This window comes from Megascapheus bottae, chromosome 1 (genome assembly GCF_031878675.1).
Source record: "Megascapheus bottae isolate mThoBot1 chromosome 1, mThoBot2.hap1, whole genome shotgun sequence".
Lineage (NCBI taxonomy): Eukaryota > Metazoa > Chordata > Mammalia > Rodentia > Geomyidae > Megascapheus > Megascapheus bottae.
Window position 1 is genome coordinate 41,640,389 of NC_143509.1, and position 72,089 is coordinate 41,712,477.

Sequence of the window (72,089 nt, forward strand, 5' to 3'; positions counted from 1 at the left end):
GGGCTGCTTAAATTTAGCCTCTGGCTTTTCAAAGCAGATAAACTAGAAAGCATTCAATGTTATAGTTAATATTTTACAGCTCCCCCCTGGAGTTTTAATGCACAGTAATGATGAGCAATATGGAGACAAGGGTTAGGCCAATTCCACACAATTTTCTGGAACACTTAAAATACATGAGGACTTTGCCAAGTTTTAGGAGAACCAGTTTGAAGCTGATATATTTCTTGACTTCCAGAGCTTACTCTGTGGGAAGACGAGAAGTAAATAGCAATTGCAGTTCGATGAACTAAGTTGTGCTCACACTGACATGAGAACACAGAAAGAGGTGAGTGGTGAGGCAGTTCTAAGGGGAGGTGGCCAACATACGCAGTGCCTGGGCTATGACTTGAATTAACCAGCGTCTTGGAGGAGGGAAAGGTGAACAACAAAGGCAAAGAGAACTACAAAGCAATCAATCTGGGGTTTGTCTGTTAAAAAAAATCACTTCCTTTGGGGTAAGATAGTAAGAGAATGAAAGGAGAACTGTTGGGCAGAGAAGGGAACTCAACACATGACCAATAATATGAGTCCCATCCGGGAGGCTCTTGTTGCCCCAGTGCCTCAGACTTCTGCTCAAATGCTTCTTCTTCCCATAATGCCCTGGGGTGCTCATCCAACCAAGGAAAAGAGCAAGGGTGACACATACACAAGCCATGAAACAACTGGTGAAAAGCCCAGGAGAAGCTATGAGAGGAGCTCCTACTTGAATAATTTCCCTCTAAGAGGAGTCCACTGGACTTAGCTTTGATGCCATTGTCTAGATCATCTCACTACTTTCTTTTATGGCTTTCTTCCCACTTTCAAATAAATGTACTGTCTTTACCTGAAATGCTTCCCTGCCTTTTCCTTTTGTTTAATGGACAGAGAAAATGACTCTGTCCCCCTAGACTCCATCATTAGAAAGTAGGGTCAGTGGGTGTCAGGGCCCAAGGAATCTGGGTGCCTATTTACAGAAGACATATTCTTTGCTCCAAATAAGAACTGTCTGCCAGGCTCTGGTCTTCCAGAAGGTATAAACATTAGGCCAGTGCGCAGCTCAACTACTGATTGTCCTTTGAGAATGCCTTTGTCCTAATACTCCAACACTTAGAAGCCTATTCCATCCCATACAAAAAATCTTCAGACTGGGCCTGACACTGTGGGTCTTTCTTGCTATGGTTCTGTTAAAGAAAGATTATCAAACACCTGCCACATCTCTGCTTCTACAGAGACACATGATAAATGATCAGACGCTGGCCTCAAGAAACCCACAAGCATGTATTCATTTTCAGCCCCATCTCCTCAGGGCTCTGAGTGACTCCATGGTGGCACGTAGCCAGGATGAGAAACAAAGCTACGCTGTGTCAAGGGGAGAAGACATCTTCTCAGTCCTCTTTCCCTCCAAGAATATGCATTCATTGTGTCTGAGGGCTGTCCGTCTTCAGTATAATTCAAGACACAGAATTTCTAATTGTTTTTTTTTATTAGCTTTTTTCTTTAGGAGCTTTCAGAGAATTTTAACTTTCAAAAATATTTGCATTTGGAGCTGGGAGTTTGGCCTAGTAGTAGAGTGCTTGCCTAATATCCACGAAGATCTGAGTTTGATTCCTCAGTGACTGGCAAATATATATATATATATGTATATATATATAAAATACATATATATATATATACTTGTTTGTTTCATACACACATATAGAAATATGTAAGCTTTTGGCAGAAGGAACAATATTGCAGTGTAGGCATTCTTTCCCAGCTGGGAAGGAGAGAGAGCCATTGGCATGAAGCAGTGGAGGCTAGAGCTGGTCCACAAGAATTGACATGATTAACGAATAATTATCGAGCACCTTAGGGAAGAAGAGTTTTGCATCTAGGATGGGGGACAGGGTAGGCCATAGGATCCATGTCCCCCAGAGAAGGGGCGCCACTCGTCCTGTTGGCTAATGACCTTCCAGGCGTCCATGGCCAGCCACTATTCTCCTTCAGGGTGGGGAAATTCTGCCTTTTCTGGCAAGAGTTAGATGCTCCCCAGGTAACTTGGGCTACCAGAGAATTGCTTCATAGTTTGCACTGCTGAGGAGAGCCCAGGAGTTCAGCTGCCAGATTGGATTCTACAGTTCCTACTTGAGACATTGGGGCCCTCATGTCTCCACTAGGGTTTTGAAGATTCATATTAGCTAAGCCTAAGTGACCATATGATTTATTACCCAATCTGGGACACTTGAACAATTTCCTTAAGAGAGGCAGAGAGCCTATTTTTAATAACAGGAAAGGACAAGCGATTTAAATGGGGGTTTTCCTCACTTGGGATGTGAAGTCAGCCTAGCTGATAACTGCACAGCACCTCCAATGCACGGACGGCTGTGTTCAGTGCCTGCTGCTGGCTCTGTGTTTTTCTATCAAGTACACCTTAACAATAAGAAGACTGAAGGAGCTCTGTGGGAGGGATTAGTAACCCTGAGATCAGGAAGCTAAGTTCCAAAACAAGAGAGAATTCAGAGGTTATTGCTAAAACAATCCAAACTACTATTCACATGAACCATCCTCAAGTAAGAAAGTTCTAGGTACAATTCATTCCCTAGTATTATACCCGTGTCCCCAGGTGAGAAGCAGGTCAATCCTAAGCCACATAGAGACATTTACCTTGGGCTTCTATAAGTAGCCAACTCTGCTTGATTTGGGAGAAGGGCTCCTCTGTCCTTTGTCTCTGTCAGTTGACACACATGGAGTTCTCTGGGCACTTCAGCTTTTGTTAATCTAGAGTATCTGTCTAGGTTCTTTGTGACTTCTCAAAGGAAAGTTCTGAATAAGCCATTACCCTATGAATCAAGTCAATCTCAAACACATTTTTTTTTTTTTTTTTTTGGCCAGTCCTGGGGCTTGAACACAGGGCTTGGGCACAATCCTTGGACACTTTTTGCTCAAGGCTAGCACTCTGCCACTTGAGCCACAGTGCCACTTCTGGCCTTTTCTGTGTATGTGGTTCTGGGGAATTGAACCCAGGGCTTCATACATGCTAGGCAGCATGCTACCATTAGGTCTTGCTCCCAGCCCTCAAACACGTTCTTCAAATACGGTAAAAACCTTTCCTATCATCTTCATCTGATCTGTTAATGAATCTCTTCCTCATCACTAATCTGTGAAGACTTTTTTTTTCTGTTTTACTTTGGGGACAAAGTTTACATATTTAAAGAAATTCAAATCTTGCCAGGAATTGGTGGCTCACGTCTGTAATCCTAGCTATTCGAAAGGTTGAGATCAGGAAAATACTGGTCAGACCAGGCAGAAAAGTCAGTGAGACTCTAGCAAAATGACACGATTTGAGGTATGGCTCAAGTGGTAGGTTGCCAGGGAAACAAGCAAAGTCAATCATGAGTGAGGCTCTACAATTCAACGTCCCTGAAACTACTGCTAAATAAATAAATAAATATTTAAATCTTACACAGTTGCTGGGCATATAGGCCCCTTCATTTAAGAGGTGACCTTGTGTGGTAAAAAAAAAAACAAAAAAAAAACAAAAAAAACAAAAAAACAAAAACAAGATTGAAGAGTTGGATTTGAGTTTGAACGAAGTAACCTTGAAAACCTCTCTCAGTCTCTATTTCCTCATCTATAAATGGACTACTAATTCTCACCTTTCAGAGATGTAAAACTCAGCATAAAGCACACAAAAAGCTTGGCACATCATAAGCACTCACGATATGCTAGTCACAGTATTTATCAGGGATCAAAAAATTCTGGAGGAAAAAGGGTGACATTATTGATTGATTTTATGAATTACCCCCAATTAAAAAAAAAGATTCTTACAGAGAATTTCCCTGCAGGCCACATGATTTAAATGCATGGTATGGCTTCCATTGCAAAGGTTCATTCTGATGAGCCAGTCAGAGGATGAAGAAACCTCCACCCCCTGGGATGTGGGTTATTGTGATCTTCTTGGTATGAAGGTAGATACTTGGTGTCATCCAACTGAAAAAAAAAAAAGGAATATTCTTAAAGCCACTGTGCCATGTCACTTCCTGTGGGGTGGAACTATCCACCAACAAGGCAGATACAATGAGGACTCTTAGAGACAGATGGATGAAAGGCATACATTGTTTTCCTGATTCCACAGCACAGGGCAATAATGGCATTTTCTTATGGGGAAGCATAAGCTTTGCTTTCAGAAAACTTCTCTGTATTTTCCTTGGATCCAGGACATGTTTCTGAGGACACAGTTAAACCCAAGGATAAGACTCAATCGGCAATAACTCAACACTCATAGGAAGGGTGGTTTTCAAAGACAATTAGGAAGTTGTTTGTAATTTGAACTTCTAAAACCACTTAAGGAAGCTTACCAAGTCTGAAAAAAATACCCAGAGAGCATCTGCCTTTGTGCACAGGTTGCGTAATGCTCTGGAAGGCCTCGGTGGTGAACAGTCCATTTGTGTGGCCCTTCTCTTTGTTCCTTAGATTTAGGATCCAGCACAGGTTCAGTGAACATGATCCAGGTGAATATTTTGGTGTTTATAGCTTTATTACCTCCCCAGAGTAGATGTTCAGTGTGGAAGAATGAGTTGAGGAATACAACACTTGCCTGGTGTATTCAATGGCCTAGGTTTCAACTCAAGCACCAGAGAAAGAGGGAAGGAAAGAAGGAAGGGAGGAAGGGAGAGCGGGAGCAAGAAAGAAATGAGAAAATGTTCAAATATGTTACAGGTTTCAAAACAAACTTTTAGGTTTCAAAAAAAACACCCTCTAGCCAGAAACTAAGGTTTATGCCTGTAATCCTAGCTAGACAAGAGGCTGAGATCTGAGAAGGATTGAAGTTCAAAGCCAAGTTGAACAGAAAAGTACAAGAGGATCTTATATCCAATTAATTGCTAAAAAGCCAGAATAAGAGTGTGATTCAAGTGGTAGAGTACCAGCCTTGCAAGAGAGTAAGGCTTTGAGCTCAAGCCCTAGTACAAACACACACACACACACACACACACACACACACACACACACACACACACACACACACAAACTATCCTCCAAACCTCTAAAGTCATGACTAAAACAGTCAATCAAGGCCTTGCTTTTGATCCTCAATGATAAAATATAATGTAATGTAATTTATTTCTTTTTTTCTTTTTTGCCAGTCCTGGGCTTGAGCTCAGGGCCTGAGCACTGTCCTTGGACTTTCTCAAGGCTAGAGCTCTACCACTTGAGCCTCAGCACCACTTCCAGCTTTTTTCTATGTATGTGGTACCGAGGAATCGAACTCGGGTCTTCGTGCATGCTAGGCAAGCACTCTACCACTAGGCCAAACTCTTGGCCCCTGTAATTTATTTGTTAATGGGTTTGTGTGCCAGTACTAGCTAGGTTTTGAACATTTTTGTTGTTGTTTTGGCATTCATGGGGCTGGAAGTCAGGGCCTGGGCACTGTCCCTGAGCTTCTTTTGCCCAAGGATAGCATTCTAATACTTGAGCCACAGCACCACTGCTGGCTTTTTCTGTTTATGCTGTACCGAGGAATTGAATCCAAGGCTTCATGCATGCTAGGCAAGCACTCTACCAATAAGCCATATTCTCAGCCTAAAAGTTTTTCTAACTGAGGCTTAATACTGAATAATTTTGTGGTAGAATTGGAGTTGGAGGAGAAATACAGAAAACAATTGAAGTTAAAATTAAGTTGGGCACTGGTGGCTCACATCTGTAAATCTTAGCTACTCAGGAGGCTGAGATCTGGGGATCCTTATTCAAAGCCAGCCCAGGCAGTAAAGTCCATGAGATTCTTCTCTTCAGTTATCCACCAAAAAGCTGGGAGTAGAGTTGTGGCTCAAATGGTAGAGCATTAGTCATAAACAGAAAAGCTCAAGGACAGAGCCCCAAGACCTGTGTTTAAACAATAGGGCAGCACACATGCGCGTGTGTGCGCGCACGCTTGCACACGCACACACACACACACACACACACACACACAGAAGTTAAAAATAAATATTCCCCTTCATGAACACTTTCCCAGACTCAGAGAGATATTCTATAATATGCTCACTGCAGCAGTGATAGGCAAATAAAACTCTGAAAAAAACAAAAGTCAGTTGTAAATAGATTTACAACTATGAGCTGGTGGTTCATACCTAGAATCCTAACTACTAAGGAGACCGAGATCTGAACAACTCAGTTCAAAGCCAGTCCAGGCAGAAAACTCTGTCAAATTCTTATTCAAATTAACCAACGAAAAGCTAGAATTGAAGGAGTGGCCATATGAGTGTTGGATAAAAATGCTAAGGTTATAGTACCCAGGCTCAGTACCTACAACTGCAACAAAAAGAAAGAAAGAGAGAGAGAAAGAAAGAAAATATTTATAGCATGATGGTAGAGAAAAGTTTAAAAAAACAAAGACTGAATGCAGATATGGAGAGTAATTTGCATAATACATATATAGCATGGGCTCATTCGTGATTACAGAGACCTTGCTAACTTGCTAGTTAGAGATACACTTAAACCCAGAGTTTGGGGACAGATGTTACTTAGAATAGGCCCATAAGTTTGGAATTAGAATTCTTACAATATGCATTTTAGAAACTTCGGTTATGATCAAGGCATTATCTTAAAAAACAAAAGGCTTCAAGCACCAATGGCTCATGCTTATAATCCTAGCTACTCAAGAGGCTGAGATCTGAGGATCAAGAGTCAAAGCTAGCTGGGGAAGAAAGGTCTGTGACACTCTTATCTCCAATTAGCCACCAGAGAACTGGAAATGGTACTCTGGCTAAAAGTGGTAAAGTGTTAGCCTTAAGTGAAAAATCCCAAGCCACATTTACCCAAACAATCACAAATGAGGCCAGAGTAAAGCCACCAGTACAATCATGGTCATTTCAGCATTATTGACCACAGCTAAGACATGGGACCAACCCAGATGCCTCTAAGTAGATGAATGGATAAAAAAAAAAACGTGGTATATATACACAATGGAGTTTTATGCTTCCATCAGAAAGAATGACATCACCCCATCGGTAAGGAAATGTAAAGACGGAAAAAATCATCTTAAGTGCAGAAAGCCAGACCCAAAGAAATACAAGCTCCAGGGTTTCCCCTCATTTGTAATAATTATGCCTAGGATAAATATGTCCTAGCAGAGGATCACAATAGCTCAATAGCTATATACATATGGCCATATAAAACTATGTTAACCAAAATGAACTTCAAGATATGGAAACAAGAGGTTTTTTTTTATTGTTTCTTTGTACTGTGTGAAGTTATTTATTTTTTGTTTCATTTTTTTCCTTTTGGTTTATCCCCTGTTGTCACTAGTTTTGATTTGGTACCCTGTGTCTTGTATATATGTTTATCTGATTTGGGGAAGGGAAGGGGAATAATTAAATGGTGATACAAAGGTAAAGGGTGAACCAATGCAGCAGCAATATTCACAAGACACTATGTTGGAAATAAATTTTACAACTGGGGAGGAAGGAGAGTCAGGGGGAGGGAATGTGGGAGAAAGCAAGGGAAGGGAGTACCAATGTTCGAAAAGAAATATACTCATTATCTTATGCAATTGTAACCCATCTGACATCACTCTTATAATACAATTAAATGAAATTTTAAAAAGAAGAAAGAAGAAGACCAGGCTCTGAGTTCAAGTCCCATTCCGACAAAAAACTAAAGCTTTATATGCACAGATGCTGATAAGTCATATTTATATGGCAGTACATGCATCATTAACAGCCACACATACAATTGTTTCATTGGGGCGGGAAAAAGGAAAATCACAGATCTGAAGTCCAAAGTAGACAAGAAAGATTAATGAATGCTAGCTTTAGAAGATTTCCAAAGGAGGAGGATGGAGAGGAGGAGGAGGAGGAGGAGGAGGAGGAGGAGGAGGAGGAGGAGGAGGAGGAGGAGGAGGAGGAGGGGGGAAAGAAAGAGGAAGGAAGGAAGGAAGGAAGGAAGGAAGGAAGGAAGGAAGGAAGGAAGGAAGGAAAGGAAGGAAGGAAAGAAGGAAGGAAAAAAAGAAAGAAAGAAAGAAAGAAAGAAAGAAAGAAAGAAAGAAAGAAAGAAAGAAAGAAAAAAGAAAATCTGTTGTTCCACTCAGGACTCTATAATGAAAGCAATATATTTTTTTTCCTTTCAAGGCTACATGATAAAATGGAAAACTAATTTAATGTTGCCTTTGTATTACCTTCAAAATAAAATTAAAGTTACCCTTTTATAGAAATGTATTGCTTTTTTTCAAGGTTAAGAAATAATCTAGCAAAATCCTATGAAATGATTCATCTGTGATTTCTTCCTCTTTTGTTCTTCTACAGTTAGAAAGCTTATTGACTTGTAAGTGACTCTTCATGCTAATATGCACAATATTTATACATCTATAAGTAATACCCACTTGCCCAGTGGCATTCCACACACAAAAAATAGAATTTTATGTATCATTAAGCAGTTTCCAAGGTGTCAGCAATTTCAAGCAAAGCCTGGCCTTAATGACTAGTAACTCTACTTGCTGAGTAGCACAGGGTGGAGGGATTTTGAAATCACTGCATTGGATACATCTGGACTCCCCAGTTGACCTAAACCCTCCTTCCCATCCACAAGGGCTCAGCACACAAATGGGTCTATCCCTAACAAAGGCTCTGTATAGAGCAGAGTACCCAGAGCAGGAAGTGTGCTCAGAGGCTCACCAGTCAGTCGTAGTGACTCCCAGCATAGAGATCCAGTGATCGGAAGTGAGCTGCCATTTGTAGTATCCGGTACAAAATGAAAATGTGGACCTCTTAAAATCAAATAAACAAAAACATATGCCATTCAAGGAATTAAAACAGAAAATACTCTTCTTGTTCCTTGGTCTCTTTCTTGTCATGACAGTTGTTTGTTTTGGTGGTGTTTTTAACTCTTTCTAAATACAGAACAAATAAAAAATTATTACTGCTCATGGTGTGTGTATGTGTGTGTGCCGATACTTAAACTCAAGAGTCTATAAGAGCAGTCCCTTAGCTTTTTTACTCAACGCTGGAGCTCTGCTTTTTTCCCCATATATTTTTTATTATAATTAATAAAAGGGTTACATTATATTCACCAGATAGAAGGTGCATTACTTCACAAGCATTGATACGCTTTCTCATGTTTTGGTCCCCATTTCCCTCCCCCCACCCCGGCCCCTAATCTTGTTTTCCCCCTTCCTATGTCCTTAATGTACTTAATGTCCTTAATGTTATTTCTCATCTCTTTTGCTGTCCCTTGGTTATCTCATATTGTTACAGTATTTTTACCTTGTTATCTGATATATTGTATATATGTTTATTTGGTTATTTGAAATAGGATAGGAAGGAGCTCTACTTTTTAAGCCACAGCTCCACTTCCAGCCTTTTCTAGTTAATTGGAGATAAGAGTCTCAAAATCTTTCCTGCCTAGGCTGGCTTCCAGCTGTGATCCTCAGATCTCAGCCTCCTGAGAAACTAGGATTACAGGTGTGAGCCACCAGCTCCAGGCTTACCATTCATTTATATACCCTGTGATGACTGTGTTATCAAATACCATAGTGATGACTGTGTTATCAGATACCATAGTATGTCAGGTGATATTATTGAAATGATACTATTTGTTTCCCATAGCTCATGCATGAATATTTTTACCCACACACACTTACATGCTGTGGGAAACATATTGTGTGTATATATTTTTTCCCCAGAAGAGTAGAAATGATGCATCAAACTATTGGATTCTTCATATATGCATGTTCTTCTAGCTCCTTTGGCCATCTGATGAATAATTACAGATGGAAAGGCAGAAACTATAGACTACTCTACGCTTTCCTTCCTCATCACCACTTTCAGTCTAAATGGGAAGTTACAGGATTTGGTGTCTCTCTGGGCCTTCAGAGTTCTTAGACTGCCCATTACCTTGTTGCTATATTGGAAGCAAATTCTGGATTTGCTTTAAGACTAAGTGCCTCCCACTGTCCCCTGTAGTTCCATTTTCTCATTAGACTTAACCTTCCAAATATGAGTCCATAGATGAACTTATTAAGAATGTGAAAACAGAGCAAAGCCCTTCTGAATGGGGACACTGCAAAGCAGTGTCCAGGGATGATAGCCTCTGACAGGTACAGAAGGATGAGCCCCCTGCCCCTCCACCAGGAAAACTTTGACAAGGATGTACCAAAAAATAGCACCCTAGGCCAAATATTGTGGACTCATGACTATATTCCTAGCTACTCAGGAGCCTGAGATCTAGGGCTTACCATTCGAAGCCCAGCAGAAAATCTGTGTGGTTTTTATCTCCAAAAAAGCTGTAAGTAGAACTGTGGTTCAAGTGATAGAGTGCTAGCCTTGAACAAAAGAAGCTCAAGGATGGCATCCAGGCCCTGAGTTCAAACCCAGGAATAACACACACACACACACACACACACACACACACACACACGTCATACTAGTTTACTCTTCTCCTGGTGATTGACACCTGACACTTTGGTAACACAGTCAATCAAGATGCTTTAGAGTTCCTCAAAACGCTTTCAATGCTATTTCCAAGACTGCTATTTTCTGGTTTAACTTTGGCGGTGGTGGTGGTATGTGTGTGTGTGTATGTTTGTAAAATTAGGGACTGGGCACTGTTTCTTAGCTTTTCAATTAAAACTGATGTTCTACCACTTGAGCTACTGCTCCAATTCTAGCTTTTACTAGTTCGTTATAGATAAGAATCTCATAGACTTTCTGGCTAGGTCAGGCTTTGAACTTCAACCCTCAGATTTCAGCCTCCTGGGTAGCTAGAATTACTGAGGAAGCCATATACATTGAAATGTTTGTTTTGTACCATAAAAAGTTTAAGTGTGTTATAGCATGAACTGTTGTCATCTATCCCTTGGATGATAACTGTAGTAAAATACCAAATGTGTATGTGTGTGTGGAAATGCTTGAACCTGATCCTAGACGCCCCATGAAGTTTTATCTATGCATACCTTCTCTCCATAAATTTTTATTGACCTTTCGGTTCTTCATTCATCAGGTATTGTTGCATAATGTTTATTTTTTGTCTTTTTTTTTTTTTTGCCAGTCCTGGGGCTTGAATTCAGGGCTTGGGCACTGTCCTTGGGCTTTCTCTAGGCTAGCACTCTACCACTTGAGCTACCGCACCACTTCCAGCTTTTTCTATGTATGTGGTACTGAGGACTTGAACCCTGGTCTTCATGTATGCTAGGCAGGCACTCTACCACTAGGCCAAATTCCCAGCCTTTTCTTATTTTTAAAATATAGTTTCATTGTTGTTATTTAGGTATTATATTGCTATTTCATAAGTCAGGTAATGAGTGCATTTCTTTTTTTGGGGGGGGGGTATAATACCATCTCTTTTGCTTTCCTCTGGTTTCTCTCTCCCTTCCCTGCCCACAAGTTGTATAATTCATTTTCCACATAGTGTAGACTGAATAGCATGATTGCATTTGTTCCCCCTTCCTCTCGTCCTTTCTGTGTCCCTGTTCTCCCTGAAGGTTTGACTTTTATTACTTTTTGAGGGCTACTACATTAAGTAATGAGTAAAGGAAAGCAACAACAACAAGTGATCCACTTGCACAATCCAGACCCAATCAAAGTTTGTGGCTACAAAATGTTACATTCCTTGGACTAACTAAACAAAAAAAGAAAGAAAGAAAGAAGAAAGAAAAAGAAAGGCAAGTATTAGGTCCTCAAAATCTAAGGCCTTCATCTTTCTATGCCATGCCCATCAGATCTAAAATACTCATCAGCCCTTCCTAAGAAGCCAGGAAAAGTGAAAATTGGGACTTTAGAACATTTCTACAGAAATCTGCCATTTTTTTCCCCATACCTGAGGTTTAGTTTGCTTTTGTTCCAGTGTTGGGATTTGAACTCTGCCCTTAGGTTTTCTCTTCAAATCTAGAGCTCTGCCACTTGAGGCATAACTGCATTTTCAGGGTTTTGGGGTTTTTTCCTGGTTAATTGGAGATAAGTGTATCATAGACTTTCCTGCCCATTCTGGCTTCTAGCCACACTCCCTGTATCTCAGCCTCTTGTATAGCTAGTATTATAGGCAGGAGGCATCAGTGCCTTCTACTTTTTAGACCTGAGATTTTTGACAGTGGGAATCCTGTGATGCTTTTTACTTCTTTTTTTTTTTTAGTATTATTATTCCAGATAAAATGTATAATTTACAAAAAGTGGATCAACATTTTCAATTCCTTTTTATTTTTTCATTTTAATATTGCTCACTAAATTATGAACATGGTAAATATCAGAGAATCTTTACTTATTCATTTATTCACGAACTGAACAATATTTTCTTGGCACACTGACAGGTGCAAAGGATGAGACACTGAATAAGAATTTATACCTATATCACCTATTCAAGAAGCTTAGGGGCTGACAGAAAAGACAGCTTTAACAGTGTACAGCTGTGTGCACGTATGCACGCACGCACATGTATGCATGTATGTGCATCCACCTGCTGGCATTAGTGTGTGAATCAAGTAGGTGAAGCATGGGAACTATAAATTAGGAAGTGAAAATGATATGGGGGGAGGATTCCAGGGAAGTCCTGCAGAAAAGGAGAAGCACAAAGAGAAGGTAGGGAATGAAGAGTTGGATATGTGTGCGAATGTCTAAGGCTGGGGGGAATGGGGAAGAGATGAGGCAGGGCATATTGGAAGTAGCATGAGAAGTGTGCTTCTCTGGCAAACAGAAAGCCTCAGACACTACCCTAAGAATCCGTGGCCTCCCTGCAGACTCAGAAAGGTACCTGACAGGAGGTGGTGACTTTGACCTAACTGGTCTTGTGATATGATGTAATAACAGCATCTCATAATTTCAAAATGAGTTGTACCAGTCAGGAATGAATTTATACTAGGAAGTTTTCCAGGCTCCTCCTTTGACAAACTGGTTCCTCTCTATCCAACATAGAGTAAGTATTAAGAGCTTGTTCTTCCTGAAAAGGGCACTTGGGCCTCCTACATGCAAATCTCATTGCCTGAGAAATACGACATGACTTAAACTGCAAGAAAACAGCATTAGCTCTGTTAATGTGCTCACGCCTGTTATCCTAGCTATTCAGGAGGCTGAGATCTGAGGATTGTGGTTCAAAGTCAGCTCAGGCAGACAAATCTATGAGATTCTTAATCCAATTAACTGGCAAAAAGCCAGAAGTAGAAGTGTGGCTCAAGCGGTAGAAAGCCAGACTTAAGCAGAAACAGTCAAGGAAGAGCCTTCTGGACCAAGTTCAAGTCCTAGTGCAGACCGCTAGACAGACATAGAGAGATAGAGTTAATAATGGAATTAAGGTACAGTCTCTGGCAAGGAAGATCGTCTTATAAAATAAATATATGATCACCATGCCTCTTTTTGTAGGGATTCTTGAGTTCTTTCCATGTTCTGCTGTCGTTAGCATAGCTTTCACGCATTGGTTCTCAGGTCCTTTTGAACACTCCCGGAAAGAAGATGAGCAGAGGATGGGTTAGGCTTGCTTACATCTGGATAATAAGCTGGTATCAGTTCCCTCCTATCGAGTGACTAATTGTTCACTATGCATTCTGTTTGCATTACTTTGCCAGACCATTTTTATAACTGCTGGAAGCCTGGAAACTCCATTATGCCCAGAATGATAGTTATGGATTCTTTCCAAAAGCTCTATCCCAGGTCTCTCCAGCTACTTCTTAATAATATAGTCTGTTCATGGCCACTTTTGGGCACATGAACAATTATAAAAGGTACGCAAAGCTGGATCAGCCTCACTGTGTCAAAATTCAGGTGAAATTGTAAAAAAAAAAGTTGAGTGCCCTAGTGTCTACTAAATCTGAAGAATTCATTTCCAGCAACTAACTTTGGTGCAAATTTCTTCCTTCCAGAAAGAAAATACGCAGTGGCATAGTCTTTATCAAAAAACAAAACAAAAATACAAAAAATCCCCAACAATAACTTAAATCCTTTTTTTGTAGCCCCAACAAACTGACCGACAATAGATTTGGTTATAAAACTGGAAGTGAGTGAATTCTGTTGTTCACTCTGGAAAACATTTAGTCAGCATATTGTTGGGCTTCAATAAATACCAGCTTCCTGATAAACAGTTTGAAAAAAAGACAGTTAAATCATTTGTGAAATGTTCTTTCTTGTTATAGGCTTTGAGGTGTGTGTGTGTGTGTGTGTGTGTGTGTGTGTGTGTGTGAATGTATAATGGTCAGAAGACCAGCCTACCTAATTTAGTATCTACCATGATTTCTTCTATAATACTTCAAAAAATAGTGTGCTTTCATAACTACAGTTTCAAGACAAGCTCTCTAGGCGAGGAAAAAGAAAGCGTTCTATGGGCAGAAAATTTGAGGGTTTACAAATTATGACACTTCTAGGCTATTTGCAATGGGCATTAGCATAGTAAAATATGAAATCTAACAGTGTGGAACAGTCAGACCAGGAAAGCCTTGTTTCCAAATAGCACCTATAGGCCTATGTAGTTCTAGTCCAAGAATGTCCTCTGGAAAGGAGGCTTTAGAACCTCAAAATAGCCCACTGACCTAGATCCTTTCCAACTAATACAAATCATGGGTTTTTGTTGTTGTTGTTTTGTTTTGTTTTTTGCCAGTCCCAGGGCTTGAACTCAGGGCCTGGGCACTGTCCTTGGACTTTCTCAAGGCTAGAGCTCTACCACTTGAGCCTCAGCACCATTTCTGGCTTTTTTCTATGTATGTGGTACTGAAGAATCGAACCTGGGTTTTCGTGCATGCTAGGCAAGCACTCTACCACTAGGCCAAACTCCCGGCCCCGAAATCATGTTTAAAGTATACTTTTTGTTGTTGTTGTTGCCAGTACTGGAGCTTGAACTTAGGGCCTGAGCACTGTCTGTGAGCACTTTTGCTGAGGCTGGCATTCTACCACTTGAGTCACAGCTCTACTTCTTACTTTTTGGAGATTAGAGTCTCACAGACCTGCCTGCCTGAGTTGCCTGCCAGTAGTGATCTTCAAATCTCATCTTCGTCAGTAGCTGGGATTACAGGCAGGAGTTACAGGCACCTGACTAAATTTCTATATTTGTTTTTACAACTGTTTTGTCAGAGTAAGATTCTATCCCCTGTTGTATGGTGGTGCTATCTGCTCTCTTCTATCATGCCTCCAGCACTATTGGGAAGAAAAGCCTGTCTCCTTCCAGAGAAGTTCCATGAAGATGTAAGTTAGTGGGACAAAAAATAAGGCCTAGGAAGGAGGAAAGGGGAGGCTCATTGAATGAACATTATCCACTTTGAGAGACAATGGCAAAACACATACACACTCTTTGTTCCCTTCTGCCTGTCTTTCTTCTTCTTCTTCTTCCTTTCCCAGAGATACTCTGAATGCAAAATGTGTTATTTGTTCTGGGCCCACAGCTTTGACAGGTTGAGATCTACATGGTTGCTCCAAAAGTCATTCAATATTCGAGTTTATTGTCCAGAAGGCATAGACCTTAGAGCCAGGGTTAGAAGAAAACTCTCACTCTCTCCCTAAGCTACCACATCCCAGGCTGGGGTGCCCCCCAGTGAGCTTCTTGCCTCTGCCCAGCACGCCGTGCCCCCCCCCCCCAGCAGTTCCCCAGCAGCAGCCAGACTGATTCTTTTCAGATGTTAATTTGACCCGGTCTCTTTCCAGTGGCTTCCCATCACAATTAAAATAAAACCCAAATTCTTTGCCACAGGCTACAAAACCCGGTAGTGACAGAGGAGGACTGAGCCACCTCTCCCACCTTCCTCTTACCTCCTGTCCTCCCTCCCTGGGGCAAGGGCTAGCTTCACCTTTCTCTTCTGTCTTTCCTCTTACTGCCTTTAATTCCAGATCAATTGCTGTTTCTTCAGACCCTTCTCCCTATCCCACAAATAGCCATCTACTTTCCTACCTAGCTCCTGCTTTCTCCATTCCCTCAGTTTTCTCCCTCCTCCTCCTTCACTTCTTTAAATACATACATATATATATATACACACACACATATACACACATATATATGTACATATATATACATATATATATATTTACTTGTTTGTCTCAATGAGGGATAAAGGCTGGAAGCACATTTGCCCAGTTCAGTAGTCTGTAGTGCTTAACGTCTTAAGTTCTGGAAATGTTTTGCTGAATACTCACATTTGCAATAAAATAAACATGCTCAGCAATAGAAGATGTATGCGGAAGATGATCTGAATGACAGAATATCTGAATGAAGTGCAACAGGTGACAAAGTGAATGACTGTCTCTGTACCTCAGTTCTCCCAACTGCAGCATGGGCACAATAGCAGATACACGTTATCGTGAGGATTATATTGAAATAACATATAGAGGATAACTGTTATGGCAGTTCTCCCAAAGCAAAGTAATTTCAATTAGCTTACAGCGAAGGACTTTTTGCTTGCTAATACACAAGAAAGACAGTCAGCTATCCAGGAAACAGTATGGTAAAAAAACAAGCAGAGAAATATTTTAGATTATTGTTTTGAACTACCTAGGCAATACACAAAAAATAAACCAAGCAGCCGCAACAACAGATACAGATAAACAATTTATTCCTTTTTCAAGAATGCTTTTGTTTTGGAAATATCTTAGCTCTCTAACGAGTTAAGGAAATGAGTTTGCTGTCATTTTTTGGATGTCTGTATTGGTGTGCCAATACACACAGGACCTCGCATGTGTAATTGGCTTTTTCCACTCAAGGCTGACACTCTACCACTTGAGCCACACTTCCACGTCTGGCTTTTTGCTGGTTAATTGGAGATAAGATTCTCCCCCTGACTGGCTTTGAATGGGATCCTCAGATCTCAGCTTTCTGAGTGGCTAGGATTACAGTTATGAGCCGCTGCATTCAGCTGAATTTGACATACATGAAGACCCTAACTTCAAAACTCACAGAGTCTCTGTCCATACAACCATCCCTCGCTTCTACGAGCGCTGCCCACACAGCCACTACTGGTCCCTTCTTATTAGCTCAGATACCAATTAATTTGGATCAGTTTTAATATTGGAATTAGAAGCTAATTGGGATCATAGCTTGGCGCCGTTAACCAAGGAAAAAAGACATAGATATTGGCATATGAAACTTACACAATTCCTTATTGTTTTTTTAAATTTATTTATGAAACTACTCTTCCCAGCTTCCCTAGAAATCTGGTCCTTCCATTCTGGGAAAACAAAACACAGAGCCCTTCACAGTTTCAAAAAAAAAAAAAAAAAGTAGACAAGAGGATCCCTGATTCACTGATTTTAATCTCTACTGGTCAAAGCCCTTCTTTCCTTGAAAACTGATTTCCTCCTTTCCTGTCAGTTCTAGATCTTGGTGAGCATTGGTGTTAAGGGTGAAATAAAGCTGAGAGGGCAGGGGAAGAATTCCAGAAGCATTTCAGCCTGCTGCATGAGGATTAGGGCAAAGAGGTCTGGGAGAAAAGGTCAAAGTGCAAGAAGGTGCCCCATGCTTGGGGAGGGCTTGCACATCCTGGCTGGGAGGGGGTCCCCTCATTTGTTCCCAGCCTCTGCAGGTGCAGGAGCCACCTGCAGCCTGTCTGGTCACATACAAGGGGACATTTGCCAGCTGTCCATCACCCGAACCACAGGATCCTTCTCCCACTTCCAGCCTCCAGGCACCACTTCCTTCTGCTTGGATCTGATGAATTGGCTTCCCCTGAAAATCTATTTATTTGATCCAATAAAAAGAGGTAGAAATTTTTCAAGTCAAAACAATTAAAATTGCACACCAGAAGCAAATCATTGGTTACCAGGTGAGATACTGATGTCTCTTTTTGTTTGGTTGTCTTAAAATGTTTTCTGTTTTTCTTCTTTTGAATAGCCCCTACCCCAGAGTAGTCCTCTCAGAATAAAAAACAAAAAAAAATTTTTAAGGCCTTAAATGACTAGCCCTGAAGTTGGCCCATTGTTGTATCCAGACAGAATATGGCTTTTCATTTAGGGGACTAGTTTAATTGTGTGTTTGTGTGTGTACTGGTGCTTGAACTCAGGATCTAAGTACTTTCCTTTAGCTTTTTCACTCAAAGCTAGTACTCTTACTTCCACAGCTCTTTTTCCAGCTTTTAGGTGATTAATTGGAAATGGGAATTTTCACAGTTTTTTGCCCTGGCTGGCTTTAAACTGGGATCCTCACATATCAGCCTCCAGAGTAGCTACCTGGATTAATTTTTGGCTGTTAAGAAGATATCTGCAATCCTTCCAGAGAACAAAATAGAGTGGGTATGGGAAGAATATACTAAGATTCTTCCCTTCTTACATAATGTGTGGTTGCTACTTAATGAAAGAACACGAAACTTAGAACCAGAGGACGTGGAGGCCGTTTTATCTCCACAACTTACTGAGTGTTGAAACTTTGGCAAATCTTACCTTCCAGTTACTTTAATAGAGTAAATAATAGATCTAATTGGTAATATCAAATGAGGTCATAAATGTAATGTGAAATACAAATAAAGTTTTACATATTTGTTATCAGTGTTATGTTTATTTACAAGGAAAAAACAATATGACCAGAAACTCCAAGCAAAACCCATTAGAACATTTTAACATGGAATTCTGAAAGCTTCCTTAATGAAATGACATAATAGCCAAGCTTTTCTTTTCCTTTCCTTTCTTTTCTTTCTTTATGGAGTTCTTTGTAAAGAAATCTTCATAAAGCATCTGTTCATCAAATTCCCGAGATCTATAGTATGTTTTTTTTTTTCCCCTACCCCAACTTACCCCAGCTATTCTGCACCAGAGCTATGCCCCAAGTCTTGCCAAAGTGCAACAACCTAGAAAAACAAGTTTAAAGCCAGGCAGTACGAGTTTCCCCGAGTCTTCATAGTTAATGAGAAAAATAACCACAACTTGGTGAACTAAATTCATTAAATTTACGTGATTGTCACTTGTCCTGAGATTAGGTCCTTCCTACATTACTTAGTGTAAAAATCGCTTTCTTTCTCTGCAGCGATGGGGTAACAGGTGGCTAACTGTCTTGTTTGAGGTCAGTGTTCTTCCCCTGCAAAATAAGAAGTGGGCCACTCGTACGGTCAGGCCCCTATTATTATTATTATTATTATTATTACTACTACTACAACTACAAATAATAATAATAAAATTGGATGGGCCCAGGGCTTTGCCAGTCTCTGGGAACCGCGGCCCGGGAGGTTAATTGGAGATGGCAGGGATGGCGGTGGGGAAGCTGGTTCAGCTGCTCTCCACCCGGGGCCCCACATCCGGCTGTCGCCAGTCCCTGGCTGTGGCCCTGCGTCCCCCGCCCCGCTGGCTCTCCAGGCCGCAGTAGCTGGCGTCATCCTGCCAGACACAGCTTTCTAAGTTTGCCATGTGCGGTGACCCTGTGCTGACCCCGAGCCATGATACAAACTATGGGATTGTAATGAATCTCTAATTGCCCCTGGTACCTCCAGGAATTGTCAGTCCCCAGCTCCTCTATGTTCTTGGCTAGTCACCTCTCATTCACACTGCAGACCTGTCACGCACCTAGATGCTGGGACACCCTCGTGTGTTCCTGAGCAGGATAGGGTGATTCCCTCCCTCTGTCTCTCCTTAAGGGGTCGCAGGTGCAGTTACACATGCGTCACTCTGTCTTCCAGTCTGATTGGGTCAGGTTGAGCCAGAACCCAAGGGTGGGGAGGCAAAGGGTCTTTCACTTGTATGTGAGAATTCTCAAATCCCACATGGGATCCTCAAGCTGAAAGAGGCTGAGAGGAGGAGACGTGATAATGTATCCCGATCTTATTAAGTGGGAGGCTTTGATTTTTGGTTGAGGGAAAACCACTCCCTAAAAATGACCCTAAGAACAGCCTCTCACATGCTGGAGATTGTGCTAGAAGCGGTATGTATGTCATTTCTACTCTGAATTACAAGAAAACTGAAGACTGGCTACTTGCTCACACCTGTAATTCTAACAGCTCAGGAAGCTGAGATCTGAGGACTCACAGTTTAAAACCAGCCAGGGCAGAAAAGTTCCGGGAGACTCTTATTTTCACCTAAAAAAAAGCCAGAAATGGAGGTGTGGCTCAAGTGGTAAAGAGCCAGCTTTGTGCAAAAAGTCAAAGCAAGCATGTGAAGACCTCAGTTCAAGCCCCTGTACTGGCATGCAGGAAGGTGTGCAAGCATGCACAGATACACACACACATTCCCAAATGAATACACATATACCTAATGCAGCCACAATAAAACAGGCATTTTTCAGACAAGGCAACTGAACCTCGAATGAATTAAGGGACCTGTGCAGCTCGTATAGCAGAAAGGTGATGCAGTTTACACAACTCCAGACCCCTACCACTTCCTGGACTTTGCTATTGGATGGAGATGTGTGTGTGTGTGTGTGTGTGTGTGTGTGTGTGTGTGTGTGTGTTTGTGACTGGCTTCAAAGCATAGATGGGCTTTGGGTTGACTGTCAGAGCCCTAGTGACTCCTAGTTTTCAAAGTAAACTCAGCTCATTTCAATTTTCTTAAAGATTACATGAAAACAATGAACAGGTAAAGACTGACTTGAGAAAAAGTTGCTTGAGCATTAGAAATTGCTCAACTGTCTCAAGAAAAAGTACTACACAGAAATCTTGTAAAAACTTAAATGCACTACTATGGAAAAGGCTCCCTTTTGTGTGGCAGGTACTGAGGACTAAAGATGAATTGAGACAGCGCCCCCTTCAGGACACTTACGGAGTTGTGTTGCTCTTGCACTCATTTGCCATGTAGGTCGCTAATTCTAAATTGAACTTTAAAGAGCAGATTACTTAATTTCGCTGGCTCTTCAAATCCAAGGTATGTCACAGCATGAACAATGACACACTGCTCACCTGGTGTGGGTGGAAAATGCTTATTGCCATTACAAATGACAATGTGAAAATATAAAACAAAAACTTGTCAAGGAATGAATGAGTATCTTAGAATGGTGTTCCCAAACAGAATGAGCCATAGGCAAGGGCCATGTAGTTGTGATTCTGAAGCCAGTTGTGTTTTTTTTTTCCTAGTTTCGGCAAATGTTTTCAGACCAGAAGCTTCTTATAGTCCTATCCATTTCTTGCATTTGTATGTAATTTGTCCTTACTGTTGTTCAATAAAGCCTTGTGCCTACAACAGTAGTAACTCTACTCTTGAGACTTACAGCTTCCTCTTGCCACCTGCTACAGATAATAGAAAGTGACTTGCTTTGTAGAAAGCAGTTTGATAATTCGAATCTGTAATTGCTAAACTCAGAGTCTGTAAATCAAGCATCCCTCACCTCAGCTGTACACTAATAGGTGGTTTTAACTAGAGAAGAACTCAGAGATGAACCAATGCCTTCATGTTTACAGAGGAAGAAACTAATATAGAGAGGAGTAAAGAGATATCAAATACCCATTTGAAAAATCTGGCAAGCAGGAGGAGAATGGAGTATAAACACATTCTCTTTGGGTTGAGAAGTTTGCATTGTCTTACATTTGGAAGTATCTCCTGCTGCAGTATCTCTTAAATGTCTTGTTCCTACAAAGCAGGTGACTCTCTTGCTATCTAAAATGACAGTCACTTCCTAAGAAGCTGTTTTAACATTTCAGTCATTTGGGTTCAAACAAAAACTGATTCTGAGCACATCTGCATGGATTAAAGGTAACATAAGGTTCCTAAACCCTTTTATACATTGTAGTTAGCAATTCTAGCCACTACCACCTGAATGTCTTTCAAAAGATCTATTTATTTATAGTGTACCATTCATTCTCACCAGGCAGAAGGTATTATAAAACCCACTCTACAAATAATGATAATAATAATACAAGGAATGTGTACAAATCCCATGGACTGTAAATAAAATCAAATTCTATCTACGGTTATGTGTCATTTGACAATGCCATGTTCTGTGAACTGCATCATTACATCCTTTGTTGTATAAATGTATTCAAGTGTGCTTACACAAACAAGCCTGTATAGGCCACGGTGCCTTGGGTTATTGTACAGCCTATTATGCCTAGGCTACAAACTGGTGCTGTGGGTTACTCTGCTGAGTCCCGCAGACAAATGATATTTGTGTAGCAAGATATAGGAAAGGTACAGTGTAGCTCCCAATTTCTAGGAATATTTCAGCTCCCTGATAATCTGTGAGACCCTCGCTGTGTGTGCTACCCCATAATACACTAGGATTGGTGATGCTTATCTGCCCTCCCTCTGGCAAGATGAGAACAGAAGCCGGGTGCTGGTGGCTCATATCTATACTATAATTCTAGCTACTCAGGGGGTTGAGATTGGAGGATCAAGATTCAAAGCTAGCCAAGACAGAAAACTAGCCAGCAAAAAAAAACAGAAGTAGAGGTATGGCTCAAGTTGTAGAGTACCAGCCTTTCACACACACACACACAAAAAGTCAAGCAAGATTGAGAATCCCAGTGTTGGCCCTAGCACTAACACAAAACCCTAAAACACGAGAAGACCAGCCTCACTCCAAGTATAATAACTGGTTGGATTATGAAGGCTGATCTTAATTAATTAATCAACATCCTTAATCAAGTCTCTCCACCTGGCAGTTTCTCCATCAGAAAAAGTACTGCTCTCCAATGCACCAGAGAGCCGTCCAGTGTCCGATTCTAGATCAGACTCACAGGAGCAAGAGTAGAGAGCAGGTAGCAGATCTTCCTTCCCAATGAGGATACCATTCTACTTGGACTTAGGCTGACCTTCAGGAAGGACCTGTACACATGTCACACAAGAGTTAAAAGACATCGCCTGTTCTGTTCCATTCCATCCAGCACTGACTGACAAGGCAATGGAGGAAAGAACTATGCCCATTCCTACAACTCTGCTGCAAGACAAGAACACAGCTGCCTGAGCCAAGAATCAGAGATTGCCTAGATTAAGGCAGCAGCCAGCAACCCGCTAATAGATTCCATGAGGGCGAGTTGCTTTACCAGTCCCATGGTTGAGGGTAAATTCTGTAAGGCTTTGGTGGCTTTCCCATGCATTTCCCTGGACCTTGCAGTTACCTTTCAATCATATTTAAATGAAAAGTTGCTACTCAGTATGTAAAGGAGGTCTGTTTGTAGTAATGAGAATTCTGTATAAGATTTGCATGCCTTTAGCATCCCGAGCTCCTGGTAGCCGGTTTAAACTTCTGGCTTCAGAGGCAGACAAGCCTAGGTGGAATCCCAGCTCCATCACTTCCAGTCACCCAGCATATATTTCTTACCTCTTGCTGCATCTTAGCTTTTATGGCACTGGGTTAATGTTTCTCTCTCACAGAATTTCTCGGAGGACTAAGCGAGTCGATCCGTGTAAAACACTTTGAAATGCATAGTAAATGCAGTATGTGGTCATACTGATGGTTTCTGTGCTTTGTTTTGGTTTTCTAAACACTTCTATGTAGTTAGTATTGTGCGGAGCAAGGATTTTGTAGAAGGAGAAAAAAGAGCTTGTAATCCTAGCTACTCAGGAGGCTGAAACCTGAGGATCAAAGTGCCATTGTTAGCCCTGGCAGGAAAGTTTGTGACACTCTTACCTCCAATTAATCAGCAAAAAGCCAGAAGTGGAGCTGTGCATCAAGTGCTACAGCATTAGCCTTGAGCAAAACCAAAGCCAAATGAACGCTTGAAGCCCTTTAAAGTGCTGGAACACATACACACGCGCACGCGCGCACGCACACACACACACACACACACACGCAGAGGAACAAGATAGTTCTCATTGAGTATGTACCATTTATACACATCCTGCTGCCTTGTATCCTCTGGTTTGCATTTTGAGTGGGAAGATGGAATCCTGGGTACCAGGATTTCCAGACATCATTGCTCTGAGACTCCTCTGTCTAACTCCCTTGTTTTGGAGTTGGGAAATCAGAGCCACCACTCACCTCAGTGAGGTCTCAGTGGAAGGCTATGTTGCAAAATTAGAAGAAACTGGGCCGGGAGTTTGGCCTAGTGGTAGAGTGTTTGCCTTGCATGCACGAAGACCCAGGTTCAATTCCTCAGTACCACATACATAGAAAAAAGCTGGAAGTGGTGCTGAGGCTCAAGTGGTAGAGCTCTAGCCTTGAGAAAGTCCAAGGACAGTGCTCAGGCCCTGAGCTCAAGCCCAGGACTGGCAAAAAAAAAAAAATTAGAAGAAACTACTCCTGGAATTTCCCCTGCCATTTGATATTTGCAGAGTATTTTGTAATCTCCTGGTTATTCTTTGTCCTCCTGTTGGGACTGAAAGGAAATTCCACTAAACAAAGTGTAAGGCAGAGTCAGGGATAAGAATGGAGCTCTGAGGGTTATCTCTCCACCCCCACCCATGTTTTCCCCTCAAATCCATCCCTTTGATTGAAAAAAGTAATAGTTCATATGCAAAACAGTGATCATAATGATCATTATTTTCTGGAATGTTGACAGGGCAGTAAACACTGAGTGTTTTAGGAAACCTCACCATAACCATATGGAAATACTCTCATTCCTTCCGCTTTATGGAGGAAGATACCAAGGCACAGAAATATTAACTTCCCTCTGCTTTATGGGTGAAGTTACCAAGACATAGAAATATTAATTATCTTGCTCAAGTTGCATGGGAGCTGAGCAATAGTGGACCCAGACTCAATCACTCTGGGTCTATGTTCTTTAAAACATGATGGTGTTTAAAGTGAATCTGCCTGAGTCAAAACTGAAGACTTTCCTACACCCTCTTTGTATGAGAAAGGAATGGAAGCATATACAATACGTAACAATAGCGAGGGATCATGAGAATGAGGGCCCTTCTGACTTGTTCTCCACTGTATATTTCTATATCACCTTTGTAATTTATTACTATGTGGATTCTCCCTTAAAAAATCAGGAATTTGGATTTTCTAGCACATTGAAAAGAATAACATTTCTCAGGAGCTAGAGAAAGCTTAAAAAGACTGCCTAGGGTTGGGAGTGTGGCCTAGTGGTAGAGTGCTTGCCTAGCATGCACTCAAACCCGAGTTTGATTTCTCAGTACACATACCTAGTAAAAGCTTTAAAACTGATGTTGCGCCTCAAGTGGTGGAAACCTACTCTTGAGAAAGCCCACGGACAATGTTCAGGCCTTGAGTTCAAGCCCCAGGATTGGCAAAATAAAAAATAAGACTGACCAGGAAATAAGTTGCCAAAATATTAATGTACTTAGCAAATAAAAACCGAGTGTTGTGTTACTAGTATTTCTAAAAGTTTCAAACAAAATTCTTGCCCTCCCAACTTGTAAATCCAAATGAGGGCTACATATCACCATTAAACATGTAGAGAGATATAGGTGAAAATTACGTATCATGCAAAGTCACTTATTAACAAGCTCTGGAGGGAAAATAAATCAGGAAAGGAAATAAAGTGTGCAGACGGAGTGTATGGAAAGAGCTGTCTGGGGGGCTTGCATTCAAACAGAGACTTGAATAAAAGGAAGCAACCAAGCAAATGTGAGACTAATGTTCAGGCGGAAGAAAAGCAGGAGCAAAGACCCTGGGGTAGGCACAGGCCTGATATGAACAACAGGTAGGAGACTAATCTAATTGGAGGCTAGGTCACATATAATGTCACATAAGTCCTAAGGATATTTTAAGGCCATGATAAAGAATTCATGATTTTATTCTAAAGTGAGGTTAAATTCTTGAAGGGTTTGGGGCAGGGTAGTTAGAGTTAAAGTGATCCCTCAAGTTGTAAAGTGAAATATCCATGGGGAAAAAATGAATCTTGATCTTCTTATGCCATCCAAAATTAACAATGATAACACCAATGACTTATTATCTCGATGCAAAAATCAAAGTGATCAATCTAATGGAAAGATCATGATAGTCTTGGGGCAGGCAAAAGTTTCTTAGAACAGAAAAAAGTACTAACTCAAGGGGCCGGGAGTTTGGCCTAGTGGTTAAAGTGCTTGCCTAGCATGCATGAAGACCCGGGTTCGATTCCTCGGTACCACATACATAGAAAAATGCCGGAAGTGGTGCTGAGGCTCAAGTGGTAGAGCTCTAGCCTTGAGAAAGTCCAAGGACAGTGCTCAGGCCCTGAGCTCAAGCCCAGGACTGGCAAAAAAAAAAAAAAGAAAAAAGTACTAACTCAAGAAACTTGCGGCATCCACTCTAGCACATACACTTAGTGTGTATCAAAAAGACGTATTTAAAAGCTTAGTACCAAGTGGCTCATGCCTTGTAATCATAGCTACTCAGGAGACAGAGATCTGAGGATTCAAATTTGAGGCCAGCCTAGGGAGAAAATTGGATCATGAAACTCTTCTTTCCAATGAACCACCAAAAAGCCAGACGTGGAGTGGCCATTTGAGTGGTTGAGTGCAATCTTTGGGAAAAAAAAAAAAAAAAAAAGCTCAGACATGGTGCCCATTCCTGAAAATTTTCCTAGTATTATCACAATAAAGAATTAATTAATTAAAAATGAAATGGAATGAAATACTGAAGTAGTGCCAAATGCCGAGCTAAGGATACATGCCACTATAGCAAAAAACTGAACATTAATTGCAGAAATAGTCTATTCTCTGCCCCTGCCATTCCATATGTGAAGTAAATATGAGAAAGAAAAGAATTTCTGGTGTAACAACTCGAGGTGTGTTGTGTGTGTGTGTGTGTGTGCATGTCACTGTCTAGGAAGTTGTGTCAGCTGTGGGATGAATAAGGGACCTGAAGAAAGACATTGGTAAAATCTCCCCATGCTCTAGCACTGAACAAATGTCCAACATATAGTCTGAAAGAGAATCTGCTCCCAGCTCAGAGGTCAATACTGTCACTGAAGGAATTAGTAAGATCAACACTTGCATTTGACACAGTCTCAAGTTGGTTCTGCCTGATTTAAATATCCAGTTCATATAAAATTCCTCTTTCTGACTGTTTATCAAGAAATTCTATTTTTCACGTTATCTCGATTTTAGGTTTGTTTTCCTTCTTAACAGCAGCAACAGTTTGCCAGATATGGTAGCTCACATCTATAATCTTGCTATTTTGGAGGTGCAGTTCAAGAGAGGATCATGGTTTGAGGCTAGCCTGAAGAAAACTTTCGTGGGGCTCCATCTCCACATGTAACTTGAATATCATGGCAAAGGCTGTGATCCCAGCCATACAGATGGTGTCTGTGGGAGCATCACCAGTGGAGGATGGACCTAAGCTTGAGGCAGGTGCTATAATCCTGGTTATGCAGGTTCAAAGCCAGCCTGGGCTGGAAAGTTTGTGAGACTCCTATCTCCAATTAACCACCAGAAAACCAGAAGTGGCACTGTGGCTCCAGGTGGTAGAGTGCTAGCCTTGAGCACATGAGCTCAGGGACAGCACCCAGGCTGCAAGTTCAAACCCCAAGTCAAAACAAAAAAAAAAACCTGACACATGTCAATTGTATGTGTTTATGGAGTTTGATTTGGTGTTTCAGTACATTCATAAGACATGGAATGTAATGATCTGAATGATTGAGTGGAACATGGCCTCAAACCTTGACCGTTTCTTAGTGTTAAGAGCACTCGACATTCTCCTCAGCTATTTTGAAACAATTAATCAATTAGTATCAGTTACAGGGCCCTACTGTGCTATAAAACATTAGTAATGTCTACCTTCCAGCTCTACCCACACCCACTAACCATCTTCCCTCCCCATCGCTCAGCCATCTCAGCAGTATCTGGCTTTCAGTTCCTGGTTTCCATTTCCAAGCATAATGGCTATAAGGCTCATGGGAGTTACCACAAATGATAGCATCATATTCTTATTTTATGGCTAAGTAGTATTCCACGGTGTACACACTCCACATTTCCTTATCCATTCATCCACTGATGGACACCCACCTTGATTCCATACTTCAAACATCTGAGTAGTGCTGTGATAAATATGAGGACAGATGTTTCTTTGACACATTGGTTTGATTTCCTTTCACTTTATATCCGATGGAACAATTGCTAGATCATATGTCTAGTTCTATTTGTAGTTCCAGGTACCTTGAGGAGCTACATATTATAGGCTATATTAAGTTATATTCCCACTCACAGTGTAGAAGAGTTCGACTTTCTCTGAACCCTTGCCTGCATTTGTTATTTTGTGACTTTTTAAAAAAAATACTCATTGTGACAGGAATGAAATGATATATAGCCTTGTGGTTTTGATTTTCATTTCGCTGATGATTACTGGTATTGAACACTTTTCCATATATTTCTTAGCCATATGAATGTGACTAGTATTCCAAGATTTTTTTTTTTTTTTGCCCGTCCTGGGCTTAAGCTCAGGGCCTGAGCACTGTCCTTGGATTTTTCTCAAGGCTAGAACTCTACCACTTGAGCCTCAGCACCACTTCTGGCTTTTTCCAAGTATGTGGTACCAAGGAATTGAACCCGGGTCTTCGTCCATGCTAGGCAAGCACTTTAACCACTAGGCCAAACTCTCGGCCACTCTAAGATTCTTTTGAGAAATGTCTGAATTCTCTGAACGCACATGCGCACACACACACACCTTTTGATGCTTCGGCTTGAATTCAGGGCCTCATATTTCACTTGGATTTTTCACCCAAGGCTAATTCTCTACTACTTGAGCCATATGTTCTCTTTTGTTTTTTGCTAGTTTATTGCAGATAAGAATCTCTTGGATTTGTCTGCCTGAGCTGGTTTCAAAACTATTCAGATTTTAGACTTGGGCCCCTTAAATTGCTAGGATTACAGGCAGGAGACATTAGTGCTTTTTGGCATTTATCTATCTTTAATCAGATGGTTTATTTTGCTCTTTGTTTTATAGCTTCTGAGTGTTTGAGATCCTTGTGTATTTTTGATATTAGTCCCTTGCTCAGATCAAAAGTTTGCAAGTATTTTATCCAAATTTTCTGGGGATGACTTCACTCTGTTCATTGTTTACTGCAGGGAAGATTTTTAGTCAGATAAAATCTCATTTGTCTATTCCAGAGCTTTTGGAGTTCTAGCTCCAAAATATTTACCCAAATCAATGATCTAAAGTGTTTTCTTGGGTTCTTCCATAGTTTCAGATTCAGCTCTTACCTTTAAATCATTGCACAATATTTGAAACCAAGCCCTAAATCATTACTACACACAAAAACCCACTCAAAATGAATCAGACTTAAAAGTTTTGATTATTTCTAATCAGCAGGGATAATTTCAGTTAATGAGCTGATTTCTCTATACTTTGGCAAACTTGAATGGTCTGGTCATGTTTCTAGTTGAGTTTCTAAAATAGACATCTTGATTTATATGACTGCGACCTTCATGTAGTATCAGCTCCTCAAGGACTGATAATATCCAGAAGCAATAATAAGCATCCATTCTGGGTCTTCAGGAGCCCAGATCAAATTGTTCTGGTCTTTAGTTGATGTTGCTCTCTCAGTTCTGTTTTCCAAACCCTACCCATTGATTCCTGCTCTGATATCTCCATGTTCAATGCCTAGTAGACATGAAATATTACAAGTAAAAGCTAAAATGCATGAGGTAATTTCTGAAACAGCATAAACTTTTAAAGCCAACTAGTTCCATTTACAAAACTTGATTTGAGAAACTGACAAACAACATAAATTATATATGCAGATACATCCATCTATCTATATCATGTACACCACACATATAGGTACTACATGTGTATATGTATGTATATATGTGTGTAGTACATATGTATACATATGTAGAACATATATATGTACTATACACACACATATATATGTGAAGCACCAGCATTTTTAAAGTTTAATGAGATAGTTGTGATTTTTTTTATTGTAATGTATAGAGGGGTTACAGTTACATTTACCAGATTGGTAAGTGTATTACTTCTCACACATTGATACCCTCCTCATGTTTTTTGTCCCTATTTCCTTCCCCCATCCTCTCCAATCATCTTGTTTTCCCCCTTCCCTTTCCTGTTTCAAAAATAACAAATAAATGTACATGCAATACAGTTGTGATCTTATAAGAAAGTTTAAAACCTAGCAACCACAGGTGCATCCTGTACAAACCTGACTGACTAGCAGACAATACAGATTTTTTTTGCCAGTCCTGGGACTTGAACTCAGGGCCTGGGCACTGTCCTTGGACATGTTTTGCTCAAGGCTAGTGCTCTGCCACTTGAGCCACAGCACCACTTCTGGCTTTTTCTGAGTATGTGATATCAAAGAATCGAACCCAGGGCTTCGCGCATGCTAGGCGAGCACTCTACCACTAAGCTATGCTCCCGGCCCCAATACAGGCTTTTGTAGAGATGCTTTTGCCATGTAATGTAATATCAGTACCCTTACAAACCCGTTAGGACTCCAATAAGACCACATTTCTCTACCGTCAGACTTTCCTCTTCTTTTTCTTTTTTTTTTTTTTTTTTCAATCTGACTTTTTTAACTTGTCAAAAAAACCAATGCCTACCTGTTGCTTCTTCTGGTCCATTAATTTTGCTTGACTTTCTTTGAACATTTGACCAATATGCTTCTCAGGTGATTGTAATGTAAATCAATTAAAAAAAAAAAAACAGTTATCAACAGTCCCTGTGAGGTCCTACAGCTTGGTAGTGGGTTTTAGTTGAAATGGAATTCCGTCATGGTATCAGTCCCAGAGAATACCATCAGGGTCGCAATCAGACATTCCACAGGGCACCCACATATGATCAACAATGGGGGAGGGGGGCGAGCCTTTCCTTGACAATGGATTGCAAAAAGCTTGACCCCTGTGACCTTGGGAAGTACTGGAATGTCCCAGGCAGAAGTGTATTCTTCCTCCCCCTGCCCTGTCTCCTCCTCCACCCAAGTGATCATTCTTCATTCTTCACAAATCTTCTCATAAGGAATGAGGTTTTGGCTACAAGCCAGAAGGACAAACTCAAAGGTGGAGAAAAGGTATAATTTTGACATGCTTTAGGAAAAGAACACAAAATCAAAGGCAGAGTGAAAATGGATCAGTTCCTTCATTTGATGAGGTTAGTAGGGCCATTACTGGGCCAAATAAAAATGAAGAAAATAACATTAGTCCTAGGCTTTACCTGTGGGCGCACACGCTCTCTCTCTCTCTCTCTCTCTCTCTCTCTCTCTCTCTCTCTCTCTCTCTCTCTCTCTCTCTCTCTCTCTCTCTCTCTTCTCTCTCTCTCTCTCTCTCTGAGCTACAGTATGTAAGAGAAGGCTCTTGCATAGAAAGGAAAAAAAATTCTAGAAGGCAAAATACCTGGGAAACTCCAAAACCCACAGGAAGAAAACTGTAAAAACACACACAAAAGACATGAAAAAGGTAAAAACTCCTCCTTCACAAATGGAAGATACAAGATACAGTAAATTCTGGGATTGTAGCTCAGTATTGTAAGATGTCCTTTTCTTTCAGTATAGCATTTACATATAATATGATCTTAATAAAAATGCCATCAGGCTTCTTTAAGAGTTAAAGAAATATGATTCTGAATTTTTTTGAAAACACAGTGGCCCAAGATACTGTGGTAAAGAAGAACATTGTGTTCGGGGAGGGCAGGTAGGGATTGTAATCTTACTTTAGTGCATACTCAAATCCAGCTAAAATTTCTGAAAATAAAACATGATGTGCATAAACAGATTGAAAAATAGAACAGGAAAGAAAATGCAGAAGTAGATGCCTTTGGAAATATAGATAAAAATTACAACAGGGGAAAGATGCACTTTTTTTTTCATAACTGCTGGGGTTTTTTTGTTGTTTGTTTTCTTGGTCAGCCGTGGTGCTTGAACTCTGGGCCTGGGCTCTTCAGCTCAAGGCTAGGGCTCTACTATTTGAGCTTTAGTGCCCAGGCTAGCTTTGAACCTTGATCCTCAGATATCTCAGCCTCTTGAGTAGCTAGGGTTGCTGGCGTAAGCCACCAGCACCTGGCTTAAAGTATAATTTTATTATTGTGAAGGTGTTGTACAGAGGTGTTACCACTTCATAGGCTAGGTACAATTCTTTGCTGGCAATGTCACCCCTTCCTTTGCTTTCTCCAGTTTCTCCTTCCCTTTCCTGCCCACATGTCACATAGTTCAATTTCTGCATAGTTTCTACTATGATGCCTGCATTTCTTCCTTCTTCCTTTCTCCATTTTTGCTTCCTAGCTTTGGTTCCTTAAAAAGACAAATAAAAACCTCAAAGCAAAACCAAACATCCCCCCCCCCAAATCTCCTCTATGTGTGAGTGTGTGTGTGTGTGTGTGTGTGTGTGTGTGTGTGTGTGTGTGTGTGTGTGTGTGTATCTCTGCTGATACTGGGGTTTGAACTCAAGCATAGTTGGGACATTGTCCTGGAGTTTTTGTGCTCAAAGCTAGCACTCTACCATTTGAGCCACTGCTTCACTTAATGGATTTTCAGCTGTTAATAAGTGTGTCAGTGGATAAGTGTTTTACTGGACTTCTCTGGTCTGGCTTTGAACAGTGATCCTTAGATCTAAGGATCAACAAGATGTGATATTTATACACAATGGAATTCTATACTGCTGTCAGAAAGAATGACATCACCCCATTTGTAAGAAAATAGAAAGATTTAGAAAAAAATCGTATTAAGTGATTTATTTGCTCTTTGATACAAAAATTTGACTCATCTGGGCTGGAAGCAATGCCTTAGTGGTAGAAAGCTTTCATAGCATGCACAAAGCCATGGGTTTGAAGTCTTGGTACCATACACAGAAAAAGCCTGAAGTGGTGCTGTGGCTCAACTGGAATGCTAACCTTGAGAAAGCCCAAGGACAGGGCTCATGCCCTTAGTTCAAGGCCCAGGACTAGCAAAAAAAAATTCTACTCATCAATCCTATTGCAGATACACACTAGCAAAATGTGAAGACATTTAAACATATCAAATGCATAAAATATTAATTCAGATGTTTTGTAAAAGCATTTATAAATACAAAATACTGTAAGCAGCCCAAATATCAATAGGGAAGGGATTAGTAAATGCTGCCAACCACTTGTTAGAGTATTTAAAAAGAATGGAAAGTAGTTCTATACATTACCATTATGCCCAGTGTTTAGTGTTTGGCAACGCAAAAGTAAGGTAGAAAGAAAAGTATACAGTAATCTAAGTGTGTGTGTGTGTGTCTGTATGTGTGTGTAGATGATAGCTCTGTATCTAGTGTGGCAGTATAATGCAACAGAAAAATCCCAAGTAAATAAAAATATAGTGTTTTAAATAGTCATTTCTGGTTGAATATAGTTTTAGAACTAAAGGATTCCAAACACAAGTTAAACTTCAGTTATTCTATTGTGTGCAACAATTTTAATATGACTATTATGACTTTGTTTTGTGTTTACTATGTGGTAAAGCAAAGTAACTAATATTACTATGAATTGGGAATTTTTGTATGTAGATAAAAAGCTAAGTATGCATACAATGAGTTAAGTGAAAACAACCTCAACAACAAAAACTTTTAACTCTGATTTTTTGAACCAGTAGTATAAAATCATGAAAAACACTTATTACTCTTACTGTCCAATGAAATTAACAATCATTCCAGGAGCTGTCAAATCCCCACCATTCATTCAGATATGCTCTTAAACTGCTGTTGGTATATGATAGAATAATCAGAGCAGAAATATAATCGTATCAGAGATAAAGTAAAGCTGGTCAGATCTATTCAAATTCTTGAGTTGGTAATGACATTTTAAAAATCAGTTCCCTTGGAACATGTTAGAGATCTAACTCATTATTCAAAAGAAAAAATCCAGGTTAATACAGAGAAAGAATTAAGCATGTATTCTGTCTTAATTATATAACTAAGTCATGGTAAATAAATAGCTGATAGAGAGTATTTCTTTAGAGAAGTATTCAAGCTAGTAAATGAAGACAGAATAATGGAATAGTGGAATGTGACACTTTTAATGAATTAATGGATCCAGGCAATAATCATTAATAGTTGTTAACATCTCAAAAAGAAAGACAACCAGACATTACTTGTCTCCTGATGGATGCACAAGGCATCACTTATAAACTATTCTTGCTAAAAAAAAAAGTCAAACTCGTATCTGATCTAGCTTCTATGTCAAACTACCAATTTATGAAAAAGAAAGGGACAAGAAAACATCTTAATCAGTACCAAGGAGAAACAGCTAGCAAATCCTACATGCAAAAAATTCTACAAGGCGGATCCTTAACATATAAATTGTAGAAAGGAGAAAAGATGGAGGGACATAATGTGAATTGTATTTTAAACAAAGTAGGCATAACCAAAACAGTCATGAAATCTTTGACTATTATAAATTTTAGTGTGTCATGGTTATTCTTATGGATTGAGATGCACATTAAAATATTTACAGAGAAAATAACAGGATTTTTTTCTTTTTTTTGCCAGTCCTGGGCTTGAGCTCAGGGCCTGAGCACTGTCCTTGGACTTTCTCAAGGCTAGAGCTCTACCACTTGAGCCTCAGCACCACTTCCAGCTTTTTTTTTCTGTGTATGTGGTACCGAGGAATCAAGACCTGGTATGTGGTACCGGGTCTTTGTGTATACTAGGCAAGCACTCTACCATGAGGCCAAACTCCCGGCCCAATAATAGGAATTTTGAATGTGTGTGTGTGTGTGTGTGTGTGTGTGTGTGTGTGTGTGTGTGTGTGTGTGTTGTGCTGGTACTGGGGCTTGAACTTAGCACTTGGTACTCTTGCTTAGCTTTTTCTCTCTTGAAGGCTGCCCTCTACCCCTTGACCAACATGTCCATATGTCCATTTACAGCTTTTTGCCTATAAATTGGACTCTCATGGACTTCTCAGCCCAGAATGTCCACAGATCTCAGCCTTCTGAGTAGCTGAGACTAGACGCATGACAATTTTGCTTTTTTTTTTTTGTGGGTCATGGGGCTTGAACTCCACCTGGATGCTGTCCCTGAGCTCTTCAGCTCAAGGCTACCGCCCTACCCCTTGAACTAACCTCACTTCCCATTTTCTAGAGGTTAATTGGCGATAAGAGTCTCAGGTCCTTTTGTGCCTGGGCTAGCTTTGAACCTTGATCCTCAGATCAGTTAGGATTACAGCCATGAGCCACTGCTGACAATTTTGCATTTAAAAGCCACCAAGGGAATAAAGATAAAACTAGAGAGGTCTTTTAATTACTTTTAGATAATAGATCTGAAGAAATTCATCCTATTGTTTTCTCAAGTTGTTTGAAATTGTTCACAGTAAATTTTAAAGTGTGAAATGCATTATTCATTTTTATTTCTTCACTCATTCATTTCAAAGGTATTCAGCGACTACTAAGTATTTGAAAATAAACAGAAACATTTTTTGACTCTACCTATAGCTGAAGGAAATCTGAGTGCAAGGGTCTGGGGAAATAATGAGTACAGAATCTTGTTCTTCACAAGACCATAACACAAACATCAAGTGCTATCTGAGCGAAAATAAAAATCTTTGGTATTACATTTGTCATCTCCTGATTTTTTAAAATGAAGAACAAAAACCCTCTTGAGAAGACTCTAGGTTATGAACTTCTATCTCTAGGTAAATCACTGATGTAAGTAACTTGTTTTAATTTTCCCCTGAGTACTGGCCCCTGCTTTCCCTTGGTGCTGATTCCTCTGGCCTGCCTCCCACAGTGTTCTCTCTCTCTGAAATCCCTGCTGAACTTGCTCAATGGAATATGTTACCTTCTGAGATTATTTGATTAAGGAACTCAGTATGTTGTGTTGACACTGTGTTAAACATTCAATATATGCATCATGAACTTAGATGTGTGAATTCTAGGCAGAATATCAATTACTTTTTTAAAATAAAAATTCTTCCTGATATTTGATATAATTATGGACACTCTTACCAACATTTCAGTTAATCGGGGTCGTGATTTTCATTCACAACATATTCTAAGAGAATGAAGCACTTCTTTTCAAAGAATTTAGCTTGAAGTAATCATTTGTATCGTCTCACTTTTTGATTTTTTAATTTTTTCTTTGTTATTGTAAAGATGATGTCTGTACACTGTTATATAAGCCAGGTAATGACTACCTTTTTTTGAACAGTGTCACCTCTTTCCTGTTTTTCTCTAAGTTTTTTTTCTCCTCTGCCACAAGTTGTATACTTCATTTTCAGCATAGCATTGAGTGAATGTCACTACTAAATTAGTTCACCCTCTGTCCCACTGTTTCTGTGCCTCTCCATCCCAAACAGATAAATTCACATACAAGACAAAAGGTACAGAAATCAAAAACAGCAACAAAGGTTATCTCCCTTGTTAATGTTATTATTCTTTCTCATTTCAGTCAGCAGTTTTTTTTGTCTTTCTACATTTTAAAATTAGCCTTTAAGTAGTTGTGCGAAGTGTCAGTTTGTGAGTGCAAAGAATCTTGCTGGATGCCACGCCTTTCATAATGTTACCATCCTTACACACACACAGAAAGAAAGAGAGATGCTACACACAGGGAGAGAGAGCATGGTAGAGCCTGCATGTAATCCCGGCTCTCAGGAGGTAGAGGTAAGAGGACTGGCTACCTGGCAAGACTGACTCCCATGAAAGGGGTGATATTGATCAAGATGCATTGTGTTCATAAACAGCTTTTACTAAATAGCAACTCCTTTGTACAACTACTTAAAAATAATAATTCCCTTTTCCACAACAAAACTAAACATGAGCTTTGAAAAACATACACAGTGAAGAAGTTACATTTCAAATGAGCACTTTTTTTGTAGGTGAAGAAAAGGAGGTGATAAAAGGCAGATCAAATTCCACAAAGGAAAGGACAGGCTAGATCCTTCATGAATGAGAGAACAGAAGGATCCACTTCAAGTAGCTGATTGAACTGTGAGAGGTGGTTGTGGCCTGATTCCCTTGACAGCACAAGGCCATGGGAACTACGTGAAGTGCAGGATTAAGTAGAAAAGGAAGCAATATGTGTAGTGCATGGGTATAAATGTGTAAATTGCTATATAAGCACATTTAGACAGATGCAGATGGATAAAGGGAGGCCTGCGGAGTCATTGCTTCCATTCTGGAGAGCGTGGTGAGGTAGAGCTGCATGGCATCTGCCAGTGGAGAGTTCCAGGGCCTTTGGGACAGGCGCTAGCTGCTCCAGTGGGAGCAAACCCCACAGGCCACGATGTTGTGTTTATTTTTGTGCTGGTGCTGGGGTTTGAACTCGGAGGCTGGGTGTTATCACTTCGCTTTTTCACTTAAGGCTAGAGTTCTATCACTTGAGCCACAGTTCTTCGTCCAGCTTTGAATTTTTAAAAATTTTATTATCAGGGTTATAGTTATATTCTTTTTTTTTTTTTTTTCGCAAATCCGGGGGCTTGAACTCAGGACCTGAACACCGTCTCTGGGCTTTCTCAAGGCTAAAGCTCTATCTACCGCTTGAGCCACAGCACCACTTTCTGCTTTTTCTATGTATGTGGTATCAAGGAATTGAACTGGAGTCTTCGTACTTGCTATCAAGGACTCTACCACTAGGCCAAACTCTCAGCCCATAGTTATATTCTTAAGGTAGTGAGTACGTTACTTCCTGAACATTGTTACTAGTGTATTGTGTATACATTTATTTGTTTATTTGAATCAGGGAAGGGAAGGGAAAAAAACCAGATGATGAGACAAAGGACAAAGGATGACCCAGTGTAACAGTGATATTTATAAGACAATATGTTAGAAATGAACTTTACAACTTGGGAGCGAGTAGGGGAAGGGGAAGTGGTAGAAAAACATGGGAAGGGGTATCACTTCCAGCTCTTTGTCAGTTCATTGAAAATAAGAGTCTCATGGACTCTCTGGGAATGGAAATGTTGCCACACAGGGCAAGGAGGGTTGGTACTCAGGGGTCTTGGGCAGACCAGCTGAGTTTAGGCATGGATTTTTTTTCTTTTGTTTTTTACAAGGCTAACAATTTTTATTAAATTTTTTTTTTGAATTTTATTCTCAGGCTTTATCAGCTTCATTAGTTGGGAAGAATGAAGCAAAACCTGAAAAGAGCTAGCATGTCTAATGGGCTTGGGCTTAAAAATATTAAGAGGGGGGCCGGGAGTTTGGCCTAGTGGTTAAAGTGCTTGCCTAGCATGCATGAAGACCCAGGTTCAATTCCTCAGTACCACATACGTAGAAAAAAGCCGGAAGTGGTGCTGAGGCTCAAGTGGTAGAGCTTTAACCTTGAGAAAGTCCAAGGACAGTGCTCAGGCCCTGAGCTCAAGCCCAGGACTGGCAAAAAAAAAAAAAAAAATGCACTCTTTGCCTGACTTATGTAATTATAAGCTCTCTGTTTTTAACATTTTTAATTTTTTTCATATATTTTTTATTGTAATTAATAGAAGGGTTACATGATATTTGCCAGATAGATGGTGCATTAATTCCCATACATTGATACCCTTTCATATATCTTTAAAACAAGATTCTCATTGACTTTCCTGCCTGAACTGGCTTCAAATTGAGATACTCAGATCTCAACCTCCCGAGGAGCTAGGATTACAGGCATGAGCCACAAGTGCTGGCTCAGGCTTTTGAATTCACAGCAGAAGAAAAAATTCTTAGCATAGTTGTCACCGTGGATATGTGAGAGTTTCATGATAAATTATGAAATATTTACTGCAGTTGCTCCCAGACTTTTGGATCTGAGAGATGTGTAAGAAAATGTTTTAAACAATGGTATTAGCATAGGGTAACCACATTTCTCTTTTTACCAATAAATGTGTTTTAAATTGCCATTTACTATCTTTATAGTCATTTTATTCAAAATGATATTTTAATGGAAAAAAATAGGAAAGACAATTTTAAAAAGAAAACAGTCCCTCTCAAATCATATAGACAGTTTAATGACAGGTATCAGTCTGGTTACCATTTTAGCAGAGCTGCTTTTTCTTTTATTAAATTCTCTTAAGATTCAAATGTTATAAATAACCTATGTGCACAATAAGAAAACTTGAAAGAAAGCCCAGAAAATCACTAAGAAAAAAAAGTAGCTTGAATCTCTTCATCTAAAAGTAACCATAACTCATTATGTATCTTACATTATTAATAAGTTATTGATAATTTTTACTACCCTCAAAGTTATTATTCTGTCTTTAATATCTTAGATATCCTTACAGAATAATTTTATTAACCTATTTTCTATTGTTTCCATTATTATTTCTTCCTTTTCTTCCCTTCTAATGTAAATAACATTAGCACAAGGTTAGCGGTGAAAGCACTTGAGCCACAGCACCACTTCTGGCATTTTGGTGATTAATTGAAGATAAGAGTCTCATGGAACTTCCCTACCCAGACTAGCTTCAATCCTCAGATCTCAGCTAGGATTACGGGCATGAACCATGGGCAGTGCCCCACTTACAGTATACCTTTTGCCATCTCTTTTCCCTACTTTTATCCATGTGGAAAGGAAAGGAACTGGCTCTGGTCAGGGGAATGGCTCTTCTTACTAGTGTTCTCTGGACACAATGGTAACTTCCAGAAATGACCAGTGTCCCATTAAGATATGGGAACATACAGTCAAAGGTAGAGTCCATGACAGAACTACTTCCTGAAGAACTTTAGGTATGGGCCCCTTTTCCTGGAAAAAATTCATATACAGGAACCTGAATAAGTATAGGCTGAGTTGTGTCTGCCCACATTCAAATACTGGAGCTCTTATTTCCCTTATCTCAGAATGCATCTATATTGGGATATAGTGCTTTTAACAGACGATACATTTCAAATGAGATAGCTAGAGTGGGCCCTAATGCAGCCTGATTGGTGGGCTTGTAAGAAGCCAACTCTGAACACACAGCTAGAGCCCCCACGGATGTGTGTGTACACAGAGAGGCTGAAGGAGGAGAAACTAAGCCTGCTGGTATATCTTGATCTTGGATTCTAGCATCCACATCTGTGACAAAATATGCTTAACGTATCCAGCCTGTCAAATGTTATACTCCACAATCAGATGAATGGTGCTGCACATCTCATATTTTCTCCTTGTACTACTGTCAGAACGACACGTTTTGTTTAGAAGAGAGTAGAGATGCAGAGCCCTGGTAGTTAGCAGCAGTCTCTGCAATGCTCAGCAAGCTGAGCTGTTCCACGCAAGGCTAAGCATCTACCACTTGGCTGTAGCTCTACTTCTGCTTCTTGATGGTTAATAGGAGGGAAGAGTCTCACAAACCTTCCTGCCCAGGTTGGTTTCCAACTACAATCCTCATATCTCAGCCTCCTGAGTAGAAAGGGTTGCAGGCGTGAGCCACTGGCATCTGTTCTCAAAGAGCTTTTCTTGTTCTTTCTTAACACAAATGTGCTGAAGTTTCACCTAGACTTCTCCATCAGTTCATCTCCAGGATCCAAATTTGTGAAATCTACAAAATCCTTTTCCAGGATTTATAGAAACGACTTACCAAGACCACTTTCACAAAGAAGAAAAACAACATATCCCTAATTAGGAATGGACAGGGCAGTTAAGCTAAGGGCTATGGAAGGTTCTGCACCAGCTCCTTCTGTAGTCCTGTATGGGCCTTGAGTCCAGGTCAGCAAGGGCTCCCTGCCGATGCTCTCTGTCCCCTAGGGAGAAGGATGACAACAATGGCAGGCAGTGCCCTCCACTGAGCACCTTCAGGGAAAGGATTGGCAAAACTGAAGCCATTAAACCTTTCCCCAGATCTCTGAGAGATCTGTAATTATACCCATTTTTTCAGAAGAGTGAATGAAGTCTCCAGATTTTGTTTACACTTTAATAGTAGAAGCAAATCTTAGCCAATTACTGGTTTCTAATGAAGAATTAGATTATATTCCTAGCTACTCAGGAGGCTGAGATCCAAGAATCACATTTCAAAGACAGCCTAGTAGAAAAGTCCAATTAACCAGCAAATATAAATTGATGTAGCGGTGTGGCTCAAATGGTAAAGCACCAGCCTTGGATAACAAAGCTAAGGAATCTCTCTCAGGCCTTGAGTTCAAGCCTCAGTACTGGCACATACAACAAGAGAAAGAAAGATGAACAGAAAGACAGAAAGAGGGAGAGGAAGGAAAGAAGGAAGGAAGGAAGGAAAGAAGGAAGGAAGGAGGGAGGAAGGAAGGAAGGAAGGAAGGAAGGAAGGAAGGAAGGAAGGGAAGGAAGAAGGGAGGGAGGGAGGGAGGGAGGGAAGGAAGTAAAGAAAAAGGGATGGAGGGAGGGAGAGAGGGAGGGAGGAAAGGAAGGAAGAAAGGATAAGAGAGAAAGAACAGGAAGCAAACATAGTTTCTAATACAGCATAGATCTTGACTTAGAATCCAAACACTGACCATTTAAGGAAAGCCAGAATTCTTTCAGATGATTCTAAAAAGAAAATCTATTCTTCTAAAGGGATTTCAAGAGAAGACATTCATACTCTAAGACCTAGTTAGGCATGTAGTTTTATCCACATGGAGTGTGGACAACTATGGGAAACCAGGTAGATTTAGTCCCGTATACAGGACGGGGCATGTACTGAGGGCAGAGTTGGAGAAGCAGCAAAGGCTACAGGAAGCACAGGGTACTCAGTGCGGTTGATGACAGAGGAGAGAGGAGAATCCTAGCCAGCTTAGTGGACAATTCACCAGGGAAGGAAAGAAAGAAAGAGAGAGGGAGGGAGGAAGAGGAGGGAGGAAGACAAGGAGGAGGACGAAGAGAAGGAGGAGAAAGGAAGGAGTGCAGAGCATCTGGAAGTGATATTTGTTCATTTGTCACCACCACTGTAACTTGGGTGTAGAATTGTGGACTTGAGTGTTTGATCTACCCTTTTTAGATTTCTTAGCCTTGAATTCATTCTTTGTAAAAAGAAGAGAATAATAGCCTTGGAGATGACTGGAAAAATTAAAGGCCATGTATATCAAGGGCTTAGCCACGAGTCATCAATGAGAAGAGAATCAAATGTGCATTGTTCCTTGAATTAGAACTGGTCAAAGCAGCACACATTGTCACTTTGGAAACTCTGTGGGACAGAAGGATTGTTGGCAGTGAGAGGTCGTGTGGAGTAAAGGGTAGTGCTCCAGAGAACACCAGAACAGGCCAGACTACACGGGCCAGCAGAAAGGCTCATTGCAGAAAACAAAGTGCTTGGACCAGGTGAGTGAATGCCTAAGGCAAAAGAGGTCAGAAACATGGCAACATGGCGCAGGGAGAACGGAGCAAGAATGTGACCCGTCAAGTTATTACCACGAGATTCCTAATTCTTATGATCTAATAATTAGGTACAAGAGCCCACCGATTAAACAACTCTGACTTTGGGAAATAGAGTGCTTTCTTTGGAGTTGTATGGAACCTAAGATGACTCCTTGTTTAACCCATGTCCCAGATTTCTTCCCTATAAATATCCTGCTTTTCTCTTCTAGACATTAGCATCACAGCCATTCTTTTATAGCTCGATGATCATATGCATTTTTACTATCTAAGTCTGGGTTTTAAACTCTGGGTTCTGCAAAGTTTCATCTGAGTCTTTCATTAAATCAAATGTGCGTTTTTATTTTCCCTAGGAATATTCACAGTTGTATTGTCAGAATTTGACTTTTGAAAGGTGATCTGTGTGCACGTGTGTGTGTGTGTGTGTGTGTGTAGCTGCATACATGGGCATGTGAACCAGTACTGGTTTGGACTCAGGATTTCAAGCTCGTGCTTAGATTTTTTTGCTCAAGACTGGTGCTCTACCACTTGACCCACACCTCTACTTTTGACTGTTTTGCTAGTTAATTTGAGGTAAGATTCTCCCGGGTTTGGTTGTGTGGCTAGAGCTCTAACACTTGAGCTATAGCAGCACTTCTAGATTTTTTCTGTGTATGTGGTACTGAGGAATGGAACCTGGGTGTTCGTGCATGCTAGGCAAGCACTCTACCACTAGGCCAAACTCCCGGCCCCACTGGAAAGTTTTCTTAACAATTAAAAAATACCTATAGGCCAGGAGTTCGATTCCTCGGTACTACATACATAGACAAAAGCCGGAAATGGTGCTGAGGCTCAAGTGGTAGAGCTCTAGCCTTGAGAAAGTCCAAGGATAGTGTTCAGGTCCTGAGCTCAAGCCCAGGACTGGCAAAAAAAAAAATACCTATAGTATAATGTGACCACAAGAAAGAATTCACTCAAATTAATGAATCATTAGTGATTAAGTGAATATAATATCGAATGATCTTCACATACCACGCAGGAAGAGAGGAAGGCATATCTATATCATTTTTCCCTGTATTTTGAAATTCAGATCTATGAAGTCCATGTTCTACTATTTCTCCCCAATTTCCTATCACTTCTATTTTATTAACATTTTCCTGGCTGCTTTCACTTTAATTTAAATTAAGAAAATTGCCGGCTTGGAGGAAGTTGAGGACAGTGAAAGAAGAGGGGAGGGGAAGAAAGGGGAGGTCATTTCCTGTTAAAGAGGAAATCATTTCATAGATTTGTTTCAATCTCTACTAGAGAGGGCTTTAATGTCCCTGGGATTACATGATTGCGTGGTCTATATCTGGCATAGTGCTCAGATGACATTTCCAGTTTGGAAATAAAGCAGATCCCATCACAGGAAAGGTCTTTAGGAAATGGTGTTCATTTGGGGGTACTGTGCAAGTAGTACCCCCAACAAGCTCATAATATCTGTCCAATAAATTTGCTGTCATCAGAGGCAGCCCTTTAAGCAACCCATGTTGCCATATGTCCCACGCTAGAGTGAAACAAAGACCAGCTCAATGCCATAAACCACCCAGAAGCCTTTGTGCTCCTCTAAGGAGACCAACAAATCTATTCTTATTGGTATTCCTGTTAAACCCTTTATAAATACCGGTTGGTCCTTCCATGGCCATTTAAGAGACTTTTATAAGGTTTTTGAAATGCTCTCCAGTCATATTGCTTTTATCTTTCTTCCCCTTCTTTATTGATTTTTCTCCTTAAGACTTTAATTCACTCTTCTGCAGTTGCTGCAGTCAGGAGAGAAATTCCACAGATCACATAGAGATAACATTCGAACCCAGACTGGGTCACATGCACTGCATATAAGAATACCAGCTTCCTGCAGATAACTGGGCCTTTCCTGCTTTTCAAGCCCTTTCGGTCTCGCTTTTCATTTTTCCCCCCTCTCCTTTAGTAGTTGAGACTTAATCTTTCTTCAGTCTTATTCTTCATGCTGAGCTCATCTGAAGCGTACCAATAATTGCTACCAGCTAAATCTGAACATTCCTCCTTTAAACCAGCACTGTAGATGGAGAATCCGACCCTTTCTTGCAGCTTAAAATGACATTTTGGATTTCATCTTGCCAATACAAAGTAATATCTTCACAGACAATTTGGGATGGATTCAGTGGTATCTCTAAGATACGGATATATACCACTTAGCTAAATGCTTCAACAAAATACTGTTCAGTTTGATTAAAACATCATCTAAAGTGGAACCACTTTTTGAGATCATACAGTGATGGAACTGGTATTGATTTTAAAATTCTCCTGAAAATTATTTTTAGTTTTCATTGCAAGGTGGATCAAGTCCAACATGTACTTGGAGAATGAGTTAATCTGCTTTAGCATCCAGATATGTCTCTACTAAATGTAATGAATATTTTATGAGTTAGAGATACTGATAGATATTGAAACAGGAGTAGACATTGCATAAAATATTGAACATAGACTTAAAAGAGCCAAAAGTCACAGCAAATATGCATGTAATACAAATATTCAGAAACAAGAATGGCACTGTTGGAATTCATTTTAATACATGCTCTCATCGACTCTGTCTAGGGAGTCAGGGTAAGCTTCCTGGGGAGGTGACATTTGCTATTTTAGGTTAAAACATTTTCAAATGAGACAATTTTTTTTTCTTTTCCCAATTCTGCCTTTGTCCCTTCAATCACCCTCCAACCCTACTGTCACCTTAAGTCACTGTAGTAATACAGGAACATGTCACCACTTGTTTCAATTGCCCTCCCAATATCACCAGATAGTAAAGCCCAGAGAGGCACAAAATATGTCTGCAAAAAAGTAAAGTGGTTTTTAAGCTTTCTTTCCTTTCTACTCGTTCCTCCTTCTCCTCCCCATATCCTATGTTTTTGCTTAGTTCACAACTTAACCCAGCTTCAGGCAGTGTTGGACCATATGTCCATATCACCCTTCTGTGTGCTCACCTTTTCACTAGGCATTAAGAAGAACTATTTGCCTGTGAAACAGAAGACAATTAAGCTATTATGGTGGACTCTGGTGAGGTTGACCTTTGGAGAGTAGAGATCTCACCTAGACCTCCTGCGAAGACTGGTTGATATTGCTACATCCACAGCATAAGGGACTTAGGAATAGAGTATTTGGGTCATCTGTTCTTAAAAGCAATCTATTCTCAAGAATAATTTATTCTCATAGAGCAACACAATAGTGGAGTCAGCAAGAATCTGTTTCAACATCTCTTCCCAAGTTCTGTGAGATCATCTTATGGGAGTTTTTAATTTTTATTATTAGTTTCTTTTTGAAATTGAAATAGCTCCTCAATTAAGAATAATCTATACATGATTCTGGTGCCAGTGGATCATGCCTATAATCCTAGCTACTCAGGAGACTGAGATCTAAGGATCATAGTTTGAAACCAGCCTGGACAGAAAAGTTCATTAGACATCATCTCTATTGGGCAAAATGCTAGGCTGAGGGCATGGCTCAAGTGGTAGAGTGCCATCTATGAAAAATGAAGCTGTGAGACGGGGTGAGATCAGATTACTGGCACACACATAAAACAATAATAAAAATATAATAAAAACATATACACATATATCTACACATATATATGCCATAGCAGGTAGCAGAGCTGGTACCTGACAGGCAAGGTCCAGGATGTGACCCACTGTCCTTCTCCTCTGCGGGCATGGGTGGGGGTTCTCTGTCTGCATGGTGGGCTGTACTCAACTGAACACACCAACCCCCATAGGAAGGCCCTTTCTTTGGTTAAGACTATCAAGAGAGCTGTGTTGCTTGGCCAGGGGTTTTCGCCAGATATTTTCAACGTCCATTCATGGAAGATCATGCATTTCTGGAGCTTCAGATAGGCTCATTTCAATATGTTGTGTGGGTTTAGTTTATGTGTGTAAGGTAAGTACCAAACTCTGACCCCAAGTTCTCACTCCAAGACACAAAATGCCAGCCCTCCAGACCCCAGGCAACACCCCCTCTCCTTGCCCAGCCTGCTAGTGGCCCATGCCTGCATGGTCAGTGCAGTCAGCATAAGAGTTGGCAGCCAGCTGCCCTCCACCTGTGGCCTGCATCTGGGAACTGGCTGCTGGCTTCCATGATTAGATCAAATATGAAGAGGAGGAGGAAGAAAAAAGAAGAGGAAGAAAGGAGGAAGAGGAAAGGAGGGAGAAGGAAAAGGAGGAAGAGGACGTGTGTGTGTGTGTGTGTGTGTGTGTGTGTGTGTGTGTGTGTGTGTGTGTTCTGTTGTTGTTGTTTGTTTGACATTCATGCTTAACTGAAAATGATGAATCCATTAGCAACTCCTTCCATTGCCAGAAGAAACAGCCCTGCCCTTGTAGATAGCTTTCATCCTGTGCTATCAAGCCACTGCCTGTACGCTGTGCACAAAGCCATCAGCCATCTGTCATCCTTGAACCTGTGTAGAGTACAGTGATCTGTTGGGAGCACGTGAACGTGTCAGCGTGAATGGAACTCAACTCCCTGAAACAGACTGACCCGGACAGTTTAATGGGACTCTCAAGAGGGGAGGCGGGGTGGGGGTGGAATGTTTTATTGAAGGTTTGTTTGGAATTATTTTGAAGTTTGTCACTAATTTCGGAAAGCAATAGGCCCATTTTCCTAACTTCTTTTTCTTCCCTGAGATGTGTTCAAGAGAACAAATAGCTTTATTATACACCATCTCAAGAACATACAAGCGTGAGCCAGTGATTGCCAAATTTCAAGAGTTCCCTGTGCTCGGCCCGCACGTGAGTGACTTGTGGATTCCCCTCAGCCCCAGCCCACAAATGACATCTTTGAACATAATCTTCCGACCAGTTTCTCATCATCTTGGTTAGCCTTTCAAGGAATGCTGTTTGAAGTCAATGATTTAACATATGGATTAAATCCTTCATAAAATGGGTTTAAATATTAAGAGGCAAGCACCTGGCTCGATGTATGTAGGTCGTCCAGGACGCTGGTTTATTTTAAATGCTTCAAGATGTTCAATAAAGTTGTATATGACCAATGAGGGCCTGCCGTGCTCCTTAAACTTTGTTACCAGCACCCCCCATCTCCTGTCTTTCCATCTGTCTGTCTTTCTGTGTCTGTCTCTCTTTCTCTCTGTGTGTCTCACACCAGATATTAAGTTCCTAAAGCATTCTAGAAATCCAAGTAGCAAGAAATTAAGGCTCAAGAATAGCAACACCTGTCAATGTTTCAGTGCAATTTGTACTGTTGATCTTCCGAGGTGTGTTTTTGGTTTAGTTTTAGTTTGGTTTTTGGGTTTGTGCCAGTACTGGGGCTTGAATTTAGGGCCTTGTGCCTTGTACTATTGCTTAGCTTTTTCTTTTTTTTTTTTTGGCCAAGGCTGGTTTAATACCACTTGAATCACACCTTCAGTTCTGATTTATTTTGCTGGTTAATTGGAGGTAAGAATCTCACAGATTTTGTCTACCTCCGCTGACTCTGAACCGATATTCTCAGATCTCAGCCTCCCAGCCTCCCATGTAGTTAGGGTTACAGGTGTCAGACAGTAGGAGCTAGCTAATCTGAGCTTTCCTATCATCATCATCATCATTAGCATATTTAAGTAGCTGTCCAAAGGGGCTACAATTCAACTTATCAGTTCATGAGTAGGATGAATCCTCATCATCTTCTCCCATCTCATCCAATCCCACCCCTCACATCCCCTCACTTTTTCTAGTTCCATTTGCACACTGAATATCATGACTGTAATCTCCATCCCACCCCTTCCTCTCTTCATTGATAATCAGAATTTTTAAAGTGAATACGGAGGAAGATATGGAAAATATTCAATACCTGAAAGGCATATGGTAAAGTCGTCGGAACAGACACCAGGGGCCTGGAAGCCCTTTGCTAGGGCAAATTTAGCCCTGAGGTTGTTGGAGCCAGGAGACTCTGGTGTTCTCAAGTGTTGATATTGGAGGCTTGGAGCACGTGTGTGTGGGGTGTGTGTGTGTGTGTGTGTGTGTGTGTGTACACACAGGGAAGAAGTTGGTGGGGACTGAGTGCTAGCTATTTCCTATCAGTTAAAGTATTTCGATATTTGAATGTGTACAGTACTGGTGTGTACTGGCTGGATTCTATCCTGTCTCTCTGACTTCTGGGCCTTCATTGTGTGGATTCCAAGGACTTGAGGACACAAGGCCGGGAAGATCTCTCAGGCCTTGACATTGCTCTACAGTCCTCCATGTCTTCCTGGTTACTCCAAAGCAACCCAGCCTTTGCTCAGGCACCAAGGGTTGGCCATGCCATTCCTGTAGCCATAAATGGTTGTTGAAAGTCAAGTGGGGAGTAAGCCTCAAGAAGTGAGTAAATCAAGAGTTTTGATGGCATCATACATATTTTTAAAGTAAGAGCAATCTCTTAGTCTTTGCCCCATTCTACCCAAGTAGTTTAGTATTATAAGGCATATTTGTAGAATTAGAATAGGTGGAATATGTATTTAACTTAGTCACATTTTCCCTTTAAGGAACTAAAATAATTTTTATGATGATTTGACTCAAATTAACCGATCATTCTTTGTCACTGCTACCTCTCCCCCATTCCCCCAAAACTCTAACTCATGGCAAACATTATGTTACCTATTCACACTTGAACTGAAAATCAAAATTGAAGCAATTTTCAGGAACAATTTTCTCTCACCCAGCAAAAACCAACTCAACTCAAATCTCTTGCATCCAAGACTCCCTTGATCTAGTTGCCAAGTCGTCTGACACGTAGGTTCCCTGTAGGAAGAAGAAGGAGGAGAATGGGAAAGTTCTGAGGCCTCTGTCTTACAGAGTTTAGTTGGCATTCTTTGTGTAATTGATGACACGTGACTCAGCAAATATAAGCAGGAAAGAGTAATGCATTCACTTTCATAGGCAAAACTACAGACCAAGAGACAGTTCTTGCTGGAATATACACAGCTACACCTGGCAGCATTTGATAGAGAATGTCTAGGTAAAAGTAGATATAATTGATATGATATATTCATATATAAATAAATACATATACTCTTATATATGATATATAAATATGATACATATGTGCATGCACATATGTGTAATATATACATATATAGCATATACGTTAAATGAAAGGACCTCCAGAATATAGAAACAAAAGCTGTATAACGAGTGATTGTTGTCCTTAATGTACTATGTTATCTCTCATCTCTTTTGCTGTTCCTTGGTTACCTCATATTGTTACAGTATTTCACCTTGTTATCCAATATATTGGATATATGTGTATTTGGTAATTTGAACTCAGATAGGGAAGGGGGGAAAACAAGATGAGGGGCGGGGGTGGGAGGAGGGAAATGGGGACCAAGACATGAGAAAGGATATCAATGTTTGTGAAGTAATGCCCCTTCTATCTGGTGAATATGATGTAACCCTTCTATTAATTACAATAAAAATATATGGAAAAAAAGAAATGGGTGTTGAAATATTCATATTAGAAATATGCATTTTAAAATAAATAAGTACTCAGGCATCACAAAGAGATTGATTATGCTGCTGGGTTACTAGAGTAATCAGATTTGACAGGTAAGAAAGAGGAGAACCTAAGAAGGGATTCTAGACAGGCTAGACAGGGAAAACTATACATAATAAAAAAAGTGTGTGTGTGTGTGTGTGTGTGTGTGTGTATTAGGGCTTGTACTCAGAGCCCCAGGCTCTCAGTTGTTCTTTGTTTGTTTGTTTGTTTACTCAAGGCTGATTTGACTCACATTTGACTCACATCTCTCTTCTGGCTTTTTGCTGGATAATTGGAGATAAGAGTTCCACAGACCTTTCTATTCAGGCTGGTTTCAAACTGTGATTCTCAGATCTCAGCCTCATGAGTGGCTAGAACTACAGCTGGAGCCACCAGTACCCAAGCACTTTATCCAATGGTGCATTTACAAAACATCATCTTCCTGGAAAGCTTCTAAATAACACAAAAATAATGGAAGATAAATGAATACTCTGTGTGTGTGTGTGTGTGTGTGTGTGTGTGTGTGTGTGTGTGTGTGTGTGTTTATAGAAAGCCAATGCAAGGATAAGCAAATAAGCTTGTCTTATTTCTGACATGGTTTGGAGGTGTTGCATTTAACTAATTATTTGCTTGTTTTCTTCCCATGGGTCCTAGGGACTCCAAGAATATGTCTCCAAGTCTGTAACTGGAGAATCATATGATATGTGGTCTCTACTGCACTGGCCAGCAAATTGATTACCTTAAGCCTGTCCCCCACTGGGGTCTTGCACCAGCTGCAGAAGGGAAGGACCTGCAGAAATTGCGACAATTGTAACTAGGGGACCCATTTGTAGGATCAGTGAACAAAACCTAAAATGGGTATCCAATGACCACTATGTGGTCTGATCTATTATTATGTATTTTGTGCTTGTCCACAGTAAACAGATCCATCCCAAGAAGTACGTGTCACTAAAATTCTTTCCACAGAAACCTCATCTGTGCAGAGTTTTGAGTTTGGTGTCAGGCATTTTTGGATGTGAATCCCAGTGGCAGAGCTATGACCACAGTCTTATTTTCTACTTCTGATCATTGTGAAATAGAAATAGCATGTGTGTGTGGTGATTAAGTGTGTGTGTGTGTGTGTGTGTGTGTGTATTTTTTCCTGGAATGGTGCCCACAGTTGGAATGCGGTCATTAACAGTAGTAGCATGAGAACAAGAATTGACTTGAACTTTTGTATGTAACTTTCTTTGGAAGTTACATCCAAGGTGTGCTAAAATTGGGATAAACTTTTAGTCCCACAAAACCCTTTCCTTAAAATGTGCTTGCTGAGGAAAAGGGATAAAGGAATGAAACAAAAAATCGTATTTCTTTAAATGATAACAGCATGCAAGACCGTTCAACAGCTTCCCTGTCAGATGTATTCATAGAGAGTGCTGGTATCAGGGCTTGAACTCAGGGCCTCTGTAGTGTCCTTTAGGTTTTCACTCAAGGCAGGTGATCTACTACATGATCCACAACTCCACTTCTGGCCTTTTGCTGGTTAATCTGAGATAAGAATCTCTTGGACTTTTCTTGCACAGGCTGGCTTCAAATTTCAATCCTTGAGGAGTGAGGATTACAGCATGAACCACTAACACCTGACTTGTTTTTTAAACACTTACTAGGTACAAGGCACTCTTCTTGGAGCACAGATCAATGACTAAGAATGCTGCAAACTTTCAAAATTAGTACTTTAACCTTCCCATTATGACTTCAGGTAGAATCCTCAACCAACATTTCAGCCATCTTGATGGCAGACTCTGCCTCCCAACTCTCAGGTCAGAATTTCTGGAGGTGAGAGTCATGCAGCATGCTCTTTTCTATCGCCCTGGTAATTCCAATGTACAGGCAGGATCCCACAATGGTTGAGGAGACAGGTAAGGAAAGAAGATGAATGGAGAAATAATGTCAATGTCAGTGGTTCAGGAATATTGGGACAAGTAAGCATCATAAGCATCAGACAGTGTAAGGCAGCTAGGGCATGAGTTTAGGGTTTCAGGGAGAGGCTGGCATTTGAGAAGGTTTCACAGAGCCTTCACCAATCCAGGTGAAGTTGTGGCAGAGCAGCTGTAACATGTTCATGTGAAACGACGGGCCACATATGTAATATTTGGTGTGCTTCAACAGGTTGATGGCTTTTTTTTCCTCCACCAACTTATATTTTTAGTCAACAATCCTGCTCTCAAGTTCAGTCTGAGTACTATTTGTACAATCAAATAGTTCAAATTTATTTACATTTTTCTATAAGTTTAACATTTAGGAAATTGTCTCAACAACTCTTTGATACATTTTTTTAATTTTCAAAATAATTTTTATGACTTAGTGTGTGTGTGTGTGTGTGTGTGTGTGTGTGTGTGTGTGTGTGTGCGTATGTAGTGTGTATGCTGGTACCAGGGCTTGAACTCAGGGCTTTTACACTCTCACACTGTTTTCCTCTGACAGTCAGCATTTTATTATATCTCCAGTTCTGTACCTTTCAATTTTATAGCATTTATTAGGTAATAACTATTTAGAGGCAGAGTAGAAATGATCCAGGGGGAAGAAAGGAAGATGTTATTGTGCCAGAAAGTTTGAAAGATATTATTTCTGCTGAATAAAGGGATTGGATACCAAATATAGCTCTGAGATCCCTGACAGTCAATGCAACAAGGGAACTATGACATCTCTCCTATGTAATAAAGGGAACTATGGAGATTATTTAAAAGGGCAGATGCTATCTTATTGCTAAAGTCTGGAAGGAGTGTATTCCATATGGAAAGCACATTGTGTAAATTAATTTTTAAAAAATGTTTTGATTCACTCATTTGCCCTCAGCTTTGTGATTTGGAGACCATTTCTGGCTTCGACTCATTCTCTGAGTAAGGTCTTATCCATTTGTCAGTGTTTGCATTCAATGTAAAGAAACACATTCTCACTCACTCCTGTTGCTCAACATGGAAGAAAATTCTAGTACTGATCTCTCCATTTTCTCTCTTTGTTGATGTATTAGCATATACAATCTTTAAACCTTGTCTTTTTAATTCCTCTTTGGTGCCAAGCACAATGCTCTAAGAAGCATTTGCCCACCCATTCAGTTCCAAATGCATCATGTTCTTAAAAGAAAACATGGGAAGTAAAACCCTCTTGAAATTTAAAGCATTTGAAGGAGTTATATTCTTAAAGCATTAAGTCACTATAGCAAGGTAAAGGAGCAAATTCTCATAAGCTTTCATACGCCTGATTTGGCAGGGGACCATCCATGAGAATAGGCCTTTGTTTTCACTCCCAAGATGTGAACAGGTTTTTACAAAACTCAAATTGATTCTAGCAATTACAGAGAATTCCTCAGAAATACCTTAAACCTCATATCTTTATTTCTCAGTAAGGACAATGCCAGACTGCCAACAGCTGAGCAATTTAGATTCAAAGCAATATCTTTTTTGACAGCCTCTCTTACAGACAGGGGCAGAGAACAATTCACACGAATCGCATCTACCTAGCGTGTCACTGTGGTGATAGGAAGCTGGACTTGACTAACAGACAGCATGAACCTGGGCCATTGATTCTCAACCCTGATTTAAAGCCAGTTCAGGTCAGGGCTTGGTAACTCATCCTTGTAATCCTAGCTACTCAGGAGGCTGAGATTTGAGGATTATGGTTCAAAGCTGCACCAGGCAGAAAAGTCTGTCAGACTCTTATCTCCAATTAAATAAGAAAAAAAATAGCAAAGGAGCATGCTCCATGATTCAAATGGGAGAGGGCCAACCTTGAGTGAAAAAGCCAAATGAGAACATAAGGCCCCAGTACCAGCACTAAAACAAACAACAAACAAATAAATACAACTGGTCTAACTCAAAATCCTGTGGACATTCAATAGGTCATGTTGTGTTTTGCAGGGTGTTAGTGGCTTGCACCTGCAATCTTAGCGACTAAGATCTGAGGATGGGGATAGCCTTGAGCTGAAGAGCTCAGGGACAGTGCCTAGGCCCAGAGTTCAAGCCCCATGACTGACAAAACGAAACAAAAGATCTGAGGATCAAGGGCAGAAAAAAACTGTGAAACTCTTATCACCAATGAACCAGCAAAAAGCTGAAAGTAGAGCTGTAGCTGGCAGCCTCGAGGGAAAAAGCTATGCAAGGACATGAGAATCTGAGTTCAAGCCCTAGTTTGGGCCCCAAAAGCAAAAGTCACATTGTCAATGGAGTGTTTCATTGTCTTGTATGGTCACATCAACTCTTTGGTCATCTTTAATTACAACTCGAGTAGTAAATTATCTTCTAGTGACTTAAATATTGACATTTTCAAAATGCTGCCCTTTAGCAGGGTGCTGGTGGCTGACACTTGTAATCCTAGCTACTCCAAAAGGCTGAGATCTGAGAATCATGGTTCAAAGCTAGCCTGGCCAGGAAAGGCCATAGAATCTTATCTCTAATAAACTACTGAGAATAAGCTGCAACTGTGTAGCTTAGTGGTAGAGCATTAGCCTTGAGCAAAAGGACAGAATCCAGGCCCAGAGCTCAAGTCCTAGGGCCAACACACAATCAATATTGCACTTTATTTGAGAGATAATCCTTATAGAATAAATCACAAGATATACCTTGCTCTTTTGTCCTTTCTTGACACCAGTGTGGCCTAAATGTTCATGGATATTTCTTCCAGAGGACTTGGCTGGGGCCTTGGAACTCTATTCATGCAAGAGCAAATGTGTTGACACATATGTAGAAACTGAACTGCCTTCCTCCCAAGTCTTCATGAAGGGCATCAAGCTGGCATCTTAACAACTCAACCAACCAGTGTTTAAAAGTTCTCTCCCACATACAAAGCCAGAGATCACATAGTTTCTGGAGAGCCCTCAACAGCAGACTGAGCGTACCAGCACGTAAAACAAGGCCCACAGACTACCTACGTGCAAGAAATCTGAGCAGTTCCTTAACTGAGCTGTGAAGAAGTGCAAAGAAAGAATTCGTGATTTGTCTCCTAGGTAATCTTCTCCATGACCTAACTCCACTCTCGGTAAACACATAGTCTGGGGAAAGGAATAATCATTGCGTTTTATTGCATCAAAAGATTTCATACCTAAAAGTGAACTCTCAACTCCTTAGCACGCTCCAAGAGCTCTCTGAAAATAGAATAGTTGAAAACTTTTATAATAAAAGGAAAGAGAGATGACCTGGTGAGGAGGGAAAAGTCTGAGGATGGGACTGGGCTCTGATTCTCTTGGACCCTTTCTCACCATTGTTGTTTCTCCCCATTCAGTCCCCTTCCCTAAATTCCATGCCACCACTAGTTCTTCTTTCTTCCTCCCACCACCATTCAAAATACTCGCAATTGAGAGTCAATTAGAGACATTTATACTAAGGTAGCTAAGCTCCTTTAGAAAACAATTGAATCCAAAAGACTTGTTAGTGCAAACAAATTCTCCCTCCCTCTCTCCCTCCCCCCCACCCCCTGCTTTCTTTTTTACTCAAGGCTGGCTTTTTTACAACTTCAATTACTCCTCAATTGCTAGCTTTTTTTTTTTTTTTTTTTTGCCAGTCCTAGGCTTGAGCCCAGGGCCTGAGCACTGTCCTTGGGCTTTCTCAAGGCTAGAGCTCTACCACTTGAGCCTCAGCACCCCTTCCGGCTTTTTTCTATGTATGTGGTACCGAGGAATCGAACCCACGCCTTCATGCATGCTAGGCAAGCACTCTACCACTAGGCCAAACTCCTGGCCCCTACTGCTAGCTTTTTGATGGTTAATTGGAGATAAAAAGTATCTCAGATTTTTTTCTGCCTGAGCTGGCTTCGAACCATAATTCTCAGATCTCAGCTTCCTTAGTAACTAGGATAATAATCATGAGCCAATGGTGTTTGGAGGATCTCTACTTTTAAAAGCTACTTATTGTATATAATATCACCTCTCAGTTTTTTCCCACACAATTGGTCTTCCAGGAAATAAAAACCCATGGTATTGCCGGGCGCGGTGGCTCACACCTGGAATACAAGCTAAGAAGATTGCAATTCAAAGCCAGCCAGGGCACTAAAGTCCATGAGACTCTTATCTCCAACTAACCACTAGGAAACTGGAAGTGGCGCTCCCAGCATGCCAGAGTCCATGGTCACTCAGAGGCCTCTGAAAGGTTCATACTAAAAATAATGTTTAAAAAAACCCACCCATCCAAGAAACTACAAGTTCCAACCATTTATTAGTGTTAGAGAGAAAATGTTTTAAATAAGAACTTGCTAAACCAGGCACTGGTGGATCACACTTGTAACCCTAACTACTCAGGGAATTGAGTAGTAGATCACAGTTCAAAGCCAGCCTGGGGAAGAGCATCCTTAAGACTCATTACTCCAGTGAACTACCAAAGAAACCAGAAGTGGAGCTATGGTTTAAGTGGTCAAGTACTAGCCTTGAGTGAAAAAGCTCAGGGACAGCACCCATGCCTTGAGTTCACGCCCCAAGACTGGCATGGCACGTGTATGGGCACACATACACACACATGCATACACACACAAAAGATTGACTCCAGGTTTAATATTGGGTATACAATTTAAATTGGTATGAGTGTGAGTGTGTGTGCATGTGTGTACGTGTGTGTGTGTGTGGTGTGTGTGTGTGTCTGTGTGTTGGCTTGAACTCAGAGCCTGAGCTTTTTTGCCCAAGGCTAGCACTCTACCACTAGAGACACAATTTCACTTTGTCTTTTTAGTAGTTTATTGGATGTAAGAATCTCACAGATTTTCCCATCCAGGCTGGCTTCAAACTTGGATCCTCAGACCCTAATCTCCTAAGTAGCTAGATTACAGATGTGAACCACTGGTACTCGGCTTCAGAGTCAATCTCTTTTATGCCTCAGATTTCATTCAGCCTCTTAATGTGGATAATAATAATTAATGGTTTGCCTCAAAAGATCAACAACCTTCTCTTCTGCATCTCAAAGAAGCCAGGTCTTACAAGATGCACAGGTAACTTTTGACAGGAAAACACTCCTATTAATATTTTTGAACAAATGTAAAATTATCACATCTCATGTTGAGTTGATCCAAACATACCAATCTCAGACCAGCTGGTATTTTCAAAACAGATTTTGAAGGACATGAAATCGATTCAATGTATTTATATGTATGGTATAATTTATCACCTCCCTCTTAAGAAAAAAACCCGGGGCCAACTATTACCTTCTGCTACTATGTTAATTCAAAATAAGAGGTGGTGGGTGTGCCCATGGTGACAGAGTCTCACATTACCTACAGTCCACTTCCAACCTGTCACTAAATTACTAAGCACAGGAGCCGCATATCAAAGAGCTCAGAGAGAGGCTGTTGGCAATGAAACCCAACACTATCCACTTAAAACATGGTGTGTCAGCTTGGAAATAAGAAGAAACCAACCCCTCCCTTCCTCCTCCCATCCCTCTACCTGACTACCTAGCAACTGTTGCCTTTTCTAGGTTACAAACACAGGTCCTCAATCTGCAGGACAAAAATTGCTTCCCGGAGGTAGATCTGACTTTCTAGAGCTCTCACAGCTAGGGCATAGAAATATTCTTTATCATGTTCAGAAGCATGTATTCTGACTTTGTCACACCTTCATTGTTCTGTGTTTAAGGCTCAACAGCTACACACATTTTCTTCTGAAGCAATTTCTAAGTGTCGATTAGCCACCAAATACAATTCTATTACTATAGCGCAGCTAAGAGTCCAGGAGGCCAAGAACAAGATTTTTTTTTTCTTAGTCAAGGTTTTCAAAGGTTTAGCCAGAGAACTGGGACAGGCTGAATTCCTTACTAATAGTGGACCTTTACTCTCCTGCCGAGAAGAATCTTTTACTTTGAAATTTAAAGTCCCATCTGACAGAAGCCAGGCCTGCAGGAGCCTCAATTTATCTGCTCTAGAGGAAGACCGATGAAATCCAATCTGAGAGAATCCAAACCTTTGTTTCCATAGGAAGGTTTCCAATGACCTCTTGAACATTCAATTCTGTCCACTACAGTGGTGGGGTGTGAATATATTTAAGGATCTACCTTAAGGGAACTCAAACAGCCACAAAGCATCAGTCATTTCTGCAATGAGGGATAAGGTCCTTGTGCAATGACATTGTAGAGAGTTTTCTTGAAAGGTATGGGGATTGTGTGCACCTGCTAAGTTACCTTGTCTGAAAATGAAGGGGTTGAGCCAGATGACCTCTAGGGTCTGTTTTAGGTCTGCACTTTAAGAGCTGAGCTAAGTCTGTGACCTTGAACAAGACATTCCATTTTGCTACCATATACATTTCCCTCCAGGTCTACAACCAATCCATGAAATACTATATGATTTCAAAGAGGTTTTTTTTTTCCTTTCAAATTTACAGCTAATTTTAAGAGGGAAAAAAAGACTAGAGTTCAATACTGTGTCTGAACTGATGGGGAAGGTATGTGATAGGTAATACATTCTTGCCCTACTTACCAATTTTATGGGGTAACCAGATGAGAAAAGAGCTAAAATAATTGAGCAAAGACCAAAAAACCCCCACTCTTCTGAATGAAAAAGTTTGATAATGAAATAGAAGAATAAAAACTGGTAAGAGCAACAGTTTCCATCAAAATAAATAGCTTTTTAAAAAAAATCTATTTATTTAATGTTAAAAATCTTTTCCTATCAGTTTCAAATTCTTCAGTGAATATTCACTATTAATCAACTATCTCGTCTTTGTCTTTTTTTTTTTTTTTTTTTTTTTGCCAGTCCTGGGCTTGAGCTCAGGGCCTGAGCACTGTTCTTGGACTTTCTCAAGGCTAGAGTTCTACCACTTGAGCCTCAGCACCACTTCCGGCTTTTTTCTATGTATGTGGTACCAAGGAATCGAACCCGGGTCTTCGTGCATGCTAGGCAAGCACTCTACCACTAGGCCAAACTCCCGGCCCCTCAACTATCTAGTCTTTAAAATGGCTCCTCCCTAAGTTTAGGTAGACTTTACTCTTGGAGATATATTAATTGATCTAGGTTCCATACAACCGACTTAATGGAAAGGGATGAGGGATTTGGGTCTAGAGAATCCAATGAAAAGGAGTTTGCATTTTCCTGTGCACCGTTTATATCATCTGGGAAATGATTACCCAACTAACTTCCTACAATGATTGTCATGAGGTTATATGGGATGATGGGTAAGAGTGGTAAGACGTTAATGAATGCTTGAATTACTTGTCAAATGTATTCAATTTCAACTTGTCTGTCTTTTAATTGACGCCTAATGTGTACTTACCACTGCAAGAAGTGCTATACATTAAAGTGCTGGAAAAACACTTACGGCCATGCTGCAGGCACACACTGAACACAAACAATCTAGCATGACCATTGGTACCTGCACGTTAGACATTGGTAGCTGTGATGTTCACATAAAATCTTCGGGGTTATAGAACCAATTTGATCAGACCTTTTCCTACAGGCATAATAGTCTTATTTGTTCAAGAATTTTTTTTATTCATCTACTATGTGCAGAGCACAAATGTCTTAGCTATAGTTCTGTGGCTTGGATGTAATATAGTCTTATAGATAAGAGATAGACAGTGTCAAGGAAAAAAATGTAATCAGTCAAATTCATGAGCCAGTAGCTCATGTCTGTAATCTTAGCTACTTGGAAGACTGAGATATGAACAAAGACATACCAAGCAGGAAAGTCTGTGAGATGCTTATCTCCAACTAACCCCCAAAACAGAAATGGTAGAGTTCTAGCAGGGAGCACTAAATCTCATGAACAGTGCCCTGGCCTAGAGTTCAAGCCCCATAATCATCAGAGAGAGCGAGTGAGAGAGAGAATGAGAGAGACAGACACAGAGAGAGATTATGATACTTGTATTAAAAAGATTCAGTGTTAAAAGTATTCAGGATCAAAGACAATGTGAGACCAAAATGGAAAGAGAACTCTCTTTGATTATAGAGTTTAATATGCAGTTGTTTTACTTTGATCCAAAGACAGCCTAGAGACCCTCTGTCATTTGAACACTTAAACAATGTTCTACCAAAATGCACCAAGTATTTCGTTACTGAGGACACCATCATAATCACAACTACTCACATCACTCCAGAAGCACTAGTATGGGGCATAACGATCATTTTGAGTGAATTGGTGGGGGTATTGTAAGACAAAGCCCAGAGAAGAAATCAGGTAGGCGGTAAGGGCTAAGGTTTCTAAAGTTAAAGTTATTAGTAGGTTATGATTTCAAATGAAGAGATTATTGGGAACTAGTCAGCACTTTTCACTATAACGTATAGCTGACATAATTGACTTATAAAGAGAATGTGCTTATTCTGGCGCACAGATGGGAGGTCCTAGTCCAGATCAATTAAATCTGTGTTGAGGCAGCACATCTGCCAAGAAAAACGTCTCAACTTGTAATATCCCAGCCATTTTGGGGGCCCTGGACCCCCCCCCAGCAATAGAGTCACCAGCACTCAGTGAACGGAGCTAGGAGTCAGTTTAATAGCAGCACAGTGGCTGCACTCCACTTTCAGGCTGATAGAGAGCAGCCACAAGCTTCCGTGGGGCTGAGCTTTTAAAGGAGAGCGCCACACACAGTGGTCCTGCTCTCCAGGAAAACACCACATGCCTGCGGTCAAGCAGTTTAAACATTTTTCCAAAAAAAATAAAAACCAGAATGAGACAGCTAATCCTGACAGGTTACTACAAACTCAGGACCAGGAAAAGAGCCTGTAAAAGACAGAAATAAGAAAAGATCACTTCCCTTCATTTCCCTTCTGAGGCATATCCCCAAGACCTTAAAGACTTCTCTCTAGGTTCCACCTCTTAAAAGTGTCCACCACATCTCAAGAGCACCAAATTGAGAACCATCACTTTCACATGTTTATATGAATTATTTTCTTTCTAGATGGTGCCTTTGAAAATACTTAAGTATATATTCATTGGTATGCATAACTTTTAAAAAATAATCAATGGAATTTAAATGAAGGAATAAATAAATATAGTATATGGTTGTCAACCATTTATTGAGCATCAATAAAGATTGTAAAGTTCTTGGGCAAAAGCTCAAATATCTTCTACTACCCACCAACTTCAAATGATTTGTAACCAGAGGTATAGAGAAATAGAATATACAGGAAAGTAAAGATATTGAGTAAAAACAATGTTTTCCCTTAATTTTATTAAAAGGTTATTACTAGACTAATGGGATTTTGGCCCAATTTTTCATAAGTAAATTCTAAAAATCATTACCTATCCTGAAACTCTTTGGAAAAGTTTTTCTTTTCTTTTCTTTTCTTTTGCCAATCCTGGGACTTGAACTCAGGGCCTGAGCACTGTCCTTGGGCTTGTTGAAGGGTAGAGCTCTACCACTTGAGCCACGGCACCACTTCCAGCCTTTTCTGTGGTACTGAGAATTTGAACCCCCGGACTTCATGCATGCTAAGGCAAGCACTCTACCACTAGGCCAAACTTCTGACCCTGGAAAAGTTTATATAAAGGAAAACCATGTGGACTGGGGGCGTAGCTCAAAAGGAAAAGTGTCTGCCTTGTAAACCCAGACCCTAAGTTCAAACCCCAGTAGCAAAAAGGAAAGAAAAAAAGAAAGAGCCAGAGAAAGACAGAGAAGAAGGAAGGAAGGAAGGAAGGAAGGAAGGAAGGAAGGAAGGAAGGAAGGAAGGAAAATTTTCCAGTTCTCTAGAACAAGAGAGTATTTTATTGTAATTTGAAATTTCCTCTAGATCTTTTGCTACCACTCAGTTTTCTAAAAGCATCAGGAGATAAGATCAAAGAAAAGATCCCTTTCCAAAAATGATATTAAGTGAAGTAAGCCAGACCCAAAGGAACATAGGCTTAATGGCTTCCTTCATTTGTCATAATTAGTACACATCTAGGACTCTCCTAGCAGAGATTTACAGTAGTTCAAAACCTAGATACATAAGGTCATATAGGATGAGACTAAATGAAAGGATCTTTAGGATATGTAAACCAAAGCTTTATCTTCAGTGATTGTTGTTCTTAATGCATTATGTCATTTCTCTTCTCTTTTTTTGCCCTTTAGTTAATCTCATATTGTTAGTGTGTCTGACTTTGTTATCTGGTATATTTTATATATGCTTATTTGTTTATTTGCAATAGGAAAGGGAAGGGGGGAAAACAAGATGATTGGGAATGGGTGGGGAGAGAGAAATGGGGACAAAAACCATGAGAAGAGGTATCAAAGTGTGAGAAATAATATACCTACCACTTGGTGAATGCAACTGTAACCCCTCTATACATTTCCCTGACAATAAAATTTTCTAAAAAAAGATCCCTTTCCAGAATTAATGTTTTAAGTTCTTTAAAGTTAAACCCAGAACTTAGATGGAATAAACTTCCAAGCTCTGACTTTCGACTTGTTTCTAAACAACATTTTAAATTTAATTAACGGCAATCTCTACTATATTTCCAATTGATTTTTGACTATTATTTTAAAAGGGAAAATATTCTAACCAGGTAACTTCTACCACTGTGTTATTCCTAGTATGAAAAGTGAAAAGAAGACTAGCGCATTACCCACACTACAAAGGCGGGGAATGTCACATATAATTTCCATGTTACTTACTTAGGTCAGAGAGCTGGTCATATGTCCCAGGTGAAGGCTGAGGAATGCAAATCCATGTTGTAGTAGCAGGCTTTCTTAAGCGTTTAAAATTACATCACTGGAATTCAAAATTATAGTACATATCTTTTGGATTAAAAAGTCCTGCCATGTCAGCAATAACTAGTAAATTGATGATTTACCAACATCAACCCAGCAATTCTTTTTCCTAGTAGAGAACTTGGGAGACTTTCATACTTATGTACAAAGAAACATTGAAAACACTCTACTATAAATAAGGGTGAAATTGACTGGAAGCAAGATCATACTCCTAAATAAAAAGGGAATGGGTGTATCATGTTGTATTTTTTTAAGTCTCACAAATACATCCTCTAGCCACACATGAAATGACACTTGGTCTAGATTATCTTCTGCACTCGCTGACTTGTCTCGTCCATGTTAGTAACTTGTTCAGGTTTACAGCCCCTTTCTTGATGATGGATGTGAATAGGTTCACATTCTTCTCAGCTTGGGTTTATCCACAGAGGCAGCTTCCCCATGCAGAGAAATGCTCCTGAGCCTAAAGCATCTTAGAAATTTGCCAAACCAGCCCTTGCTGGCTCTGAACCCCTTGGTCCAGGTGGAAGGAGCGCTCGATGGTCCTGCTCCTGTGTCATTGTCCTGTCTTCATCCTCGTCACCGTCACGAGCGTCCACGCTTTCCACAAGGCTCTCCTAAAGCTTCTTGGCCTTCCTGGGATGGCGTTGGGGCCATGGAGATTTTCTTCTGGTCGTCTGTCCACAGGCCGATGCAGGCCCCATCCTCACAACGGCCTTCTGAGGGAGGTGGTATGACATACACTTCGCCGTCTTGTTCAAAGTCATTGTTGTCGCAGACCTGCTATTCTTCGCATCTTTCTTCTTGTATAGTGGACAGGTGAGTCTTGGTCCCATAATGGTGGCCTACAGATGCATAGCTTCTGTCTTCCTCTGACACGTCTGGAGAAGGTCCACCTTTCCTTTGATGGTAAGTAGTAACATACAAGGGATAAAACCTGGGCAGATGCCCCGCCAATGGACTTGCCTACTTCACCTCTTGTCAATAGCATATTCTTCTGCGGAAGTAAAAACTTTATCGTCCTGAATTCCTCTCAAGTAAGTGTCCTTATTCTTACTCCATACCCCAATATCTCATATTGTTCTTTGAAGTGGCACTATTGAACTTTTTAAAAAGCCTGCATGCTTCACTTTTTTAAGGCAGGAAAAATGTATATGCTATCTTCCTTTTCCTTCTTCCCATCTTCCTCCCCCCTTCCTTCCTCTTCTTCCTCCTGTTCAGGTTTTGACTTCTCCATAAGGATATCCTGGAGATTTAGGACAACTCTTCAAGTAAATTATTCAGTATGAATGTAAGAGAATCCTTTTTTCATATATTTTTGTTGTAATTAAATAGAAGGGTTACATTATATTCACCAGATAGAAGGTGTATTATTTCACAAACATTGATACCCTTTCTCATGTCTTGGTCCCCATTTCCCTCTTCCCACCCCTCATCTTGTTTTCCCCCCTTCCCTATCCTATTTCAAATAACCAAATAAGCTTATATAAAATATATCAGATAACAAGGTAAAATTCTGTAACAATATGAGATAACCAAGGGACAGCAAAAGAAATGAGAGATAACATAGTACATTAAGGACAAGAATCACTCATTATATGGCTTTTGTTTCTATATCCTGGAGGTCCTCTCATTTAGCATCATACTGTATGGCTTTATGTATCTAGGTTTTGCCCTATTGTAATCCTCTGCTAGGAGAGTTCAAGGGTTGTACTAATTATGACAAATGAGGGAAACCATTGAGCCTATGTTCCTTTGAGTTTGGCTTACTTAACTTAATATGATTTTTTCTAAGGCAAGAGAATCTTTTACAGTCTTAGCCAATGACTTTTGCCTAAGCGGGACATTTCCAATGAGAAGTAACATCATAGATGCTTAAATACTTTGCAAATTTTCTAAATGATTGGAACCCAGAATCTAGTGCTGCTTTTGATCATTAGGGAGGGAGGAGGTGCCGGTTCTTCTCCTCCAGCATCCCTAGTGCTGAATCCCTTGGATATCAGCTCGCCTATCACTTTAACTTGGGAACAACATTCTCTTTGGGCACATGGATTCTGAGATGTTTCCAAGTTTCCCTGAGAGCAGATCATGGCAACATGAATGGAAGCTCATATCTTTTTACCTGTATTGGGAACCAAATGCAGAAAAACAATCTCCAAATCCTTGTCTAAAGTTTCTATTTGTAGGCAAAGATTGTCTATCTAATCAATATCCAGTTGGAAAATCTAGGGCAACCATCGACCAAGAGATAACTCTCAGTGAGTATATATTTTTTTCCTCTAGTCTCTTTTTCTTTCTGGGGAGCTTGGGGTCATGTAATCTTTAATAGAATGAAAAACTCTCCAACCAGCAATAATCCAGGAAGACATCAAAAAACGCCCAGACAGAATAAGGCTAATATTTCCTCACCAGGTGTCTAGCCTCTTAATCTAGTGATAATATCACATTCCAAAGGTAAGGCACTGAGACTCACCCAGTGAGCTCCAAACACTTGCTCCTCCACCTAGGATTACCAGCTTGCAGAGCAGCAATCATTCTCACCTGTACTCAGATGGGGGTTGATCTCCAATTGCTGAGAGCAGCAGCAGCTGAGGGGTAAAATACGAGTCCAGGTAAAACTTTTCTTTTATAGAAACCCAAACCCAACACAGGCTTGCAAGCTTCAGGCATAGATGCCAAATGGGCCTCAGTTTCCCTCCCTTCCCTGAGATTCTGACCCCTTCTTTGGAACTGAGAATGTAAAGGGTGGTTCTTCCTGAAAGAAAGGGTGTATCTGTGTGTGTGTGTGTGTGTGTGTGTGTGTGTGTGTGTGTGTGTGTGTGTGTGTGTGTGTGTGTGTTTGAGTTTGCTACAAAAAACATGATGGCTTGGTGTCAAAGGATAAATCTAGAAACACCTGTATGGGTGGTTTGATGTTGAAATCTTGACCAAGATCAAGGTCTCATTGAATAGTATAGCTGGTGAAGAGAAGTACAGGGAGGAGATAAAGCAAAGGCTAACTTTTAGATCTGACTTTGGATACTGTTGGTGGGAACTCACCTTAGACAAATCCTTTTGTTCCTCTGAAAAATAGTGTATAGCTTTTGGAATATTTTTATCAGGGGCTAAGACTGTCATGGGAATAAAGTATGTGGACAGGTGCAGAGGAGGGTTATAATTCAGTCACTGAATTGTTGCCTTACAGCATCCTAACTTGTGCCAATGGCAGTGACAGAGCCAGATTCAGGGAGTTTTGGTCGTGGCCAGGTCTTTTGGGAACTACTAAGAAGCTGAAAAGCGACAGTTCCCTGCCTGGCTCTTCATAGCCCAACACAAGCACTATGGCTGGAAGGTAGGTCTAATATCAATTAGTATTCCTTTAAAGTTCCTAGGGAGATTTTTATAGAGAGCCAGACTAGCAGCTGGGGGTAGTGTTTCTCATGTTTTCACATGCAAGCAAATCACTTGGGAGCTTGTGGATGCAGATTATTTATTTTCTCAAGGCTAGCTCTACTACTTAAGAGCAGAGCTCCTCTTCTGGCTTTTTGGAGGTGAAGAGTCTCGTGGACTTTCTTGCCTGGGTTGGCTTTGAACTGTAAGTCTCAGATCTTAGCATCCTAAGTGACGTACATATACTGCCTAAATCAAAGCAGAGATGCCTGAATAAATGATGGATAAATCCTTGAGAAATGTATCCTAGGGATAAGCTGAAGATAGAAATAGGACTTGATATAAAGGGGCTGAGGACAAGAGAAAGCTTCTGAAGGTTTTTAAGTAGAGCTACAAGATTGGCGTTTCTTGGAGGCAGGAGCATTTGTCAGAGAATGTCTCACTATGTTCATTGTTGAGTGAAAAGCCTATCACATTTCTAAGAAATTCCTCTGCTGATACTCACGGGTACTATCGCTTAAAAATTTAGAAGCAAAATTTCTATCAAGTGGGCATTAGCTATATAGTTTTTGATAACATACAATTTACCAGACTTTGTGGCCACTTAAGGTATCACAAATTTTTGAGTATTAATACATGAGAATTTCCTGAGACAGTTTTAAAAGTGAAAATTGCAAATCACATTACTCAGTAAGTGGAGACAGGAGGATTACCAACTTGAAACCAGCCTGTGCTATAGAACAAGTGATTGATTTTATAGAATTATAAAATATGGATCCCTATTAGACAGAAATAATAGTCTCTATCTTTGTGTAAAACAGAAAACAGACTTGACAGGATACATCTCATCTGAGGCCAATGGTTTCTTAATCTTGCATTCTCTCCTTAAAGGAAAGTTTCCCTCCAGTTGCCTTTGCTTTGTCTGAAATATTTACAAAGAGGAAGCATTCATGTGTCACTTAGGAACTAGAGATAGAGGAATGAATTGCTACCCTGCCTATGCTGACGTTCACTAATAGCATTAGTTATAATTTCACCCCCCCCTACAATTTCAAATTCTAAATTGCCAAACCAAATGATCAAATAAAACAAATCTCTTGAATTTAAAATTCTAAAAGTTGTCTGCTTTTTATCTAGACCCAAAGTTACTTTTTCTTTCCCCTCAACTACTCCCCTATTCTTTAATCTCTCCACTGTGTTTCATAAATCTAAAATAGCGCAGGTACCATCTAAACTTCAGGCAGTGGAAAATAATTGGAAAAGATTAACACAGACAAATCAACAAGGACTGAAGAAAACATTTATTTTCTTTGCCCTTCTGAGTACTGAGAATTTTCAATGCTGCCATAATTTTCTAGAAGGATCTTCTGATGACCCCTGAAAACAATCTAGGACCCCCCGCAGCTACTCTTGGATCCCAGTATAACCAATTCAGCTGTGCACTGAAGAGAAAGTTATAAATTGCTTAGAGGCAGAGATAACAAAAGAGAGCGACCAGCCTGGCTTTTGTTGGGGGTAAATCTGGGCTCCCCAACCTGTTAAGACGCTTTGAAAGAGGTAACAAAATGATCTATAAAGGCGAATCAGTGGGTGTCATTTCTTTAGATAATCAAAACCCTTTTGATTGGGGAATACACAAAAGGCTGAGGAAGGTTAGTAACCCAGAGATAAAAGAAAAATTTCCTTCATCAATTAAAAAACAGTTATGGAAAAAAAGAGTAGGACTTCCATTTCCCAAAGAGGAAGGGAAAGATTAAGATGGGGAATTGCTTGATACTTATTACAAGTCAATGTGCAGTTGATCAAGGATCTCTTGTAAGAAATCAATGATCTAAAATTAAAATATTTTAGAGCTGGGCATCATTGGCTCCTGCCTGGAATCATAGCTACTCAGGAGGCCGAGATTTGAGGATTAAGTTCAAAGCCGGCTCAAACAGAAAAGCTTACAAGATTCTTATCTTCAATTAACCAGCAAAAAGTCAGAAGTGGAGCTGTGGCTCAAGTGGTATCGAGTACCATCTTTGAGTGAAAAAGCTAAGGGACAGTGCACAGGCCCTGAGTTCCTATTATTGGCACAAAACCCACTATTTTTGTGATAAAAGTTATAAGGATTTTGATTTTTAAAAAATGTATACATGTGTGTGTACCACAGTACTGGGGCTTGAACTCAGAGCCTCATGCTCTTGTTTCGATTTTTGTTGTCTTCTTTTAAATGCTGTAGAGATCCTCTGATAATTTAGCTGTGTTTCTTTTGCTGTGTACCCTCAAAGTCAACAGAATAAAAGCCATCCCAAGCTTGTAAATATTTAAAGCTTGTTTTTCTTCCAGAGAAAACAAAAATCGTTAGTGATACTTGCTCTGTAAGAATCACTAAATATAAGCCATGTACAGATATAGTACATCTATTAGAAAATGAATAAGGAAATTTATATCACACCAAGTTCTCTAGTCTCTAGGAAACCTTCAAATTCATGAAGCATCAAGCCATAGAGAGATTGTATTTGTAAGAGAAGCTTAGAATTATTTAGCTGGCAAAGGGGATCAGAGCAAGGAGATGCCAACTGTATATAAAAACAGAGTCGATGTGGTAACAGCCAGAGCAACACGTTTGCCTCAAAAGCCTGCTCCAAAACACAAAGGCAGTGTGTTGGAGCCAGTTTCTGGAAAGCTAAGGGCCCTACCAGAAGAGGAATCAGAGCACATTTACTCTACAGCCAGGTAGAACAACCAAGACAGAAAACAGCCATCCATCTCCAGACTGAATGACAAACAGTCCAACTAAATCCTACCCCCAAACCAACAGGGTATGATAAATAAAGCGCTTTGCTGATGGTGTGACGTGAACCAAGACAAAGATGACAAGAGTTGGCACTCCTATGCGAAATAGTAAACACTTCGAAGATATCTAGAAACCTGAGCCCAGTCAGAGTTGGGCAGCTGACTTTGCACACACTTAGTTTCTTCTACAGAGGCATGCAGGGTTCCTCAGTCCCAGCCCAGGGCCTATGTGCGTCACCAATTCATGGAAAAATCAGGAATATGAGCAATGAACTGATGAGTATTCTTTAGACTATACTTGTACAACTTCTTTAAATTTTCAAATGATCTTACCATTATGAAATTATAGTTATAAGAGATGGAGGCCCCAAATACTTGTGCTTTTGATAAGATGTGACTAATCCTATGTCTTAGCCCTTAAAAGATTCCTAGTTTGTTCATCTAAAAAATTCATTTGCTATCTAAAAGTTCACTTGCTATCTAAAAGAATCATAAATAAAAACCTAGGCACATCTGATATAATGGCTGAAAATTCTGATGGAAGTGGGGCTCAGTAATACAGGCCTATATTTCCATCTCACTCTAGGCTGAGGCAGGAGAATTGCCTGAGCCCAGGAAATTGATGAAGCCCTGGACAATACAAAGAAACCTCATCTCCAAAAGGACAAAATGAGAGCAGGTAGGGTGGTATACCTCTGTAATCCCAGACGCTGGAAGCATAAACAGGGACTCCAATATGAACAGTAAGTAAAGCAGAAGACTTCAATAAATAAGTATATAAGTACAAAAAAAAAGCTGCAGGTATGGCCCAGCTGGCAGAGCACTACTAGCAGGGCGCACTACCAAAACAAAACCAAAGACATTCTTGCTATAATCAAGTGAATTTGGTTGAATCACAGAGGAATTCTTACGACTATTTTCTTGGGGCAGTAGTACTCATATGCTACCCCTGGCCCTTAGCTCATCTCTCAGGTTCTCTGTCCTTAGGCTTCTGCGTGCCCCTCAGTTGTGACACTACAATTCTTAAATTTATGTTGAAATCAAATTGCCAAGATGGCAGTGGTAAGAGGTGAGGCATGTGGGGTCTTGAGACATGTGGGGACAGTAGGGGTAAGAAGCCACTGTTTCATGGCCACTCCAATCCTCTCCTGAAATAGCCTTCTATCACATTCCCACTCAGAAAGATGGCCCTTGCCAAATGGCATTGGTCAATTTGTCCTCAGACTCCATGAAAGAAAGAACTTGTGACTAAGTATCAGTAAGGGTACACTCAGAGAAGCAGCAAGCAGAATGAGACGTGGTTCTTTCTAGTCCTTTGGTCCTAGGCTATTCAAATCCACAAGTGGTCATAGGGTCCAAGACAAATAATGAGCCACCATGCAGCTGTGGAATGACACCCTATATTATGGAGTGGGGACACCCGGGTGACAAACCAGTTATTAACAGCATGATCCAATTTTCATAAAATGAAATACATACAAACGGTAATTTCTAACTCATCCTCCAAAATGTCCCAATTACTCCACGCCAACCACTGCTCAACAGAAATATAATATGAGCCACAATGTGAGCCATATGTGCAATATTAAATTTCCTAGTAGTCACATTTAAAGGAACAGAGGACATTTATTCTAATATATTTTATTCTGATATGAATGAAATTGTCTCATTTCCACATGTAATCCCTGAAAAAAATAGTTGCAATGTTTTCTGTTAATTCTTTTCTTCCAAGTCTTCATTTAATGCTTTCGGTACATACCCATGTGGCTGCTGTAAGTGCTCAATAAGTGACTAAAAGCTATGCAACATATGCAATATATAATAATTATGCTATAGGGACAGAATAGCTACTCTAGAATTCATATCTAGACAATTGATCTTCTTTCTCATACTGAATGAATATTATTGGACTCAAAGGCAATTTTGGCTTTATATGACCCCTGTTTGTAATAGCTCTACATACATGTGGGATACTTAATAATTTGGGGGCTGGGAATGTGGCCTAGTGGTAGAGTGCTTGCCTAGCATTCATGAAGCCCTGGGTTTGCTTCTTCAGTACCACATAAACAGAAAAAGTTGGAGGTGGTGCTGTGGCTCAAGTGGTAGAGTGCTAGCCTTGAGCAAAAGAATCTCAGAGACAGTGCCCAGGCAGTGAGTTCAGGCCCCAGGACTGACAAAAAAAAGTTAATTTGGGTCAATGCATTCAACTCAAATCAGTCTGGGGATAGGGAGGATCTGCATGGCTCAGTGTCAAGTTAAAGAAGAAAAGGCATTGCACCATTCCTGAGAGAGCACAAACATTAGAGAAAGTGTTTCCCAAATTCACCCATCACGAATGACTCCTACTTTGTCTAGAAATAAAGCCAGCAGTACAGAAAAGCAAATGCACTGACTAAAGGATTTTTTTTTCCAGTCATAGGGCTTGATCTTGGGGTCTAGGCACTGTCCCTGAGCTTTTTTGCCCAAAGCTAGTACTCTACCACTTTGTGCCACAGTGCCACTTCTCGCTTTCTGGTGGTTCCCTAGAGGTAAAAGTCTCGTGGACTTTCCGAGCTGGCTTTGAACCTCGATTCTCAGATTTCAGCTAGGATTGTAGGCATGAGTCACGGACACCCAGCTTGACTATAAGAACTTAAACAGCACTAAACTAATACCAAACTCTGTCATTATAAAACAAATGTTAAAAATAGGGAGGCAAAGAAAATGAATAATAAAAACTTTGTTAAATGCCTCATTGGATCCAAGTAATTTGCACACATCATTTAGAATTGTTACCAAAACATAGAAAGTGGACATGACAGGGTAACAATAATTTTAGCAGTGAAATTATGAAACTTCCGTTGGGTTTAAATCCTATGTCTGCCAATTTCTAACCCTGATTGAACACAGCTTAATTTTTCTGAGCTTCCATTTTCTAAGAAATGGGTATTAGACTATCTACCTTTGTCAGGTGCTGGTGGCTCATGCCTGCAATGCTAGCTAGCCACTCAGGAGGCTGAGATCTGAGGCTCATGATCCAAAGACAGGGAAGCCTGTGAGATTCTTACCTCCAATTAACCAGCAAAATACTGGAAGTAGAGCTGTGGCTCAAGTGGTAGAGTGCCGGCCCTGAGTAAAAAAGCTCCAGCACAATCACAAAAACAGCAAAAATTAGAGAAACCTGCCTTCAATTATTTGTGAGGATTGATATACCAAATTTGATAAATGGCAAGTAGTATTAATATAGTGGGACTCAATGAAAACACAATCAGTGTTATGTTTGGTTGACAGAAAGGGAGACAGATTAACAAGAATTAGCCTGTTCTACAGCAAGGGGAGAGATGAGTCAGAATTCAAACCCAGGTCTTCCTAGTTTAGAGAGTGTTGGAAAGCTCTTGGAAGTATACCATGCCTGGGAAAGTTTACATGGCAGAAACCATGGATCTGGTTAAAGGGGGATGGGGGAGGGTATTCTACAAGAGCATCTGCATGCGATGGACAGAAAACAAACACAATTTGGAAAGGGTAGGAATCTCACTTAATAGGATCTCATCACACCAGGCAACCTTAAGAGCTAAAGAGTACGTGGAGTTTGGCTCAGGGAAGACTTGATTACCACCTAATCCTAATCATGAATCTGAGAAATGGTGGGCCACTCTGTGGGCAAGTATAAGGTGACATGTTTTTTTTTTTGAGGGGGGGGGGTTAAAACTTAATTCTTTGATAGGAGCATACTTTCATTTAAGTAAAAGCTGAACGTGTGATTTTCCACGCTCTTCAAATCCTACCCTAAATTTGTCTTAATCCTTTGAGGCTATAGGAGGGGTGGAATGCACATAACCCGCATATTACCTGGGTTATGAAAGAAAACCCAGTAAAAGCCTCCTCTGTGGTTAGAGCATCGCAACAAGTTCACTCGAGTTCGAGACTGTGTCAGGCCCACGAAACCAACACAGCTGCTTGCCATTTAGTTTTCTAGGTTGGCTATTCG